Source organism: Megascapheus bottae, chromosome 3 (assembly GCF_031878675.1).
Source record: "Megascapheus bottae isolate mThoBot1 chromosome 3, mThoBot2.hap1, whole genome shotgun sequence".
Classification (NCBI taxonomy): Eukaryota; Metazoa; Chordata; class Mammalia; order Rodentia; family Geomyidae; genus Megascapheus; species Megascapheus bottae.
Window position 1 is genome coordinate 48,547,150 of NC_143511.1, and position 71,108 is coordinate 48,618,257.

The 71,108-nt window shown below is 43.9% G+C and overlaps 2 protein-coding genes across 2 annotated transcripts; one reads left to right on the forward strand and one right to left on the reverse strand.

Annotated features, from left to right (window-relative positions):
- Positions 1-225: 225 nt before the first annotated feature.
- Rps6 (ribosomal protein S6) lies at positions 226-4,280 on the reverse strand. Its single transcript, XM_090330044.1, has 6 exons — positions 4,190-4,280; positions 3,529-3,660; positions 2,885-3,095; positions 2,574-2,720; positions 460-617; positions 226-362 (listed from the first exon to the last, which is right to left on the reverse strand). Exons 1-6 carry the CDS (start codon positions 4,193-4,195, stop codon positions 267-269), a joined length of 750 nt encoding a protein of 249 aa, XP_090186170.1. The 5' UTR covers positions 4,196-4,280; the 3' UTR covers positions 226-266.
- A 17,712-nt stretch (positions 4,281-21,992) lies between these two features.
- On the forward strand, positions 21,993-57,870 carry Acer2 (alkaline ceramidase 2). Its single transcript, XM_090330045.1, has 6 exons — positions 21,993-22,142; positions 37,174-37,288; positions 38,033-38,174; positions 45,263-45,400; positions 52,143-52,280; positions 56,283-57,870. Exons 1-6 carry the CDS (start codon positions 22,035-22,037, stop codon positions 56,467-56,469), a joined length of 828 nt encoding a protein of 275 aa, XP_090186171.1. The 5' UTR covers positions 21,993-22,034; the 3' UTR covers positions 56,470-57,870.
- The last annotated feature ends 13,238 nt before the right edge of the window (positions 57,871-71,108 follow it).

Sequence of the window (71,108 nt, forward strand, 5' to 3'; positions counted from 1 at the left end):
AATGCTCAGGAACAAACCCAGGCCCTAAGCTCAAGCCCCACAACCAAAAAAAAAAAATCATAAATTCTACTCCAAAACCCCCTTTCGTCCAAGCTACTTCTGTTACAGCATCCCAACCCGAGAGTTTTGCTTTTAAATACTTTTGTCTGCTATCGCATTACCTGTGATCTATTTTCAGTGACTCATATTCCTCCATTTATCCCATTAAATAAGGTAAATTAAAGAGACAATTAAAAGTCTTATTTATTCATTACTCTTAAAGACTCTTATTTTTGACTGGACTCAGACTTGGAAGTAGAAGCTCTCAGAGAAGACAGCCTTCGCCTCTTGGCAATCTGTTCCTGACGTTTCTCTTTGGCTTCCTAAACAAAAAGACACACAATTAAGGCTCTTACCTATGAGAAGCACAAACCCAAAGCCAGTTCTGCTGTACCTCATCCATAATTATCTTAGATTTACCTTCATTCTCTTAGCCAAAAGCTTAGCATATTCTGCAGCCTCCTCCTTGTTCTTCTTTGTACGTTGTTTCTTCAGAGCAATGCGGCGGCGTTTGTGTTGCAGGACACGTGGAGTAACAAGACGCTGAATCTTGGGTGCTTTGTTCCTGGGTTTTTTACCTAAAAATTAACATGACCCAATCAAAATTCTCAGTAATGTACTGTACTGGAATGCAGTTTCAGGGCACCGCTCTAACACACACACAAACAAACATACAGCAACTTTGTGCATTGACGTCAACATCTATTATAACCAACAAGGTACAGGATATGGAGGTATTTGCTTTAAGTAAGCAGTGAATACTTATTGTAATGCAAGCAAGAAAACAGAGAAATCCTGAATTTAAGCTATAAATATAAAACATAGCACAATTATTTTCCAGTGCCACTACATGATTAAGTGTGGTATATCAAAATTGCAAAGCAAGCTAAGTATGGCTGCTCACGTCTGCAATCCTAGCTTCTCAGGAGGCTGACATCTGAGGATCAGGTTCAAAGCCAGCCCAAGCACTAAAGTTGAGACTCTTATATCCAATTAATCACTAGAAAACTGGGACTGTGGCCCCAGGGACAACACCCAGGCCCAGAATTCAAGCCTCATGACCCACCAAAAAACAAAACTGCAATGAGTACTTGATATTACTATTTATACCTGAATTTCCTGACAGATTATGTCAATTTGAGCAAACAAAACTAAAGTTGGGCACCAATGGCTCACATCTGTAATCCTAGCTTCTCAGCAGATCTGAGGATTGCAGTTTGAGGCCAGCCCAGGCAGTAAAGTTCCCAAGACTTATATCTAATGACCCCAAATGGTGGAAGTGTAGCTGTGGCCCAGGCCTATGCTAAGTTAGATATCCAGTGGCTCAAGCCTAGTTCTTCAGGAGGCTAATTATTGGAAGGCTGAGTTTGATACTGGCCGGGACAGCAAAATCTCTTTTCTCAAGCTATAGCTGCAGGCAGTGGCCTCCTATGTCTTGTCATGTGAAGCTACATCAATTTTTTTTTAAGACTAGAAGGTTTGTGGTTCCTAGCCAGTCTCCAGAGGGAAGCTGGACATGGTGGCACATATAATACCCAGGTTCTGTCAGTTCCACTATCCCAAATAGCATGATCCATCTTAAAAAATCCATAAACTACACAATTTGCTAACCATATATAGACTGCTTAATTTCTAGAGAAGCAATATGGGGAAACTGCCAGATATTTGCCAGCTCCATTTCTTGAATTATAAGCATTTTAAAGTCAGAACTTTATATACTTGTACTACATAGATGCCTAAATATCTTGACAAGAACATGCTTAAAAAGTATGTCATAAAATGCCTGAAAGCCAAACTGACACCAACATGTACATATCCTATGTAGTGAAAACATTTCTCTACAGAAAATCACCATTATGCATCACTAGTTTGGACCCTCCTGCCTCTGGTTAGGAGAATGTTGCATAATTACATATGCTCTTAAAATGATAAAAACATAGAGCTGGGCATTGGTAGCTCTTGTCTGTAATCCTAGCTACTCGAGAAAGCTGAAATCTGAAGACTTAGATTTGAAAACAGACCAGGCAGAAAAAGTCTGAGACTCAGCACCAACAAACTATGCAAGACCAGAGATGAGGCTGGGGCTCAATTAGTAGAGCACTAGTACTGAACCTTTTTTTTTTCCTTAAAGCAGCTCAGGTATAGAGTTCAGGCCCAAGTTCTCAAGTCCCAGGACAGGCAAGAAACAACCCTCCCCCCACCCACACGCCCTTTGCACCCTTTATTATGGTACAGCATTTTTGTAATATCTCATTTTCAGGTTTTGCTAAACTAGTAACCAACAGTTTCTGAATTGCAGATTAAAGCATTGCATTTGTTTTTAACTATCCCAAGGCACTAATGTAGATCCTTGATATGAAAACCTTACAGCAAAAATACAAGCACCTTCATTTTTCATTCCTCCCTGGCATTCCTAAGCCAATAGGCAGTGTGAACTTAAAATTGCTAAGTTACCTAAACTCATTCCCGGGTTAATAGTGTGTACAAAATCTGACCAAATACTACACAACCCCAAATTGCAAAATTCCATTTACCTTCTTTGTTCAATGGTTTTCGAACAACATATTGGCGGACATCGTCTTCTTTAGAGAGATTGAAAAGTTTGCGGATTCTGCTAGCCCTTTTGGGTCCCAGACGGCGTGGTACAGTGGTATCTGTCAGTCCAGGGATATCTTTTTCTCCTTAGAGGGAACAATTAGACAAATTGTTCAATATCTTATAACTGGGAGTCGTAAATATGCATTTATGTTGAGTTTTAAGTACCATAGTAAAAGCCCACTGGCCAATGTGCATAGACTACACAGAAAGTCAATGTGAATGAAAATTGGACTTTGTGATGACTTACCTTTTTTAACAATAACCAAGTTGAGAACACTCAGATTGGCATCCACAATGCAACCCCGAACAGATTTACGCTTTCTCTCTCCAGTTCTTCTTGGTCTGTAACAGGAATGCCCTTTGCTCAGTAGCAAGCGAACTCGACCATGAGTCAAGACACCTTGCTTCATGGGAAAACCTTGTTTGTCGTTCCCACCACTGATTCGGACCACATAGCCCTGCATGAGTATAAAACGACAGTTTCTATTCAAATTTATTAAACACAATATACAGTTCATTAAAACCAACCTGAAAGTTCTTGCATGCCTCAAATGTAACATGAAGCACAAAATTGTTTTCATTTCCAATTTGCTAGGTATAACTAGCAAATGCCTTTCATACTACATTTTTCATCTATGTTTTTTTTATAAGAGAAAGCTCTACAACAAAATGTCTAAGAAATGAACTTACTAATGAACAAAACTAATTTACACCTAGTTGCATTTACAGGATGGATTTTGTAGAAAACACTAATTTATGTTAATTTTCCAGCTTAATTCAACTGACACTTGGAAGTAACTTCTAGAACCCAGAATTTAATATCCAAATAACTAGCCGTGTCCTTTCTCACTGCCATGATTGCAATAATTCGAGACCTAAATTTTTTTTTACCTTCCATTCTTCACCCAGAGCATCAGCGGCAACCTCTGTGGCCATACGCTTCTCATAGAAAGTACGAAGTTTGCGTTCATCGTCCACTTCGATGAGTTTCTGACAGCCAGTGGCTGGGAAGGAGATATTCAGCTAAGGTTTTAAGAGAGAAAAATCGCTTAGAAGCCACTCACGTGGGTAACTGTAGAACCCCACCAAACGGTAAAAGCATTGCAAAAGGTCTTCCACACAAACCAGAAAACGGGAGACGCCGACTTTACCGGCAGCCCAGTAAAGGAAGACCTGAGCAGGGCAGGGCGGACGCTAGTCTCCAACCCCAGAGGGACTCCGCTCCGCTGCAATCCTTCACCGTCCCGGAGCGAGGCACCAGTCTAAGCCAAGAGGCGCACCAGGGCCTGCCGCACACCAGGCAGGCCCTAAGCCCGCGTCAGTCCCCACTGGGCATGAGGGCGCCGCCATGGCACTTCCAGCCAGCCCGGCGGTCTGGCCGCAATCGCCCGCCATCCGCTCTCCTCCAGGAGGCCGGGTCCCAGAAAACAGAGTTTTATCCTGCCTCACACCTTCTCCCACCCAGATCCGGGGTCCCAGAGGACCAGGACCTCAGCAAGAGTGTTTTCTAAGGCTAGATACAACTTCGTAAGTCTACGGTACCGCCTCCTACCTTCATGTTGAAGCAGCTGCTCGCCCAGGAGGCGCCACGGAAAAGAGGCCTGACTTCCGCTTACCGGAGATCACATAGCGCTTTCAGTTCTCGCGAGATTGGGAAGCACTTGGGACAGCGGAAGTGAACGTATGAGGGGCGGTACTTCCTGGGGGCGGGTCTATCTAGCCGTGGCTGGTCCAGGTTGTTTGCGGAGTTGAGCGTTGGGCGGCGCCGCAGGATCGGTCAGCTTTCTCCTGCCTGTTCTTCGCGTGCCGGGCCTTCGTCGCGCTAGAGTGCTTTATCTAGCATGCATGAGAACCCGGGTTTGACTCCTTAGTACCATATACATAGAAAAGCCAGAAGTGGTGCTGTGGCTCAAGTGGTAGAACTCTAGCCTTGAGAAAAAAAATCAAGGACAGTGCTCAGGCCCTGAGCCCAAACCCAGGACTGCCCCCCCCCCAAAAAAAGGCTCTTTAATTTATTCTTATATCCAGGATCTTATCAAAGTTTGTGTCCTGCGCTGATTAAATATGTAACTCTGAGTTCTTTAAGAACTGTTCCCAACACTACCACGTTTCCCTTCAGAACTGGAGAATGAGCCTAGGAATGGTCCCCAGCTTCCAAGGCAAGCCCTCCACACCTTCAGTCCCCACGCCTACCAGTTTCTCCATTGTTCTTCTTGAAGATATTGCTCTTTGAACTTAGATAGGGCCTTTTTCTTCTCTCTCTCTCTCTTTTTTTTTTTTTTGTTGTTGTTTTTGTTTTCAGTTGTGGTACTTGAACTATGGGCCTGGGCATTGTCCCTGAGCGCTTCAGCTCAAGGCTACCACCCTATACCCCTTGAGCCACTGGGCCACTTCCAGTTTTCTGGTGATTAATTGGAGCTAAGAGTCGCACAAACTTTTTAGTGCCTGGGCTGGCTTTGAACCTCAATCCTCAGATCTCAGCCTCCCCAGTAGCTAGGATTACAAGTGTGAGCCACAATACCCAGCTTTTCTTCCTTTATTCTGTGTGTATGTGTGTGTATCATGGGGCTTGTACTCTGCCTGGACTGTCCCTGAGCTATTCTGCTCAAGGCTACCACCCTACCCTGGGCCTGGGTGTTGTCCCTGAGCACTTCAGCTCAATGCTACCTACCACCCTCCCCTAGACCCCAGCCCCACTTCCCTTTTTCCAGAGGTTAACTGGAGATAAGAGTCTCAGGTCCTTTTGTGCCAGGTTGGCTTTGAACCTTGATCCTCAGATCTCAGCCTCCTGAGTAGCTAGGATTACAGGCGTGAACCACCACATCCAACCTCTTCCTTTATTCTTATGGTAGATTTTTTTTTCTTTTTTGGTTTTTCTTTGTCTGACAGTCTTAAACTCAGAGCCTCCAGTTCTTGCTTGGCTTTTTCCACTCTAGGCCACTTCTCTATCACTTTGAGCCATATCACCACTTGACTGTGGGAAGCAACATTTCAGCATCAATCTATGCAGTAAGGTATTGACCTTTTTTATTATTATTATTTATTTTTGCCAGTCCTGGGCTTAAGCTCAGGGCCTGAGCACTGTCCTTGGACTTTCTCAAGGCTAGAGCTCTACCACTTGAGCCTCAGCACCACTTCTGGCTTTTTCTATGTATGTGGTACCAAGGAATCGAACCCGGGTCTTTGTGCATGCTAGGCAAGCACTCTACCACTAGGCCAAACTCCCAGTCAAATGTAAGATTTTTTACTCAGGTTATCAAGGTAGAATATCTTTATTGTCAGTAAATGCATGCTAAGAATTTAAAGTTGAAATATCATGGCTGCCATTTACTTTCAAGTGATTCAGGGAGGGAAAAAGTATATACAGTTGCCCACAGTATCTGAAAAGGAGATTAGTTGCAGGAGCCCTGCAGATACTCCTAATACCTATCACAGTGTAAGTGATAGGTAAATAATAGCTGTATTGTTCAGAGAATGATAATAAGAAGGCTATGTATGTTCAATAATCATTTCTGGTTTTGAGATATCTGAGGTAGCTGAATCCAGAGATGCAGATCCTATGGATATGAAGAGCTTGAGAGAGAAAGAGAGAAAATCACAAATTGCAGATTTTGTGAAGTGTTTCATTCTCTTCCTGTTTTGTTTTTTGTTTTTTTTTTGGTGGGGGGACTGGTGAGGTGGAGGTCCTGAATAAATTTAAAAAAAAAATTTGGAGGGCTGGGATGTAGCTCAGTGACAAAGCACTTGCCTAGCTAGTGCAAAGACCTGGGTTTGATCCTCAATACAGAAAAAAAGAGAGGGCTAGGAGTTTGGCCTGGTGGTAAGAGTGCTTGCCTAGCATGCACGAAGACCAGGGTTCAGTTCCTTGGTACCACATACATAGAAAAATCCAGAAGTGGTGCTGTGACTCAAGTGATAGAGCTCTAGCCTTGAGAAAGCCCAAGGACAGTGCACAGGCTCTGAGTTTAAGCCCTGGGAATGGAAAGAGAGAGAGAGAGCGCTTAGTGGTAGAGTGCTTGCCTAGCATGCAGGAAGCCCAGAGTTTGATTCCTCAGTACCACATAAACAGAAAAGGCTGGAAGAGGTGCTGTGGCCCAAGTAGTAGAGCTCTAGCCTTGATCACAGAGAAGCTCAAGAACAGTGGCCAGGCCCTGAGTTCAAGCCCCTGTATCATCAAAAAGAAAGGAAGGAAGGAAAGAAGAAAGGAAGAAAAAAAGGTTTAGGAGCTGGAATGAATAAAGCGTTCTAATAGAATGTAGAAATAGAGAGATGGGGACTAGAATGTTGACTGGATGTGAGAGATGTCAGAGTGGAGACAGACAGTAGGCTGTTGACTCTATCAGGTTCCGAGGCATAGTACTTGACATAGTGAGAGGTAGCCCAAGTGCCTGTATTAGTTGTTAGAGCTGCCATTAGAAATAACTGGGCCAAGGTAGATGGCTCATGCCTGCAATCCTAGCTACTTTAGGCGGCTGAGATCTAAGGATCACCCCAGGAAAGCTCAAAGTGGAGATGTGGTACAAAGCGGTAGAGCACAGTGCCCAGAGACCAAGAACTGACAAAAAAAAAAAAAAAATGCCGTGCACCCATGGCTCAAGCCTGTAATTCTAGCTACTCAGGTTCTGAGGATTGGAATTCAAAAGTCAGCCCAGGCATAAAAGTCCATGAGACTCTTATCTCCATTAATCCCCAGAAAACCAGAAGTGGTGCTATGGCTCAAGTGATAGAGAGCTAGCCTTGAACTGAAGAGCTCAGAAACAGTGCCCAGGTCCAGAGTTCAAGCCCCACAACTGACAAAAATAAATAAATAAATTACACCAGATTGCATGGGCTTAACAACAATTAAAAAAAAACATTTATTTTCTCACAATTCTGGAGGCTCTAAGTCCATGATTGGAGATATCATCAGGATTGGTTTCTGACTCCTCTCTCTTTGTCTTGTAGTTAGGTGTCTGTTTCCTCCCTGGGTCATTTTGTTGGTGATCTGTGGCCTAATCTCCTTTTTCATAAAGACACTAGTTGTACTGGATTAATGTGTATTGTTAGTAACTTTTGGTTTGTTGGGTTTTCTTGTGGTGTTACTAGGAACTGATCCGATCCAGGGCATCATGCATACTATTATATCCCCTCCCCTTGTAACTTAATTATCTCTTCTAAGTTTCGGTGTCCAAGTACAGTCAGATTCTGAGGTAGTAGGGTTAACATTTCATGTAAATTTTGGGGGGAACATAGTTCAGCCTGAAGGCAGAGTCAGCCCTAAGATTCCTGATTAATAGAACATTTTTCTGCATTTAGCAATTCTAAGAGTAATCCTAAAACCAATCAGAAAATTGCTTCCAATTCATCCTTTTAATTACATTGTCAGTAAGGATATTCAGTGGTAATTATATGAATTTTTCAAGTGCTTAGGGAAATAGGGATGTCCTTCAAAGAGAGATAGTGATTACATAAGGAAGAGAATTAGTAAGGGAGGAAGTGAATTCCTGTGTTTCAGTATGCTATCTCCTTTCTACTTCAGGTCAAGGAGACACAAGGAAAACTTATTTTAGACACAAAAATAACTAATTTTAAGGATAATTTCTACTTATAAGCAAAGGAAAACTAATTTTATAACATGCCACTCTGTGTTTGTGAAGGGAAGTTCAGCCAAAGAAATGAAGCTAGGAAAACTTGGCATTGTATCTGAAAATGATTTCCAGAAACAAGAATTATAATGGATTTCTTACATGGATGACAAAAGTATACGGATGACTCTGTTCTTTTTATTCCATCACCTGATCAAGTTGCTGTATCAGCGTGACTTGTTTCTCTCTCCTTGCCTCAGTTTCTATGTCTCTGAATGAAAGTAATTCTTTCTTCCTATGAGCACTCAATGAAGAAAGCTAAACAGTTCTTGGGATATCATAGATTCTCAATGGATGTTAGCTATCATCACCACCATCACCTTCATCACTCCAGTTTCTCTGACTGGACTTGTATTATGGGGGGGGGGGGCAGGGTTGAAGGTTCTGAATTTTTCAAAGTGGAAAAAAAAAAACTGGGCTACAGATGTGGCTTAGTGGTAGAGTACTTATTTAGCATGCTTGTAGCCCTAGGTTCAATTCCTCAGTACCAGATAAACAGCAAAGGCTGGAAGTAGTGCTATGGTTCAAGTGGTAGAACTCTAGCCTTGATCTCAGAGGCACTCTCCTTCTCCATCTTCATAGTTTAAGCTGTGCAGTGGCTGAGCATTTTCCCCTGAAGACTATAGCCCAGGTTCCCTGGCTGCAGGGTGGAGAAAGAATCTTGAACTTAACATTGAGAAGTTGTGGATTCATTTAGACGCTGGACAAGCTTGGGGACAAGTCTTCAATGCAGTCACTCCACAAGTGAGCAGCTACTTACTATGTCAACACTAGGGTTAGGGGAAGGAAATACAGAGATGAAAAGTAAGTTTTTGTTTGCAAATGTTTTATCCAGTGGAAAAAGAAACAAGGAAGTTATAACGGATGAATTTAAAAGGCACAATAATATAACATGAAAATAAATGTCTGGATCATTTTCCACCAGTCTAAAACTGTACTGAAATATTTCCAATCTTCAAAACCCTATCCTGGTCCAAAAACCTGTTTGGGCTATCATAGTTTTTATGAGCAACCACCCTCCTCTAGTGTAAAGAAGAAGAAAAAAAAAAGATTGGGCCAGGCATATGGACTCGTGGTAGAGTACACATATGCTTTCAAAGTATAAGGCAGCCATATTTCTTTCTCTCTCAAAGGCATCATTGATTTCCTTCTCAATAATGTAAGAGTCCCAAACTTCACAAAAGACATCTAACTTTTCTTCAGCGATTTCACTATATCAATTCAAATCAATATTTCCACCACAGAAAGTACCTGACAGATAGTCAGTCACCTGAATGTCTCTTTAGGCATATTCAGGACATTTCAAGATAGTCCATTCCAGTCACACATCACAGCCATCAGCTGGCATATTCAGACAAAGCTTCTCAACTCCCTTCTACTCCAGTGAGTGGCAATGCCTTTAGAACCCTGTGAGTGGTATGGTATTTTAATGACTCTGCTGCCAGCTGCTCCTAGGTACTATGCAGTTTCCTTTCTTTCTTTCTTTCTTTCTTTCTTTCTTTCTTTCTTTCTTTCTTTCTTTCTTTCTTTCTTTCTTTCTTTCTTTCTTGCCTGTCCTGGGGCTTATACTCAGGGCCTGAGCACTGTCCTTGGGCTTTCTCAAGGCTAGAGCTCTACCACCTCTGGCTTTTTTCTATGTATGTGTTACCAAGGAATCAAACCCAGGTCTTCATGCATACTAGGCAAGCACTCTACCACTAGGCCAAACTCTTGGGCTCAAGCTCTTTCTTGAGTTCATTGAGACTGTGACTGATTTTCTAGTTTTTCAATATGCACAAAGCCCTAGGTTCAATTACTGGGTACCACATACACAGAAAAAAGAATGGGGAAATGGTGCTATGGCTAAAGTGGTAAAACGCTACCCTTGAGAAAGCCCAAGGACAGTGCTCAGGCCCTAAGTTCAAGCCCCAGGACTGGCTAAAAAAAATTGTTACTTCCACTCTTTCCACTTTTATTCTTTCCTCTTTTTGTGACTATCCTTCAAACTTTAAAAACTAAGATGATCTTGTTTCCACTTCTGCACAATTATCTAGTATTATTAGCTTATTTATATATTCAGAAATTTCTGTTGATATAAATCTTTCTACTCTGCTTTCTTGTATATAGACATCATATATATATATATATATATATATTGCTTTCTCTTGTAGTTTTTCCATTTACAGCCTATTAAGGAGAACATATGAGCTTGCTGTTGCTTTTAGTAGCTCCCTCCAATAGACACTTAGGTCATTTCTAGTTATTTGTTTTTACACAGAAAAGCTGCAGCTATGTGAATAACCCTGCATATGTCATTTCCCATTTCTGAGGTTATGAGTGCATTTTTTTTTTCCAGTTCTGGAGCTCAAACTCAGATCCTGGGCACTGTTCCTGAACTTCCTTTGTAAAAGGCTAGCACTTTACCCCTTTGAGCCATAGCACCACCTCCTGCTTTTTTCTTTTTTTTTTTGCCAGTCCTGTGCTTGAGCTCAGGGCCTGAGCACTGTCCTTGGACTTTCTCAAGGCTAGAGCTCTACCACTTGAGCCTCAGCACCACTTCCGGCTTTTTTCTATGTATGTGGTACTGAGGAATCGAACCCGGGTCTTCATGCATGCTAGGCAAGCACTTTAACCACTAGGCCAAACTCCCGGCCCCGCCTGCTTTTTTCTATGATGTGGTGCTAAGGAATTGAACCCAGGGCTTCATACCTGCTAGGCAAGCACTCTACCATTAAGTCACATTCCCTGCCCTAAATGTAATTTCTAGGAGAAGAATTACCACATTAAAGTGTTCATGAATTGTAATTTTAGTAGTCTGTGAAATTGCTGTCTGTAGGTTTGTTCCAATTTATACCGCATTTGCAATATGTGGGAATTCTTGCTGTTCTTGTCTTGGCAAGTATAAATAAACTTTTGGGATTTTTATCAGTCTCTTAAGAGAAATAAATCCTTCGATGTAGTTTTTTTTGTTGTTTTTTTTTTTTTTTTTTTTTTTTTTTGCCAGTCCTGGGCTTAAGCTCAGGGCCTGAGCACTGTCCTTGGATTTTTCTCAAGGCTAGAGCTCTACCACTTGAGCCTCAGCACTACTTCCGGCTTTTTCTAAGTATGTGGTACCAAGGAATCAAACCAGGGTCTTCGTGCATGCTAGGCAAGCACTAGGCTAAACTCCCAGCCCCATCCTTCAATGTAGTTTTAATTAATAGGTATCTTCCTGGGGGAGTTAAGGAGCTTTTCATATATTTTTTGTTTCTATTTTCTATTCTTTTCTAATGGATTGTTAATATCTATTATATAAGGGAAATTACCCAGACATAATAAGTCCACATTTTTTTCCCTTACCTTACTCATTCCTTTCTTCCTTTCCTGGAGATTTCCTGAAAATGACTGCCCCCTATCTGAACATACAAGATGTATTTCAAATTCTTCCTTTTTTAAAAAGATAAAGCTGGAGCCTGTGTGGTGGCTCACACCTGGAATCCTAGCTACTTAGAGGCTGAGATCTGAGAATCAAGTTTCAAAGCCAGCCCAGGCAATACAAAGCCTAGAGACTCTTATCTCCGATTAATCATGGTAAAATGGGAAGTGGGGCTGTGGCTCCAGGGTACAGAGGCACCCTTGAGCTGAAGAGCTCAGGTACAACACCCAGGCCCAGAGTTCAAGCCCAGGACCAAAAAAAAAAAAAAAAAAAGATAAAGCTGGGTGCCCAGGGCTCAAGCTTATAATTCCAGTTACTCAGGAGGCTGATATCTGAAGATTATGGTTTAAAGCCAGCATAAGGGAAAAAGTCCTTGTGAAACTCCTATCTCCAATTAACCACTCAAAAATCAGAAGGGAGCTGGAGCTGTGTCTCAAAGTGGTAGAGTGTTAGCCTTGAGCAACAACAATAAAAACAAGCAAGCAAACAAAAACCCTTAGGGATAGTGCCACAGTCCTGAGTTCAAGTTCTATGAACCACAACAACAACAAAAAATAATTTAACACAAAAAGATGACCTCACTGGTTCCATTGTTTTCCTCTGTTTTCAAGGCTCCAGTCTCATACTCATGCATATTTCCAGTAGATAGTGTTCTTTTCCCTTTCTTTAGAAATGTGGATTGCTTCATCTTCCCTCATCCTTCAACTATGTCCTGGTGTTTATATATACATACATCCCACGTTCCCCTCTTTCTTTCCATAGACTCGTGTTAGGACATTTAAGTGATGAAACACAACTCAAACTACATTAAGTAAAAATGTACCTATACTATTAAAGTTCTGTGGTGTCGCGGGCACCTTTGTATGGAATTGGATTGCCAGGCATAGCTGGAGCCAGGGATTCTTTCCTATCTGGATGTTCTCTTGTCTAAAGCTCTCTTTGAGTCAATTATTAAGCTCTGTCATTGTGAACCACCTCTGAACATTCTTCCATCCAGCTGGCAGAACAGGCCACAAGAATGACCAAGTTTGCATCTCCATTTCATTAGGCAGCCAGAAGGAATGAGAAGAGCTGGATTCTGATCCCAAATTCCAAGCAGGGCATTATGCCTAGTCAGCTTGGGCCAAGACTAGCTCCTGGATCAAGGACTGTAACCCTAGGGTCACGTACACAGTGTGTTCCAAGGCAGTCATTTGAATGCAGTTGGCTTTGGGGAAAGATAGTTAAGTGGGCAGTCTACTGAAGATGGAGAGAATGCTACAATAACAGACAATTACATGTCATACCCTCTTTCCATGGAAATTGAAAGAGCATGAGTTTACAATTCTATCCCTTCCTATATTCTTTAGGATCGAATTTTATTAACTACTTCTAATCAAGATCACTTTATTTAGGCTTAAATTTGCCTCACAATCTTCTATGCTAAGGAATTTCCTCTTGCTCTATCTGTTTCTATCTATCAAATGTCCTCTTAGTTATATTTTACCCAAATCTGACCTCCATCTTTCTCCAGTACCCCTCCAATTCCTTGGGGGTATTTCTTGGTTTTTCACAAGCCCTGGAAAAGGCAAAATGAAGAAGCTTGAAGAATAGATAAGACAGGAAGTTTCTGAGGTGTTGATGCCAACTTTCTCACAGCCCATCCTCAAGAGCATATATGGATTGGTGATAGAGGCACCAACCAGTGCCCGACCTTTTTAACTTCCTGGTTCCAGAGAGTCAGAGGACACTGAATCACTGGGACCCACCCAGGTTGCTGATAGTCTGCTTGTTTACCAAAGTCTCTCTGGTTTCAGGGCCCTTTTTACAGACGGTGCCCCTGCCCTTTTCCAGGTGCTGTTTACTGAGGGCTTCCTCAGTCAGGGATGATCTCTGAATGCCAGTCTGTCTGGAATGAAGCATACAGGTAACAACCACAAGTCCAACCAGAACTGATACCAAATTGAATTTCTGCTGTCCTCAGCTACCTGGCATCTTGGGGGATAACTTCATATACCCTTTGCTTCTTAAATAATTTAAGAGGGAACTGGGTGCCTGTGGCTCATGTCTGTGATTCTGGCTACACAGGAGGCTGATACATGAGGATCACAATTTAAAGCCAGCCCTAGGGAAGAAAGTCCATAAGTCTCATCTCCAATTAACCACCAAAAAGCCAGAAGTGGCGGTATGGCTCAAATGGTAGATCACTAGCCTTGAACAAAAGAGTTCAGGGACAGTGCCCAGGCCAGTGTTCAAGCCTCATGACTAACACACACACACACACACACACACACAATGGAGATTGGGGGGCAAAAGTATCTGATGCTTTGTTCATTGGCTAGGGCTCTACCAACTGAGCCATGAATTCATCCCATGACAGAACATTTTAAGCATCTACTACAGAGTATTGTTCCTCATCCTAATTTCAACAGTCATCTATATGGAGTTCTTCCATCCACAGTTCTTCCATCCATACCTCAAACCAACATCCTCCTCCATTATTCCATTCTAAATCTCAGATACTATATTTCATCTATATTTCAGTCTGTATGTCTAAAGTATAGTTCTCCATTTTTTGTTTATTTTGAGGTTTATTGAGGCATAATATACATGGCCTTTGGTAAAAATGTCACAACTTATATCGGAGAAAAGATGGTCTCTCCAACACATAGTGTTAGAAAAACAACATCTGTATGTAGAAGACAAACTAGATCCCTATTTTTCTACTCTGTAAAAAAAAAAATCACTTCCAAGTGGTTCAAAGATCTTAACAGACAGTTTAAATTACAACATGACCTCATAACTAAAGCTGTTGACAATATAGGTGAAAGTAATGCAAAAAAAAAAGTTCTTAGATAAACAGGGGGCTGGGTGTGGTGGCTCACACCTGTAATCCTAGCTACTCAGTAGGCTAAGATAAGAGGATCAAGGTTCAAAACCAGCCCAGGCACAAAAGGACCTGAGACTATTATCTCCAATTAACCTCTAGATAACCAGAAGTGGGGCTTGGCTCAAGGGTAGGGCTGTAGCCTTGAGCTGACGAGCTCAGGGAGAGGGTTCAAGCCTGGCTGATTTCAAGCCCCATGACCATAAAAAAAATTAAAAATATTTGTTAATTCCAGGTGAGGTGGAACAAGCCGATAAACTCAGAACTGGGGAAACTGAGGCAGCAGGGTCGCAGTTTGAGGCCAGCCTAAGCTGTAGAGTGAGACTCTTGTCTCAAAATGCTTGTTACTTTTTTTTTTTTGGTTGGTCGTGGGACTTGAACTTTGGGCCTGGGCGCTAACCCTGAGCTCTTCAGCACAAGGCTATTGCCCCTCCCCTGAGCCTGGGCACTGTCTCTGAGCTCTTCCGTTCAAGGCCGCAGCCCTATCCTTGAGCCACAGCGCCACTTCCGTTTTTCTAGTGGTTAATTGGAGATAAGAGTCTCATGGACTTCAGTGCCCAGGCTGGCTCAGAACAGCGATCCTCACATCTCAACCTCTTGAGTAGTTAGGATTACAGGTGTGATCACCACGCCTGGCTGCTTGTTACATTTTTCAAGCTACAGTTAATAAAATAATGCCTGTCCGTATAGAAGCAGCAGACAAAGCATAACTAATTCCATGCCCTTCAATCATAGGCAAAGGATCAGGCTTCTAATCAAAATCCACTTGTATTTATTCATCTACCCAGTCCTGACATTGTGGTTTTCTAGGGTAGATTAAAGAAAGGAGGAAGGCACTTGCAGAGGCCTACTGGCAAAGGCAGTAAGTGGATACCAAGAGCCTGTGGCAAACAAGCATTGGGCTCCTGACCCAGTGAACGGTTGGCACCTTACTGAGGTTACAGTGTTTAGCTGGTAAATACCTGTTTGAAGGAGATGTTAGAGAGTGTTACTCAAACGTGAGCACCCGAACGCTTGTTAAATCAGGTAACAACATTCCAGTCTACCCTCCTGCGGTAGGTCTAGGGTTGAGGACCAGTTTGAATTGTGAAGTACCCAGGTGACTGCTGGTCTGCCGATGAAAATCACTGGTCTAAACAGTGGGCCTCAAAGAAGAGGAGCACAGAAAATCCCAATCCACGGCTGGGACTGTGGCTTAGTGGTAGAGTGCTTGCCTAGCATGCATGAAGCCCTGGGTTTGATTCCTCAGTACCACATAAGCAGAAAAAGCCAGAGGTGGTGCGGTGGCCCAAGTGGTAGAGTACTATCCTGGAGCAAAAGAAGCTCAGGGACAGTGCCCAGGTCCCGAGTTCAAGCCACAGGACTGGGGAAAAAAGTCCCAGCCAAAGAGGAAAGGTCTGAAAACAACACTCCTGATCAGTCACTTGTTCCTTAATGTAGTCAAGTGCCTGAAATTTTTGTTTATGTAAAGATAACTTTATGACTTGATAATTTCCACTTGTGGAACCAGCTGAGCGGGATATTTTATTTACCATCAGATAATAGAGCAAGTAAATATTGTGATAATAAGAGGAAATATGTGTGTTCAGACATCCTTGAAAGGGCTGTTCTCAAAACCTGCTCTATCATGGATCTGTATTAGTGACTAATATTTAGACCAAAGATACCATAAGCAAAGACTCTACATTAGAACACAGCTGGGCTTTGCTTTTTCCCTGCTGCACTTCCGCTCTCCCCACCCACATTGACAGAAGCTATCAGAATTTCATATTAAACCATTAAGAATAGTTGCTAAGGCATCCTATGAATATAACATATTAATAAAAATCAATTTCCAAATCAGTTTCTTAATGACAAGCTCTGATGTTTAATGATTAATTATTGAAAGTATTAATCTCAGAACATTTTTACCAGTCACAAATAGCCCAACACCACTGTCTTGGAGGAATCTAATTTTTACCTTCCAGCCACCCATAGCCTGCTAGCTGGAACATGATCCTTGCAGTAATGAGAAATAAATTAAGCCGTGAAGGAGTTAAGGCACAATGTGCTGAATTGGTATATTGATTATTTTGAGCTGAAATCACTTCCAAAATGATTATTTGACTGGTCTTTTTCTACATGCAGCAAACTAGAAATTATTTTGGGATGACAGAACACTTGCATAGTATACTCTAGTCCCTGGATTTGCATCTCAGAACTGCCATGCCAAAAAAAAAAAAAAAAAAAGACTTTCTGGTGGGAGGGATGTGTGTCCTTCCTAATCTGGGGCTAGAAAATAGCTGTGATTACTGGAGACTCATAATTTGGGCTTCAGTGAATTTGAACAATTTTTTTTTTTTTTTTTGGTCATGAGGCTTGAACTCTGGGCCTGGGCACTGTCCCTCAGCAATTCACTCAAGGCTACCGCCCTACCCCTCAAACCATAGCACTACTTCTGGTTTTCTGGTGGTTAATTGGAGATAAGAGTCTCAGGTCCTTTTGTGCCTGGGCTGGTTTTGAACCTTGAGCCTCAGATATCAGCCATCTAAGTAGCTAGGATTAAAGGCATGAGTCACTGTGTCCACCTTGAGCAAATTTTTTTTTTTTCTGTGGGTCATGGGGCTTGAACTGGCCTGGGCACTGACCCTGAGCTCTTCGGCTCAAGGCTACCACCCTACCCTTGAGCCACGCCCCACTTCCCATTTTCTAGAGGTTAATTGGAGATAAGAGTCTCAGGTCTTTTTGTGCCTGAGCTGGCTTTGAACCTCGATCCTCAGATCTCAGCCTCCTGAGTAGCTAGGGTTACAGACATGAGCCACCTTGCCCAGCTTGAACAAATTCTATAACCCTTGTTTTCTAGTCTTCTACATCCCTCTACCTTTGTATATCTCCCAGTAACATCCCTAAAACTTGCTACCTACTCCAGAGATATAGATTTATCTTGTCATTCCTGCACAAAGTCATTTGTCTAAAACGTATAAAAACATCATGCTTCAGCCATTGTTTCAGGCTTTGTGTTCTTGTGATGGTTCCCCATGCATATGTGAAATTAATACAACTTTTATGTCTTTCCTTTGTTAGTCAGCTCATACTAATTGGGTTTCTAGTATGAATAAGAAGTGGGGGAGGGAATGGGATAGGATCTCTTTCTTCCCAAGAGAGAAGGATTTGGATTTGGAGCTAGAACTGATACTGACAATAAGTTTGTGGTAGGTGGCTCCCTCAGCAAGATTGAGTGAGAGGACATATTACTTTCCAGGGAAATTCACATGTCATTGTTGCTAAAATTGTTTCAGGTCACATCTTTGTGATTTGGATGCATTTACAATGGGTGATGGTTCATGATTTCACTGGCGTGGTGGCATTGTGTCATAGGGTCATTTGTACAAACTGATTAATTTTTGTGGGATGATTCAGTTACTATAATCTTCATGGTCCTCTCAATAAATAATTTAAGAAGCATGCAATTGCCTGAAAACCTTCCTTCAGAATCTTTATGTAACATCAAGAAAGTACTAGCTCCAAAACATGCAGCAAGTAGCTTGCAAGAAAGTAACACTGGAATATTTATATTTATTTACTTATTTTTTGTTGGTCATGGGGCTTGAATTCTGGGCTTGACTGCTGTCCCTGAGCTCTTCAGCTCAAGGCTAGATCTCTAGCTTTTGAGCCACAGTGCCACTTGGAATATTTTTGTTGTTACTATAAAGCTGATATACAGAGGGGTACATAAGTCAGGTAAAGAGTATATTTCTTTTTTGGAATTATTGGAAACTTCTTAAGAAATAGAAATAGGAGCCAACTGATAAACTTCTGACTTTTCAGTCTTGGTAACTAGGACAGAGAAGACAAGGGTGTAGAACACAATTATCAACAGACACAAGTTGGGAATTCTGAATACAAATGTGAAGAATTTATGGGAATACAATAAATATAATTTTGCTTATATTTTGCTTTTCATGTATACACAAATGATATAATGTGTATGTTTAAATCTAAAATAAGTCAATAAATATTTTTTAAATTCTGCATGATGAAAACATATTACAAAGCCGAGCATAGTGGCTCATGCCTGTAATCCTAGCTACTCAGGAGGCTGACATCTGAGGATTGAGGTTCAAAGCCAGCCCAGGCACTAAAGAACCTGAGAGTCCAATTAATCTCCAATTAATCACTAGAAAACAGGAAGTGGGGCTGAGGGTCCAGGGTAAGCGGTAGGTTTGAGCTGCAAAGCTCAGGGACAGCACCCAGGCTCAAAATCCAATCCCTACAACTCACCAAAAAAAAAAAAAAAAAAAAAAAAAAAAAAGAAAAGAAAAAATTACAAGTAGTTTTAATTGGGAATAGTTTTTTTTTCTTCTTTTTTGGTGTTGTTCTTGGGGCTTGAACTCTGCACCTGAGCACTGTTTCTGAGCTCTTTTTGCCCAAGACTAGCCTTCTTCTATCACTTTCAGTCACAGTCACACTTTCTGTTTTCTGGTGTTTCATTGGAGATAAGAGTTTCAAGGCCTTTCCCCTTGGGGCTGGCTTTGGACCACGATCCCTAGATCTCAACCTCCTGAGTAGCTAGCTAGTGGCACAAGACACCAGCATCCAGCTTAGTTTTCTTTCTAACAGTGGCTCCAATCTTTTTGGACTGATGTCCCCTCTTATATTAAAAAAACAAGAAGACATTTTGTGATAATCTTGTTAGGTAACCTAGGCTAGCCTCAAACTCAAAATCCTGCTACATGCCTGCTGTGTTAGTACTACAAGTATGTGCTACCACTCCTGGATTCTGTTTTATACTCCTGAATTTTACTGAGGACTGCAACTTATTTATGTGGTCCTATCTAATGTCTACCACACTAGGTATTTAAGCTGCAACTTTCAATATCAAGCACCACACAAATATATGTCCATTAGGTCTCATATCAAACAAACCTCCAAGGAAGGCACATTGTCTAATTACTGATAAGAGAAACAGGCAGAGACAGGGAGTTTGGCCTAGTGGTAGAGTGCTGGCCTAGCATGCAAGAAGACGGGGGTTCAATTCCTTGGTACACATACATAGAAAAAAGCTGGAAGTGGTGCTGAGGCTCAAGTGGTAGAGCTCTAACCCTGAGAAAGTCCAAGGACAGTGCTCAGGCCCACCCTGAGTTCAAGCCCAGGACTGGCAAAAAGAGAGGGGGGGGGGAGAGAGAGAAAGAGAGAGAGAGAGAGAGAGAGAGAGAGAGAGAGAGAGAGAGAGAGAGAGAGAGAGAGAAGAAGAAGAAGAAGAAGAAGGAGGAGGAGGAGGAGGAGGAGGAGGAGGAGGAGGAGGAGGAGGAGGAGGAGGGGAGGGAGGGAGGGAGGGAGGGAGGGAGGGAGGGAGGGAGGGAGGGTGAAAGAAGCAGTCAGAAACATTACAATGTTACCAAGAAAGGAGTTTGGCGAATGACAACAGATGCTGGAGGGGATGTGGCCAGGAGGGATCACTACTACACTGTTGGTGGGAGTGCAAACTCGTTCAACCACTATGGAAAGCAGTGTGGCAGTGCCTCAAAAGGCTAAACATAGAGCTCCCCTATGACCCAGCAATTTACCCAACCATCCAGAAACAAGGACATACTAAACCCACTAGCACAACAATGTTCATTGCAGCACTATTCACCATAGCAAAGATATGGAACCAACCTAGATGTCCCTCAGTTGATGAGTGGATCAACAAGTTGTGGTATTTGTACACAATGGAATTCTATGCTGCTGTCAGAAAGAATGACATCGCCCCATTTGTTAGGAAATGGAAAGACTTAGAAAAAATCATATTAAGTGAAGTAAGCCAGACTCAAAGGAACTTAGGCTCAATGGTTTCCCTCATTCGTCATAATCAGTAGAAACCTTGGGCTCTCCTAGCAGAGATTTGCAATAGAGCAAAATCTTGATACATAAGGCCATATAATGTGAAGCTAATTGAAAGGACCTCCAGGATATTGAAACAAAAGCCATATAATGAATGATTGTTGTCCTTAATGTACTACCTTGTCTCTCATCTCCTTTGCTGTCCCTTGGTTATCTCATATTGGTATAGTATCTCACTTTGTTATCTGATATATTGAATTTATTTGTATTTGGATATTTGAAATTTGATAGGGAAGGGGGGAAAACCAAGACGGGTGGGGGGTGTGTGGGGGGGAGGGAAATGGGTACCAAGACATGTGAAAGGGTATCAATGTATGTGAATTAATGCACCTTCTATCTGGCAAATATCATGTAACCCTTTTACTAATTACAATAAAAAAATGGTTAAAAAAAAAAAGAAAGAAAGGAGTTTGGACCTTATGAACTCTTTGGTTTTCTTTTGCCAGTCCTGGGCTTGGGCTCAGGGCTTGAGCACTGTCCTTGGACTTTTCTCAAGGCTAGAACTCTACCACTTGAGCCTCAGCACCACTTCCACCTTTTTTCTATGTATGTGGTACCGAGGAATTGAACCTGGGTCTTCGTGCATGCTAGGCAAGCACTCTACCACTAGGCCAAACTCCCGGCCCCTTATGAACTCTTTGAAAGAGGGAATCATACTTGGAGAGTCACTGGCAGATAAAATTGTGTTTCCCATTGTTAGAATTGGATATGTGCAGGCAAGGTGGGCACTTCTATAATTCCAGCACTTGGAAGGCGGAGGTAGTAGGTTATCCGGAATGTTCAAGGCTAGCCTGGGCTATAAAGCGAAGCGGATGGGAACAGATTTTAGGTCATCCTGTGTGGATTTGGTTTCTAGCCCTGCTACTTTCCTTGCTGGACGGAGGGGTGGGGGTGGGGGGAGGTATGCTCACAGAACAGCCTCAGGATCCGAGATGGGGACACTAAATGACACACTGACGTTCTTCAAAGGGCGCAGACACACATGGTTATTTTTGTCATTATCTATCTCTTGAGTGTCTGGAGACCACACTACGTCCGCTGGGTGGCTCCATGATTGATCCCCAAGGGTCGGGAAAGGCTGGCACTCTCTCAAATGGCACCAGAGCGCCCCCCCCACCCCGGGAGTGGTAGGTGGGCCAGACTGCCTGGAGGGTCACCAGGACTAAGTCTACAGCCCTGAAGGTCCTTCTGCTCCAGAGACCACAGTGAGTCGTGTCAGACAGACTCCTCCTGGCTTCAGGGGAACTGGGGACATCTCTTGGAGCCCACGTGCAGAAGACACATTGTCACGCTCTCTAAGGCGTCCTGGAAGGGCGCTGGAGTTCTTTCCACCAACCAGGGACGATGTGAGTCTGAGCCAGGAGGCGCGGGGTAGAGCCCCGCTCCCACGCGCGTCCTGCCCTGGCGGTGGGCGTGGCCGCAGCCCGGGGTGGGCGTGGCCGGGAGAGGGGTCTGCCGGCGGGTCGAGTCCAGGGGGCGGAGCTGAGCGCCGGGAGGCCGGCGGATATGGCGCCTCCTCCCCCCACCCCCCCTGCCGCCGGCCTCCCGGGTCGGCAATAAAGCCGGGGCCGCGGCTCAGCTGCCTCCCAGCAGCCGCGCTGGGCTTTTTCCTCTCCGGCTGCGGTGGCCGCTCCAATGCCCCAGGGCGGCCATGGGCGCCCCGCACTGGTGGGACCAGCTGCGGGCTGGCAGCTCGGAAGTGGACTGGTGCGAAGACAACTACACCATCGTGCCGGCCATCGCCGAGTTCTACAACACGGTGCGGGGCGCGGGGGCCGTGGGAGCCGAGAGGGCGGGAGGGAGCCGGCCCCGCGCGCTGGACGTGGGTCGCCGCGAGTGATCGGGGCAGCGTCGCTCCGGGATCAGAGTCGATCCACGCCCGCTGCTGTGCGCGCTCGGGCCGGTTCTCCACCCGGGCTGTCCTCCGGTCCCTGTGCCGCACACTCGGGCTCCTCTTCCTCCTGTCATTTCCTTCTGCTGGCTCCATTGTCTGCGTCGGTTTTCCCTCGGTCCTGGAGTCGGGGGATCCGCGGCAGTCCCTTCTTCCAATTTGGGGGTCAGGTGGAGTGGTGAGCCGGCCCCGGCGGCTCCCCTCCTCTCCCGGAATCCCCGCGGCGTGACGCACTTGGGTCGCACCGTGCGTTTTTGTCCCTAATCGCTGCTTTGGGAGCCACCGGCGGTGGGGAAGTCGTGGCCGGACCCGAGCCCGCCACGCCGGCTCGTCCTGCCCACAGAGCCTGGCGATCTCCTCCAGAGTCAGGTTAATTCCTTCCTTCTTTTCTTCCTCCCCGTCTTTCTTCCTCCCTTCCTCCCTCCCTTCCTTTTCGTTTTATTTTCTTCACATTCTTTCCTTCTCTCCTCTCTTCTCCAATCTCTTCCCCTCCCTGTCTCTTCTCTGTCTCTGAACTCTGTCCCTGTCTCTTTTTTCTTTTTTCTTTTTTGTTGGTCATGGGGCTTGAACTCAGCCTGGGTGCTGTCCCTGAGCTCTTCAGCTCAAGGTTACTGCCCTATCCTTGAGCCAAGCCCCACTTCCCATTTTCTAGAGGTTAATTGGAGATAAGAATCTCAGGTCCTTTTGTGCCCAGGCTGGCTATGAACCTTGATCCTCAGATCTCAGCCTCCTGAGTAGCTAGGGTTACAGACATGAGCCACCACACCCAGTTTGTCCCTGTCCCTTGTCTCTGTCTGTCTGTCTGTCTGTCTGTCTTTGTCTCTGTCCTTTCCTCCCTCCCTCTCCATACTCATTCAGGCCTGTGCTTGCTAGTTTGTAAGCTCTGGGGATAAAAGGAGGGTGTGAGACTGATAATGTGTGTGAAGTCCCTAGATGCAGCAAGCAGAAACTTCTCCCTGCAGAATCTGGACACTTGAGTGTGGGAGGGAAAGCATGTCCCTAGAAGAGGAAACGCTTTTCTCTGGCCACCACTGCCCGTGGGACTCTGGTACCAAATTATAAAGCGTCATTTCTCTGGCTTATCTTTTCACTGGTCAGACACAGAAAACAGGAACTGGCGGTTTGAGTCATTGTGAATTTGAAGTTATTGTTTAGGATTTTTTCCCCACTTTGGGTTTGCTGGGAAGACTGCCTTTGACAGCACTCAAGTGCCACTTGCTTCAAGAAACTGATGATTTCTGTCTTTTTATTCTTGTGAGAATTGGACCGTTAAGGGGGAAGCTGTCATACGAACCATATTCTGGTAGGGTTGGTGCCATAATCCAGAAATCTCCATTTCCCTTCTCAGTGCTGAGATGCCCCCCCCCCCCTCTTATGATCAGGTTTTTTTGCTCAACACCAAGGCCCTTTGAGATCCAGAAAGACTGTGAAAGACTGAGTTGGCGGAAGCGGCCACATGTACAGCATGGTATAGCTGACAGGTGCCAACAGGATGGGCTGAAGCAGGTCTGGGCACTTCAACCAAAGAGATATAGCAGTGGTAATTGAATGTTTGTTCTGAGTGGGAAGTATCCTGAAATGCTACGGATTTCCATCAGACTTAAAGAAGAAATGGAAGAAAAGACTGATTAGTGAATAGATCCCCCCCTTTTTATTTTTTGTGTGGTGATACGATACTGGGATTTGAACTCAGGGCTTCTTGCTTGCCAGGCAGGCACTCTACTTGAGCCTTGAGCCATGCCCTCAGCTCTGGGTGATAGGTTTTTCTCTCTCTCTTTTTGAAGGTTATGAGGCTTGAACTCTGGGCCGGGGCACTGTCCCCGAGCTCTTCAGCACAAAGCTAGTACTCTACCACTTGCAGTTTTCTGGTGATTAATTAGAGATAAGAGTCTGTAGTACCTGGCTTTGAACCTTGATCCTCAGATCTCAGCCTGCTGAGTAGTTAGGATTATAGGCGTGAGCCACCAGGAACTGGCTGTGATAGTTTTTTTTTTTTTTTTTTATATACATCCAGTGTAAGTTGTTGGCATCCAGTGTAATTCTCTATTAAGTTGGAGGCCTGTTATTTTGGCTCTGAGAACTAATGTTTACCTGTTTTGAGCTTGCCTGGAGAAGCTCCAAGGGTGGTGGTGGTGGTGGTGCTGCTGGTGGTGGTGTGTGTGTGTGTGTGTGTGTCTGTTGTCTGTCTGTCATGGGGCTTAAACTTTGGGCGCTGTCCTGAGCTCTTCACCTCAAGGTTACCTTTCTACCATTTGAGCCCCAGCGCTACTTCTGTTTTTCTTGTGGTTAATTGGACCTAAAAGTCTAATGGATTTCCGTGCCTGGGCTGGCTTTGAAGCTTGATCCTGAGATCTCAGCCTCTTGAGTAACTAGGATTAAAGGTGTGAGTTGCCAGTGCCTGCTCCAGGGAGTCTTTTTTTTTTTTTTTTTTGGTGGGTTATAGGGCTTGAATTTTGCCTGGGCATTGTCCCTGATCTCTTTAGCTCAAGGCTACCAACCTACCCTTGAGCCAAGCCCCACTTCCCGTTTTCTAGAGTTTTTAATTGGAGATGAGAGTCTCAGGTTCTTTTGTGTGCGGGCTGGCTTTGAACCTTGATCTTCAGGCTCAGTCTCCCAAGTAGCTAGGATTACAGGAGTGAGCCACTGCCTGGCTTCCAAGGAGTCTTTCTGAGAGGAAAATCTCTCATTGTTGCCCAGGCTGGCCCTAAAGTCAGGATCTACCTGACTCAGTTTCTTGAATAGTTGGGATTATGGATGTGTATCTAGATGCTTGTCTATACTTTTAATCTAGTCTCATTGGAACTATTAAGTAGTACTGATCATTTGTTTCTTATAATATAGATTATTAGACCTATTGTCTTAAATAAGACTTTAAGGCTAAAATTATGACCAAGTAAACAGTTTGCTGGCTTCCTCAATATGAGAAAGGTCAGCTAGTCATGTCCTACAATAAGCATCAGAAGGTAAGAAGAGCAGTGGGAGCAGAAAGCTGAGAAAGCTGGAATTATTGGCTAAATTCTTTTTTTTTTTTTTTTTGCCAGTCATGGGCCTTAAACTCGGGGCCTGGGCACTGTCCTTGGGCTTTCTCAAGGCTAGAGCTCTACCACTTGAGCCAGAGCACCACTTCCAGCTTTTTTTCTGTGTATGAGGTACCAAGGAATCAAACCCAGGTCTTCATGCATGTTAGGCAAGCACTCTACAACTAAGCAAAATTCCCAGCCTCCAGGTTTTGGCTAAATTCTGTGTGTGTGTGTATGTGTATGTGATAGGGCTTTTCTCACTTAATCTGTCTTGCATAGTTCTTAGCTTATGTAAAGTTACCATTCCCTTTACAGTGTCTATATTTTATTAATTTAATAATTTATTTAACAGTTGACTATTGGTGTATATGTAGGGTAGCTTCCGTGTATTTCATTGTATTTTTCTTTTTTGTGTGTGTAGGTCCTGGTGCTTGAACTCAGGGCATGGGCATTATTTCTGAACTTTATACTCAAGGCTGGCACTCTATCACTGGAGCCATAGCTGCACTCTCCCTGCCTGCCTGCCTTCCTCCCACCCTCCTTTTCGTCCCACCTTCCATACCTTCTCCCCCCCCCCTTTTGCTCTCTCTTTTTTTCCCTCTTTTTTTCTGTCTTTATGTCTGTCTGTCTCCTTCTCGTTGGTTGGTGGTAAATGTCTCAGACTTTCTTACTTGGACTGGCTTTGGACCTCAGTCCTCAGAGCTCAGCCTCCTGAGTTAGTAGTAGTAAGGCTTACAGGCATGATCCACTGCAGCCTTCTGTTTATTGTTTTCACTGTGGTTTATGAAAAGTGATGCTGTGAATACCCTCATGCATGCATCTGGGTGTATTTCTTACAAGTGCTAAGTCTACCCGGGGAACTGCTATGTTAAGGAAAGCATTCTTTTTAAATGCTGATAATTGTTGCTTAATAGAAACATTTCATTCACTCCCACTGATAGGGTTTGGCTGTTGTCTCAAATCTGTCATCATTTTTGCTTCAGGCCAAGTCTACAGTTCTCTTCCAAAAACCCATCCTTTCCTTTCACATAGTACATTTTGTAGTTTTCATTGACATACATGTTTGTTTGGATTGAATTCCTTGTTAAGTTGTGAGCTTTAAGGTCCTAATCACACAGACCAAAACAATTTGGAGAAAAGTGCGATTTCCTTTCAGCTTCTGGGCTTGAGTTTGGGGGAGAGGGACTCTAGCTCTGGGGAGTGACACAGGAGGAAATGATCTGGTGTTAAAAATAAAGACATATGGTGTAAAAATCAATGTTAATAAATTCTTTAATAAAAAAATAAAGACTATGGTCTGAGAGTGTAGCCTAGTTGGTAGAGTGCTTGCCTAGCATTCACAAAGCCCTGGGTTCAATTCCCTAGTACCACATATGTAGATAAAGCAGAAGTGGTGCTATGGCTCAAGTGGCAGAACGCCAGCCTTGAGCAAAAAGTGTCCAAGGATAGTGTCCAGGCCTTGAGTTCAAGCCCAGGATTGTCAAAATAAATATATAAAATAAAGACGTAGCTGGGCACAGTGGCTCATGCCTGTAATCCTGGCTGCTCAGGAGGCTGAGATCTGAGGATCACGATTCAAAACCTGGGCATTGAAGTCCGGGAGACTCTTATCTCCAGTTAACCCCAGAAAACCAAAAGTGGGGCTGTGGCTCAAGGGGTAGGGTGGTAGCCTTGAGCTGAAGAGCTCAGGAACAGCTCCCAGGCTCAGAGTTCAAGTCCCACGACTGACCAACGCCCCCCACAAAAAAAAATAGATAAAGATGTCATGAAGGAAAATGGCTAAAACTAAGTCATAATCTCTTACCTCCTATTCTGCACCTAACCACTAAGTTGAGGAAAGTAGAGCCCTTACTACCGAAGCATGTGTCCCTCTATCTGTAGGGCAGAATCTGCCTGTGTAAGCATTTACTACTGTTTTATTGTTATAGAGTTCTGGAAGTAGTCACTTGGGCAATGACTGCATAGATGGTTAAGGAGGGTGTGAGTGTTGCATGAGGTTGGTGTACAGTGTGCCTGAGGTGTGGAAAGGGGGTTGTCAGAAGGGGTTTAAGATTTTACTAATTTCTTTTAAAAGTTGTAGTCCTAGGACGATAGTACCATATGCTTGCTAGGTAAACTGTACTACTTGAGCCAGCAACCCAAGATGTTTGCCTGATTTTAAAACTAAAAGACCCCAAGGAGAAATATGATTGATGTAATTTAGTTGTGTGTTTGAAAATAGAATAAACCCTGCTTCAATTGTCTTGAGAAGGTGGAATGGGAAGCAGGAGTGGTAAAGGGTGGTGAGTTTGATGAGAATACATTGTTTACATGTATGGAAATGTCACCTAGGCTCCCTTGCCCCGTATACAACTAATACACACTAAACACAACAAGCAGAAAACCCTGGAAATCTTATGCATTGGGAGCCTGAAATCCTCGGCAACCAGGCCAGTGATTTATCCCAGAGGCAGGAGTTAGAGCAGTCGAGTGCAGAGTTAGGGATGGATGGATAACTCAGATACAGAGTCCACTTCACCAGGCAAGAAATCTTTAGCTGCTGAGCTGGCTGCTCAGCAAATTTCCAGCCTGTTCTTTCTTTCGCATGTTCCCGCTCTGGGAGAGTGCTCATTCAGAGGTAAATGATGAGACTGCAGTGTATTTTTTAGACACTTCAGGCGCAAGTGCTGCAAAAGAATGCACAGTATGAGGAATTTGCAAAGGAAATAATTCCACAGTTTGAAAATATGGCTTCTTTTTAATTAAAAAAAAATCAAAGTGCACTCAGTTCGTGTAGAGCAGGCTTTAAGAGGCCAAGGCTGTCTCTCACCAGCCTGTAGCCCTGATGTTGCCAGGTAATTCACTGCTCTAGCCTGTGGGCTTTTCCTTTGATTTGGGATACTGACTCAGTGGAGGGAAAACAGCTATCAATCTTACAAGTGTATTGCATTTGAATTATCCAGAATCTAATGGACAAATCATGGTTTTCATAGACATCATGGGAGTTACAAAGGCTGCCACACTCCTTGTGGCATCAGTGCAGTGCAAAGGTGTTGTTGCTGGCAGAATGAGTAGTCACAGATCAGACAATGACAAGAAAAATATTTGGTTTTGAAATGGAATGGTGAAGATCACACAGGTTAGTTGGAGACAGATGAAATGCTTTGAAAATCAAGACCAGAAAAGGCAAGATGGCAGCAGTTAGAGTAGTTTTGGCAAAGGAACAGTGATGCTTCTCAGAGCTCCCAAGATGTCTCAGGCATGCCGATTGCAAATCAGTCCATGAAAACAAGGAGTGTTCAACTGAAGCAGTAACTGATTGTGAAGCAAAGGCTGGACTGAGGTTTCATCTACCAGTGTGCACGCACACACACACGCACACACACACACACATAATATATATATATATATATATATATATATAAATGGAGGACTTCTGATTGTACCTGCAGCAGCCATGAACACAAAGATGTCTCTTGGAACTGTCAACTTAGGCAATAATGGAACAAGGGTTTAAAACAAAAATAAAAACACTGGGGGCTGGGAGTTTGGCCTACTGGTAGAGTGCTTGACTAGCATTCATGAAGACCTGGGTTCCATTCCTCGGTACCATATACATAGAAAAGTCGGAAATGGTGCTGTGGTAGAGTGCTAGCCTTGAGGAAAGCCCAAGGACAGTGCTCAGGCCCTGAGTTCAAGCCCAGGATTGGCAAAAAAAATTGCTTGTTGCCATATTTTTTTTCCTACAATCAAAGAATCATGACAGGGTACTGGGGCTGGCGAACTGAGAAAGGAGAGAGGATAGGACGGGGGCATGGGGTAGTGGTGCTCACTGGCTTCTGAGCCCCCAGCTCCAGTTAACAAGCTTATTTATTTAGTTCAGCACAGGGGAGGTGACTACAGGTGTGTACAGAAACTAGGGTATCAGTCAGTCTTGCGGTTATAACCATTAACATGAGGTATAGTTTGTATACATAGTGATAATTGACTCCCTTATCATTCTGGAGTAGAGGGGAACAATAAGCATGTTTTTTTTTTTTTGGCTCAGTGCCTGAGCACTATCCTTGGGCTTCCTCAAGGCCAGAGCTCTACCACTTGAGCCACAGTACCACTTCCAGCTTTTTCTATGTATGTGGTATTGAGGAATCCCGGGTCTTCGCGCATGCTAGACAAGCACTCTACCACTAGGCCAAACTCCCGGCAGGCAATAAACATAATTGTAACACAGACGTAAATCTTATTTCTAATGTCTTATAAGCTTTCAGCATCCAAACAGCTCTAACTTAAACACACTTAGGTAGTAACTCATATTTCTGTCTTTCCTTGATTGATCTTTCCAGGGTCTAACTTTAGCCTTTTTTTTTTTTTGGCCAGTCCTGGGGCTTGAACTCAGGGCCTGGGCACTGTCCTTGGATACTTTTTGCTCAAGGTTAGCACTCTGCCACTTGAGCCACAGCACCACCTCTGGCTTTTTTTGTGTATGTGGTTCCTGGTAATTGAACCCAGAGCGCTATCACTAGGCCATGCTCCTGACCCCCAGCTTCAGCCTCTTGAGTGCTGTTGAAATGGCCTTCCAATCTCATGACCCTTCCCAGGTCTCACATCTTGGCTCCAGCATTCCCTACAATTGCTGAAAAACTAGAAACTCAGTCACAGTCTCAGTGAACTCAAGAAAGAACTATATAGTATCCAGGAGCAGCAGAGCCATTAAAATACTATACCAGTCACAGGGTTCTAAAGGCATTGCCACTCACTGGAGTAGAAGGGAGTTGAGAAGCTTTGTCTGAATATGCCAGCTGATGGCTGTGATGTGTGACTGGAATAGACTATCTTGAAATGTCCTGAATATGCCCAAAGAGACATTCAGGTGACTGACTATCTGTCAGGTACTTTCTGTGGTGGAAATATTGATATTGAATTGATACCGTGAAATCGCTGAAGAAAAGTTAGATGTCTTTTGTGAAGTTTGGGACTCTTACATTATTGAGAAGGAAATCAATGATGCCTTTGAGAGAGGAAGGGAAGATATGGCTGCCTTATACTTTGAAAGTGCATGTGAATGGGAGTGTGACCCTCATATGATAGTTAAGACAAGCCTGACTGAGGAGAAAGCCAACAAAGAAAAGCTTGGACTTCAGCTGGTTTTTCTTATCAGACTGGATAGGAAATGTGAGGGTGGGAGATTATCTAATATGGATGGAACATGTCTAGTTTGACTATTCTATTTTTTAGAGGAGAGGGGCCATTGAAAGCATTCCCATAACTTAATTCATCATCTAATGTTTTGTCACAGAGAGATTGATGCTTACTTCAAGTCTACAAGCTCTTCCCAAATAGCTGAAAAATGACCAGTTCCTGCTTCTCTTGGAAATAAACCAGCTCATTCCTCTATGCCACCAGTTCAAGAAAATAATCAAGACATCTTTGTGCAGAGTAAAATATTCCTAAACGTTGATATTACACAAGCAAGATCGTTATAGCTGTCTCCTGTGTTTAAAACATCCTGGAGTGTGGTCTAGTGGTAGAGTGCTTGCCTAGCACGCACTAAGTCCTGGGTTCCATTCTTTGGTACCACATATATACACAAAAGCCAGAAGTGGTGCTGTGGCTCAAGTAGTAGCACCCTAGCCATGAGAAAGCCTAAGGACAGTGCCCAGGCCCTGAATTCAAGCCAAGGACTTGCAAAAAAAAAAAAAAAAGCTTATATCACTTTTATAATGGGGAGAAGTTTTATTTGATATATCCACACATATAAGCAGTGTATTTCAGTTAACCTCCTTCCATTTGTATTTTCTTCCTGCTGGTGCCTTTGACCCAGCTTCTTGCTGATAAAGCTTCAGATGGGTCTTATTCCAAGAAAACAAGGTTCCTGGGTGGTAAAGCTTGAGATTTGGGCTAGATAGCTGAGAAGTCATAGGAAAAAAACTGACTGTGTGTGTGTGTATTGGTATGGGGTTCGAGCTCAGGGCTTCATGTTTGCTAGACAGGTTCTTTACCACTAGAATCACAGTCACTTTTTGCCTTAATTACTTTATGGATAGGATCTTGTGTGTGTGTGCGTGTGTGTGTGTGTGTGTGTGTGTGTGTGTGTGTGTAATAGGTTGGTCTAACACCACAATCCTAGTTTTAACTCTGATATAGCTGGTCACCATCACATCCAGTTAATTTATTAGGATAGTGATGCTGCTATTAATCTGGACTGGCCTTGAATTCTAATCCTCCTGATCTTTGCCTTATAGATGTGAGCCACTGTGCCCTGCTAGACCGATTTTTTTCTTTTTTGATTGTGGGGCTTGAACTCTGGGCCTGGGCATTGTCCCTGAACTCTTTAGCTTAAGGCTACTGCCCTACCCCTTGGATCATAGCCCCACTTCCTGTTTTCTAGAGGTTAATTGGAGATAAGAGTCTCTCAGTCTTTAAAGACTTTAAAGCCAGGTGCTTTAGAGTGCTTTTAAGCTGGCCAGTAATCCTAGCTACTCAGGAGGCTGAGATCTGAGGATCAAGGTTCAAAGCCAGCCTGGGCACAAAAGGACCTGAGACTCTTATCTCCAATTAACCTCTAGAAAATGGGAAGTGGGGCTTGGCTCAGGGGTAGGGTGGAAGCCTTGAGCTGAAGAGCTCAGGGACAATGCCTAGGCCAAGTTCAAGCCCCATGACCACCACAAAAAAGTCCCATGGTCTTTAGTGCCGGGCTGGCTTGGAACCGTGATCCTCAGATCTCAGCCTCCTGAGTAGCTAGGATTATAGGCATAAGCCATCAAGCCTGGCTAGAACTGATGATTTATTAAAAAGCATATGATCCTTGTTATTTTCAGCAGTTCAACAGTATTGTCCTTATACAGACAATATTGGAATCTTGTTTTTCAGATCTTTAGATTGTGAAACTTCGTTTCAGCTAATTAGTACATGATAGTTGCTGGAATTCTAACTGTACAGTTATTTTAAATTAGGACATTGCATGAGTAGTCTTTAAGAGTTAAATATCTCAACTGTCTTCATAATGATTGAATCCAAAGTTGAATATGTGTTGTACATTGGCATATTACATTTCAACTGTTTATTTAAGATGAGTGTGTAAAACACTAATTTCAGCAGAAGATGTAAGTACTGTGATTGGTTCAATGCAGGGTCTTTCCTTCCTTCTTTTTTTCTTTTTCTTTTTTGCCAGTTCTGGGGCTTGAACTCAGGGCCTGGGCACTGTCCTTGGACACTTTTTGCTTAAGGCTAGAGCCCTGTCACTTGAGCCACAGCGCCACTTCTAGATTTTTCTGTGTATGTGGTTCTGGGGAATCGAACCCAGGGCTTTGTGCATGATAGGCGAGCACTCTACCACTAGACTACACTCCCCATCCAGGGTTTTTCTTAAACAAGTGAACTCTTTAATCTCTTTGACAGGGGTGACAAGAGTCCTTCTCATCTTTGCCACAGCCCATGCATATTAGTATCAAGGCGTCTTTTAACAAGTGGCTCATAAATAAGGGTTATCTGTTGGTCTTTGCACATCCTCCCTGCTTCTCAAAGTAGGGTGGGCGACTGATCTCAATCCACATACCCTGAGAGCAACTGCTGCTGAGAAGATGATGTCTGTTTTTTGGTTCTAGATGTAGCATAGCTAGCCAGTTTTCTCTGAATATTATTTTGAATCCTGTCCTTCTTACTGGCTTACAAAACGATCTTATTGTTCTCATTATTAACTGCTGGATTGGCTGATAAAAAGGATGGTTGAAGCCCAGGAGTTTGGCCTAATGGTAGAGTGCTTGCCTAGCATGCACACAGACTCGGGTTTGATTCCTTGGTACCACATACATAGAAAAGACCAGAAGTGGTGCCCTTTTCAGGCATTAAAACATTGCCAAAGGGCAATGCAGCAGTGAGCTGTAACTAACACTCCATTGACTGAGCTGGTTTGTGAGTGACCTATGGACTTTGAAGGAAAGTACATTTCTCAGTATATTGAATCTGTCTTTAAACCACGACTCATTTGCGTGTCCCTATTTCTGGCATTGCTTTCTCGTTTTGTCTTGAGAAGCAGCCCCTTAGAATTTGAGTTTTTTGATGTATTGATGTCTTTAAAAGCAGCAGTGGCACCTGGCAAGCCGTGTGTGTGTGTGTGTGTGTGTGTGTGTGTGTGTGTGTGTGTGTGTGTGTGTGTCAGTCATTGGGCTTGAACTCTGGGTCTGGTTGCTCTTCCTGAGCTCTTCAGCCACTTGAGCCATAGCACAATTTCCAGTTTTCTGGTGGCTAATTGGATTCTCACAGACCTTTGTGCCTGGACTGGCTTTGAACCATGATACATAGATCTCAGCCTCATGAGTAGCTAGGATTACAGGTGTGAGCCACCAGCACCTGGCTAATTTTTCTGTTTATTGAGGTGCTTACAATATATTAAAATGGACTTCTTGGGCTGGGAGTTTGGCCTAGTTGTAGAGTGCTTGCCTAGCATGCACAAAGACCTGGGTTCGATTCCTCAGTACCACATATACATAGAAAAAGCCAGAAATGGTGCTGTGGCTCAAGTGGTAGAGCTATAGCCTTGAGAAAGCTCAAGGACAGTGCTCAGGCCCTGAGTTCAAGGCCTAGGAGTGGCAAAAAAAAAATAGGACTTGTTGCTGGAGGTGCCATATAATCTATTGCAAGAGCAATAAATGACATCATGCCTTTTTGATGAATATATAACATACTTGAAAGTGGTTAATGTGTATATTGCTGGTGCTAATGTAAGTGGAGAAAGACATTGGGACATAGCTTATCGGTAGATAGTTACACTTGATTAAAGATAAGTCATTGCCCAACGCTAAGGAGAGGAGAGATGGGAATGACTGCTTAATGGAAATTTAGACAGGTTTCATGTGGGGTGATGCAAACATTTTGGAATGGACAGTCATGGTTGCATATTATGAATGTGCTAACTACCACTGAGCCATACACGTAAAAATGGTTAGTTTTAGGGCCAGGAGTTTGGCCTGGTGGTAGAGTGCTTGCCTAGCATGCACGAAGACCCAGGTTCTATTCCTTGGTACCACATATATAGAAAAGCCAGAAGTGGTGCTGAGGCTCAAGTGGTAGAACACTAGCCTTGAGAAAGTCCAAAGACAGTTCCTGAGTTCAGTCCCCAAGTCAGGCAAAAAAAAAAAAATAGGTTTAGGCATGATGATACATGCTTGTCATTCTAGCTCAGGAGGTTGAGGCAGGAGGTTCTAGCCTCAAGGCCAGTGTGGCCTTTCTAGGAGAGACTCTGTTACAGAAAAACAGTTTCCAAACCCAAATAAGCAAAAAATAAATCTAGTCATAGTTTCCTATATGGCTATCTCTGATTACACGTGTCTTTTGAACACAGGAAGTTGTGGCTAGCCTAAAGTAAGATTGGATGTACATCTGAATTAAACTCTAGACTTCAAATTTTTGGTATGAACAAAAAAAAACATGAAATATTTCTTTTTGTAAAATATCTTATTGACTATTTTGCTCATTTATTTTCTACTTTTGCCCAGTTTTGCCTTGATTCCACACTTCCTACTTGAGCCTCCTCATGACGAGCTTATTAATAAGTATGTACCACTTTGCCTGACCAATGATAGCTTAATAGTGACTACATGTTCAAGCAACAGTAATCTGAATGTATTGCATTAAGGAATAGAACATATTATTAAAACTACAAAAGCCTAATGCCCTGTGAAGACAGAGGCTTAAATCCTTAAGTCTGCAAGGTGAATGATCTCCTTCTCTGACTTTTTCCTTCTTTCTTTTTCTTGTCAGTCATGGGGCTTGAACTCAGGCTTAGGCACTGTCCATGAGTTCTGTTCAAGGCTAGCTCTCCACTACTTTGAATCACAGCTCCACTTCCAGTTTTTTTGGGTGGCTAATTGGAGATGAAAGTCACGGGAACTCTTCTGCCTGGTCTGGCTTTGAGCTGAAATCCTCAGATCTCAGCCTCCTGAATAGCTAGGATTAAAGGATGATCTCATTTTAAAGCAGAGAAAAAGGAAGGTTTTAATTAGGAGGACAAAGCTGTTGAGGAATGATTGACCTAGCTGGCAGAAAATTGTTGGGAGATGGAAAATAGTTTATTCAGCCGTTTTTTTTTTTTTCCAATGGTCATTATTTTGTATAGGCCTGATTTTGGGGGATTAGCACTAGGGTTTGAACTAGAGCCCTGTGCTTGCTGGGTAGGTGCTAATACTCCTTGTCACTTTGCTAGTCCCTGCTTCCCCTCCTCCCTCCACCTTTTTAACTTTTTTGATCAGTTCTGGGCCTTGAATTGAACTCAGGGCCTGGGCACTGTCCCTGGACACTTTCTGCTAGCACTCTTCCACTTGAGCCACGGTGTCACTTCCAGCTTTTAAGTGGTACCAAGGAATGGAACTCACTTCATGCATGCTAGGAGAATATCACTCGGCTTTGCTCCTGGCCCTGCTTCCCTTTTTCAGATAGCGTCTTGCCTCATGCTCAGGCTAACCTGGACTGTAGTCCTCCTATTTGTGCCTGTCCACATAGTTGAGAGTAACAGGCACATACCACTGTACCTAGCTTTTATCGGTTGAGTTAAACACTTTCTCTTTTCCCAGATGGAACCTTACGAGGTTGTTTTTTTTTTTTGCCAGTCCTGGTCTTGGGCTCAGGGCCTGAGTACTGTCCTTGGACTTTCTCAAGGCTTAGCACTCTACCACTTGAGCCTCAGCACCACTTCCAGCTTTTTTCTATGTATGTGGTACCGAGGAATCGAACCTGGGTCTTCGTGCATGCTAGGCAAGCACTTTACCACTAGGCCAAACTCCTGGCTGTTACGAGTTTTTTTTTTTTTTTTTTTTTTTTTTTGTCTTGGCTAGCCTTGAATCACAATCCCTCAATCTTAACCTTTCAAGTAGCTAGGACTGCAGCCCTCAGACACTGCTCAGAGATTAGGCATCATTGTGTGTGTGTGTGTGTGTGTGTGTGTGTGTGTGTGTGTGTGTGTGTGTGTGTGTGTGATTTGAACTCAAGGCCTAGGCACTATCTCTTAGCTTTATCACTCAAAACTAGTGACCTATTGTTTGAACTACAAATATCTTTTTGGCTTTTTTCTTGTTAAGCCTCATGGACTTTCCTGCCCAGGTTGGCTTCAGACCATGACCCTCAGATCTCAGACTAAGGAGTAAGATTGTAGACATATAGTTGGTCCTTTCGAGAGTTGTATCTGGCTAGGTATCATCTTTTAAAGGGGAAATGAAAATGCTTCATAAGTAATCCGTGCAGAAAGAGCAAAAGTTAAAATTTCTTTGAATCAGGAGTAGAGCCTGGATTATTATCATAGATAGTATCGTTTGTAATTTCTCCCCTAAGTGGTAGAGAGTGAGTCAGGGGTTTTTGGTATATCAGGGAGCTACAACCCAGGTGTGTTTGCATTGTTTCTAGATGTTCCTATGGTGAAAAGAGGCAACCAGAACTCCTGTACATGTTCATTCACGAAGTTTTAAGGGAATTTGGCCTAGTAGTAGAGTGCTTGCCTAGCCTGCAGGAAGCCCTGGGTTCGATTCCTCAGTATCATATATATATATATATATATATATATATATATATGTATATATGTATATATACATATATATATGTATATATACATATGTATATATACATATATACATATACATAGAAAGAGCCAGAAAAGATGCTGTGGCTGAAGTGGTAGAGCACTAGCCTTTACAAAGTTCAAGGACAATGCCCAGGTCCTGAGTTCAAGGCCCTGCACTGGTAAAAAAAAATTTCCTGGTGTGTATCTGGAATGTTAAAAGTGTCCAAGTTTAAACAAGATGTATGTCCACATCCATCCCAGATTGCAAAGCACACACTTGGAACAAGCCTCTATGCCTTGACCTTTGACCTCTCACTTAATAGTCACCTTTTCATTTCCATTTGTTTCTCTCCAGATCAGCAACGTCTTGTTTTTCATTTTACCTCCCATCTGTATGTGCTTGTTTCGTCAATATGCAACGTGCTTCAACAGTGGCATCTACTTGATATGGACTCTCTTAGTTGTAGTAGGTAAGTGGGTGGGTGGGGCCGTGTGGACTGAAAGGGAGGAAATGGAATACCGTAGGCTTCCTGTCCCTTTGGACATAGTGTTTTGTAAACCGAAGTCAGTCTGACGTCTTATAGTATTTGCTCCCCTGACGGATGTCAAAATAAGTCTTTGAACACAGGTTTGATAATAAGTCTGCCTGGAACGTTCACATAACTGCACTGAAGACTGACGTGGGGGACAGCATTGGTGCTGTGCCAGTGCAGCTTTCTGGAAGCTTCCAAAGAAAGTCATGTGAAACAATTGAACTCTGATAAGATGTGGTTTCTAATGGACTTAAATGAAAAAAAAAAAAGATAGACATTTGGACTTCCATTGTTCAGTGAAATATTTGTGTAATTTCCATTTCCTCTCCCAGGCAGTTCAGGAATTCTTAACAGTGAGATAATGTTGACTTTTATTTACTGCCTGGTCTCATGCAGGCTCAGTGGGTAGAGCCAGAGTGTTGTTTGTTTTGGGATGATTTAAGTTCTGAGAGGCTAATATTGGGGCCCTACCTCAAATTCCCTTTCTACCTTTGAAGCTTGCATGCTAGGTAGTCTGAGTTTCTTCCTAAAATAACTTTATTTCGAAGAGAGAGTGATCTGGTGATTCTGATAGCCTCTAGTGAAGTCTCTTTAAGCAATGTGTTGAATTTGTGAGTTAGTGCTTCATGGCTGACGTATGTGTTTTTGTTTTGTTTATTTTTAAATTGTTGTTGATTCTAGGAATCGGATCAGTCTACTTTCATGCAACCCTTAGTTTCCTGGGTCAGATGCTTGATGAACTTGCAATCCTTTGGGTTCTGATGTGTGCTCTGGCTATGTGGTTCCCCAGAAGGTATCTACCAAAGATCTTTCGGAATGACAGGTAAGCTCATGCTTACCATGACTGCGAGGTGCAGTCCCCAAGGTAACTTACACACCAAGAAAAATGGCAGTTAAGCTCTACCTAGTGATCAACTTGGTGAATAAACTTGTTTAATAACTTGTCTAATATACTTATTTAATGTCCACTGATTTTTTAGTGGTTTGACCGTATAATTAAACTGAGAGATAAAAGAAGAAACCAGTAATATTTGGGAAACTATCTGCTCTGGTAAGGGCAAAAAGTCAAATAACTTGTTTATTTCAAAATGAACAAGAGTGGAAAGACTCATTGGGAGAGACTTTTCTGGGTAGTAGTTCAAAGACTTTATTTCCTGCTAGAATGTTCCCTTGAGTATCATCCAGTTTCACCAGTTTTATATATACGAAGTAGAAAGCCTGATTATTTTATTCTTGTAATGATAAGGCTAGCTTATCATTTCTTATTTTTGCATCTGATCAACGTATGCATTGCATATGCATTCATACACACACACATACTCCAAGCAGGGAATCCAGAATTTCAGGAAAAGTTGTCTGTTCAATATCTTGCATGCTAGGAATATATATATATATATATGTATATATATACATATATATATATAATTTCTGTCGTGGGTGGTGGGACTTGAACTCTGGGTCTGGGCATTGTCACTGAGCGCTTCAGCTCAAGGCTGGTGCTCTACCACTTTGAGCCACAGAGCCACTTTCCGTTTTCTGGTAGTTAATTGGAGATGAGCCTCACAAAGTTTAGTGCCTGGGCTGGCTTTGAACTGAGATCCTCAGATCTCAGCCTCCTGAGTAGCTAGGATTATAAGCGGGAGCCACCAATGCCTGGTTTAGGATTATATTGTTACTGAATACTTATTTTGGATTATGTGTTTTTGAAACACTGAGATATAGGTATAAACAAAACAGCAACGTTTCTGCCCCCAGTGAATCTCCTGTAATCTGGGGAAAGGGCACCAACAAATACCCTCACGTTGGAGTATAATAAATAGACGGCATGTCTCCATGATATCATGCCAGTGCAGTTGTGCTCCAAAATTCCTTCTAACATCTGTGTGAGGTGTGTTGTTGTGTGAAGGCACAGGAGAAGACAGCCTGATTCAGATGAGAAATGTGCCCAGAACACAGTACCCACACAGTTCTCTGTAGGACAAAATGTGGATAAATAGTCTACAAATATGGGTACAATGAAGCAAACTGTGCCAGCCTAGGGAAGAGATGCCAGGAAAATAATTCATGACAGTTTTCCTGCGATTTTAAAAAGGAGTAGGAGCTAGATAGCTATTAAAGACTAGGCTGGACTTCAGGTAGAACTCAAGTGCTAGAGCACTTGCCCAGCAAGTGTGAGGCTCAGAGTTCACTACCCAGAAACACACATAGGCTCACACACACACTCCAAACCAAAATGAAAAAGATGAGAAGGCTTTTTCTGAGGGGCCTGAGGTGGAAGAGTATCTGAAAAACATGGGCTGCAAAAAACACATGGAAGGAAGGATTGTGTGTGATTTCCTGTTGAGAACGAATGACTCAAGCCAGGTGCTGTTAGCTCACACCTGTAATTCTAGTTGCTTAGGAGGTTAAGATCAGAAGAGTGTGGTTTGAGGCCAGCTCAGGCAGGAAAGTCTGTTATCTCCAATTATCTAACAAGAAACTGAAAGTAGAGGTATGGCTTAAGTGGTAGAACACCAGCCTTAGGTGAAAACAGAAAGCTAATCTGGAGCACGAGGCCCTGAGTTCAGACCCTGGCATACACACACAAAAGAATGCTCTAACTAACCTCCTTTGTAAATATGTTTGTGTATGTATTCATAATCAGCCATGCCCGGAGGACAAGCACACAGCTGTCCTGCTCCTGGCTATTAGTGTAGATATTTTTTTGTTTCTTACAATTCAATTTTTTTTTTTTGCCAGTCTTACAGCTTGAACTCAGGGCCTGAACACTGTCCTTGGGCTTCTTCCTTTAGGCTAGCATTCTACCACTTGAGCTACAGCAACACTTCCAGCTTTTTTTTCTATGTATGTGGTATCGAGGAATCAAACCTGGGTCTTGGTGCATGCTAGGCAAACACTCTACCACTAGACCATACTTCCGGTTCTCTTACAATTTAATTTTTAAGATGAAGGAATCTTAACTTTTTTTTTTTTGCCAGTCATGGGGCTTGAACCCAGGGCCTGAGCACTATCCTTGGGCTTTCTCAAGGCTAGCACTCTGCCACTTGAGCCACAACACTATTTCTGCCTTTTTCTGTGTATGTGCTACTAAGGAATTCATGCATGCTAGGCAAGCACTCTACCACTAGGCCATGCTCTCATCATCTCCAGGAATCTTAATTTTTAATGAGGTAAAGAGAAAACATGCCTTTAATGGAATAGTGCACATTCTTTTTTTTTTTTTTATGGTGGGTCATGGGGCTTGAACTTGGTATCGGCACTGTCCCTGAGCTCTTTAGCTCAAGGCTACCACCCTATCCTTGAGCCAAGCCTCACTTCCCGTTTTCTAGAGGCTAATTGGAGATAAGAGTCTCAGGGTCTTTTGTGCCCAGGCTGTCTTTGAACCTTGATCCTCAAACCTCAGCCTCTTGAGTAGCTATAGCTGCACAATCTTTATCCTAGGAATTAGTTTTGTCTGAGTATCTTACTAATTAGAAGTTCCCTCAAGAAGGTTATTCATAATAAATAAATAAAATGATGCTGAGGTCTTTTGGCTCAGGCTTATACCTCATACTGGTAATCTAAGCTACCCAGGAGGCTGAGATCTGAGATTCACTGTTGGAAGCCAGCCAATGTAGGAGAGTCCATGAGACTCCAGCATTTCGCTGGTCGGTTGGAAATGTGGTTCAAGTGGTAGAATGCCAGCAGTGGGCAAGGAAGAAAGATAAACCAGAGCTCAAGACCTTGAGTTCAAGTGTATACACACATAAACTCTCTTCCCCCATCACACACACACACACACACACACACACACACACACACACACACACACACAGAAAAGAAAAAGAGAAAAGAAGGCAAAATAAAAGCAAGTCCATGCTTCTCCATTTTACAGAGGAAGTTTGCTTTACTTTAATTTTTGTGGTACTAAGAATTAAACCCAGGGCCTAGGACATGCTTACTGTATGCATATTTTTTCCAGAAAGTGTACTTTAAAATGAAGCTGGGTTGCATTAGACTGTCTCTAGCTTCTAGCCTTGTTCTTTGGGTTCTGTGCTCAGCTTCAGGAGCAGGCTGGTGAATACAGGGCACAGGTGGAAAGAGGAGGAAACCCATGCTGTTTGCAGGGGGAGACTTTTTGACCCTGCTTGAAAATCAAGCCATTTGTCTTTCCCCAGTATCTCCCAACTTACAAGGTAACCAGCAGTCACTTCTGTACTTTCCCTGCTCTTTGCATGTTAGGCTGAGAGTAAAGAAACACTGGTCCTTAGACTGAGAAGTGGGAGTAAGGGTATTATTTATTTATGAAATTCTGGATGTCTGGGTCAAAATAATACTTCCTCCTCCTCTTCCTCCTCCTCCTCCTCCTTTTCCTCTTCCTCTTCTTTGTTCTTTGCTTGAACTCAAGACCTCACTTAGCTTGATTGCTAACAACTGGCCCTCTACTACTTGAGCCATGCCTCCAGCCTGACTTTAACTGATTAACTTGAGACAGTCTCCAACTTTGTTCTGAACCTTTCTGCTAGGCATGGCTTCAAAACATGATCCTCCAGGGGGCTAGGGATGTGCCTTAGTGGTAGAGTGCTTGCATGCATGAAGCCCTGGGCTCAATTCCTCAGTACCACATAAACAGAAAAAGCTAGAAGTGGTGCTGTGGCCCAAGTAGTAGGATGCTAGCCTTGAGCAAAAGAAGCTCAAGGAGCCAGGCGAGGAGGCTCATGTCTGTAATCCTAGCTACTCAGGAGGCTGAGATCTGAGGATTGAGGTTCAAAGCCAGCCCAGGCACTAAAGTCTGTGAGACTTTAATCTCCAATTAACCACTAGAAAACTGGAAGTGGTGCTGTTGCTCAATGGGTAGAGCACTAAGCCTTGAGATAAAGAGCTCAGGGACAAAGCCCAGGCCCAGAGTTCAAGCCCCATGACTGACAAAAAAAGAAAGAAAAAGAAAATTCTTCCTTTAAAGGCTCGATGATGGGAGCAGGAAGGGTCTTATTATTACATTATGATTATGATATGGGGCTGCTAGATTTTGTTTTGGAGAATGCAGGAAAAAACAGGGATGGGTGGGAACTGTGGGTTCTGGAGTGAAACCATATGGGCTCAGAATTGAATACAGGGCCAGAGACTGCTGGAGGATGCCTGGCACCACAGTTTAGAAAATGTCTTGGGCTGGGAGTTTGGCCTAGTGGTAGAGTGCTTGCCTAGCTTGCACGAAGACCTGGGTTTGATTCTTCAGTACCATATACATAGCAAAAAGCCAGAAGAAAATGTCTCATCAGGACTCCTGGCTTCTAGACATTTCTAGCTAGCTCTCTTGTATGCAGGGCCTCTAGAAGCTCTGGGATATGCCAGGCAGCTGGCTTTCTGTTGGCCATGTGACCTCTGTTTACTTCTGTTGTTTGTAGAACTGAATGTGTTCACAGGATGCTCTTGTGGGCCAGTACGTCCACCACATCCCTGGACCCAATGTATGCATGTATGTGTGGAGAGGGGTGGGGGTGTATTTGTGGTTGATCTTATGAAAGAAAACATGTGCCTTTAAATAATTGGGCAATCTGTATGGGGGCTTTGGGATTGTGACACCTGTTGCAATCAGTATGATCCCTCAGAGTATAGTTTTCCCAATAATATGTATCCTCATTATGATAGGAAAGATGGCAGTGAAGGACTTTACTAGCACATAACTTGGAGCAGGTACTGTCTTAAGTCATTCATATTCACCAGAACACCATGATGGTGATGTTTTAGGAGGAGTTGTTATTGGCTCCACAGCTACCAAATGGTGAGGAAAGATGTGAACGCACATCTGTCTACTTGAAACTACACACCCATCCACACCCACACACCCACACACTTCCCCCTGTATCAGGCTTGAACTTAAAGCCTGAGTGCTGTCCCTGAGCTTTTTTGTACAGGTTAGCACTCTACTGTTTGAGCCACATCTTAACCTCTGGTTTTTGGTGGCTAGCTGGAGCTAAGAGTCTCACAGACTTCTCTGTCTGGCCTGGCTTAGAATGGCAAACCTGAGATCTCAGTACTGAGGATGTAGGATTACAGACATGAGCCATTCTCATGGTTTTAATTGCTTTCTAACTTGCATTCTAAACTACTGGGCATGATTGTGTTGCACTTTGGAAATTTCTGATGAGATATTGTATCCTATGTAAAAAAATTTAAAAAAATTTTAAAAGAAAAGAAAACATTAGAACAAAGTCCAGATAAAAATGTGAAAAATGTAAGGGATGCAAGGAAAACATTGAACAAGTAAAGCAAGGTACGTGATTAGTATCCCAGAAGGAGAGAAGAGAGAATGGAAGAAAAACAACCCAGAAGGCCAAATAGTCTTGATGTGTCAGAACCTTACACCCAGTGCCCAGCAAAAGAATAGCTGTGCATCAAGAATTATGGCCGTGGGCTGTGCTTCTCAGGCTCGGTTGGAGCAGGCAGCTTCTCATCCAATAGCCAGCTGAAGAATGCTCACCAAGGTCAGGAGGAAAACATGATTCTCCTGAGGATTTGCTGGCTGGACTCTTTCCCACACATCTTTTTCTTTCTGGTAAAAAGTTCAGAACTACAATGCCTGTTCATTCCACTCAGAAAGTTGGCAGCTTGATCAATGATTTCCTGTGCCTTGATGATAAATGGTTTTCCTATTTAAGAGATAAATTTGTAGTTTGGAAGTTCAAGGCCCTTTGATTTCTTTATAATAGAATTTCATTCAAATTAGCTTCCTAACTGGGACCTGTTGCAGGGCTCATGGCCAAAGCAAATTCTGCTAATGAGGAAAAACAGAAACTTCAGGAAAATCATGTGTTCTTCAGTCTCAATCATGGATGGGGCATTAGAGATCCTGTGGTCTGACCTTTCACTTTATAGATCAGGAAATGGGGTCCCTGGGAGGAAAGAAGAACATGTGCAGGATCACGTCGACATGGCTCACACTTCACTGAGAAGTATATGAAGGGTGTGAGGAGAGAATTAGTGATTTTCCAAGATCTACCATGTTAGAAACTTGTCAAACTGGGCTCCCCTGGGCTCATGCCTATAATCCTAGCTACTCTGGAGGCTGAGATCTGAGGATCATGGTTCAGAGCCACTGTGAGCAGTAAAGTTTGTGAGACTCTTATCTTCAACCAACTAGCTAAAAGAAGAAGTGGAGCTGTGGTTCAAGTGTTAGAGTTGCAACCTTGAGCACACAAGCTAAGGGACAGAACCCAGCTTCTGAGTTCAAGCCCTAGCACCAACACATTAAAGAAAAACAAGAAACTTGTCAAGACAAATTTTCAGTAGGTATTATTAATATATTAGAAAATTTTCCATTTTGTATGCTGGTCATGTAGGACATTTTTTTTCCTGTTAAAATGAAAACCTTATAATTTATTAATGGTCTCTGCTTTTCAAGTAAAAGTCACGCATGTTCACCTAGTGGAACAGGGGTTGGCAGGCTATGTACCCCGGGCCAGATGGAATCTGTTTTTGCAAGTCATATTTTATTGACACAGACATGTTCAATCATTAACTTGTCTTCTATAATGGCAGAATGGAGCCCCTAGAACCTACAAAACCTAAAATGCTACCCAATTCTATGAAAAAGATCGTTCAAACAAATATGCAGAGCATCTGAAAGAAAATACAGAAAACTAAGGCCAGGGAAATAATTTTCACTCTCTCACTCCCGGATACATAGGTTAATTTCCGTCTTGTCATTTTCTTGGCTAACCCTTTGGGAAATCTCTGTTTATTTCCAAAGGATAAATTCTGAGTCAAATTACGGAGTCAGTAACTGGGAATAACTTTTCGACCCTTGGTACTTGGGGCAAAATTTCTTTTCAGTTTAAACAGATGGAAGTGGCTGTTACCTTATCAATCTTAACAGACAAACTAGCAGGAACTCCATTGTTAATGGATATGCTTTTCCTTCTACTGATTCAGGGGCAGGTTCAAGGCAGTGGTCTGCGTCCTGTCTGCAGTCACGACATGCCTGGCATTTGTCAAGCCGGCCATCAACAACATATCTCTGATGACTCTGGGGGTTCCCTGCACTGCCTTGCTCATCGCAGAACTAAAGAGGTGGGTGCTGTTCCTTCTGGCCATTCCTTAGGCTTTGCCCTGAGATTGGCGGACTCAGCTCCTGAGTTGCCCTGTGGCCTAGAGGACGCCTATTATTGTGTTTAGTGCATGTCTGACATCTCAGTGATTAACAACTGGCTTATCAGGAACACTTCCGCCTCTACACCAAGCTTCTAGACTTAATATGGTACAAAAGAGAGCTTATTTGTCCATGTAACAAGCAAAAGGAGAAATCCTAAAGAGGTCACTGCATTCATGTGGAACCAAAGAAGCACCGGAAATCCATTTCTCTACCTAAGGAAATGGGAACTTCAAGCTGACTGCTGTAGACTGTGACAGTTTCTCTGGGCCCTTATCTTGTGAAGTTCAGGCTGTCCTTGATCCCTCTATGTCTTCCAGATACCTTCTTGCCTCTATCTCTCCAGTGCTGGGATGGCGAGCAAGATGCCTAGAAACTATCTTTTATTTGGCCGGGGGGGGGGGGGGGAGGGCGGGGAGTAGGGGGCTTGAACTTGGCCTGGGTAGTGTCTCTGAGCTTTTCAGCTCAAGGTTACCACCCTACCCCTGGGCCTGGTCACTGTCCCTGAGCTCTTCAGCCAAGCCCCACTTCCCTTTTTCTAGAGGTTAATTGGAGGTAAGAGTCTCAAATCCTTTTGTGCCCAGGCTGGCTTTGAACCTTGATCCTCAGATCTCAGCCTCCTGAGTAGCTAGGATTACAGGCATGAGCCACCTGGCCTAGAAACTATCTTAATTGAAGTCTTGATCTCCTTTGTGGTATAGTTGCTCTGTGTAATGTGATAAGTCAGCTAGAATTAATTCTCTTCCTTATTTAATGAGGAGACACACATTTTATTTCTAAATGCTTTTAGTTTTGTTTCGTTTGCCCTGGATTTCTTGGCTCCTCAGCAGGAAGGTCAGAGGAGGCTGACGACATCTTTGAGCTTGCTGCCCTGCAGCCATGAACAGAGCTATGAAGACTGTTTAGAAACAGACTGAAGTTGATCATACAAGAGACGCCTTGGCAGTAGTGCATGAGTATAAAAAGCAAGTAATTGAATCAATAGTGAAAGCTTCAATTCTTATTCTCTTTAATGATCTTGATTTTTTTTTTGCCAGTCCTGGGGCTTGAACTCAGGGCCTGGGCACTGTCTTTGGACTTTCTCAAGGTTATAGCTCTACTACTTGAGCCACAGCACCACTTCTGGCTTTTTCTGTGTATGTTGTACAAGGGTCTTCATGCATGCTAGGCAAGCACTCTACCACTAGGCCAAACTCCCAGCCCTTATTTTTTTTTTAAAGCAACTTTTGGCTGCCACTATATCTCAGTGATAAAGCTTAGCATGGGTGTGAGGCCCTAGATTTGTTCCCTAACGCAACCAATAATGAGATAGGCAAATAGATAAGAGATAAAGAGCAACTTCCTACTTCATCTTCTATTGTACTGCTTGTTAGAGCATTTATCCCAGCCCGGAGCTGTGCTTGCTCCCTTGTTTATTCATTCTATATGACACTACCCATAGTTCTTAGGGAGACTCTGGGACTCACTCAGGAAATGCATTGCAAGGACAGATATGAGGCCTTCCACGTAGTGACTTTGAGTTGGCAGGTCTATCATGGTGGCCTGGGAGTCCTGGATTAAAAAACCCTCAACAACTTGTTTGTCTGGGGGTTGAGGTAAGATTAGGGGTGACATAGGCATGTGTGGAGATAATGGGGAAGGGAACAGGAATGACTGCTAAAAGGTAAAGACTTTCAAAACAAACAAACAACAACCAGAAACACCCCGAAACAAGTCAAGGATTTCTTCTTCTTTTTTTTTTTTTTTGCCAGTCGTGGGCTTGAGCTCAGGGCCTGAGCACTGTCCTTGGACTTTCTCAAGGCTAGAGCTCTACCACTTGAGCCTCAGTACCATTTCTGGCTTTTTTCTATGTATGTGGTACTGAGGAATCGAACCCGGGTCCTCATGCCTGCTAGGCAAGCACTCTACCACTAGGCCAAACTCCTGGCCCCAAGGATTTCTTCTTGGAAAGCCTTGGAAGATTGGAAAAATTAAATTGTGAAAATTCTTTGTTGGTGATGGTTGCATAAATGTTTTAAATGTACTATAATGTGCTGAGCTGTACATTTTAAGTGAAAAATTGCAATGTATCTTAAGAAAGCCATGAATTAGCCAGGCATGGTGGCTCATGCCTGTAATCCTAGCTACTCAGGAGGCTGAGATCTGAGGATCAAGGTTCAAAGCCAGCCTGGACACAAAAGGACCTGAGACTCATCTCCAATTAACCTCTAGAAAACAGGAAGTGGGGCTTGGCTCAAGGGTAGGGTGGTAGCCTTGAGCTGAAGAGCTCAGGGACAGTGCGCAGGCCAGTTCAAGCCCTATGACACACTAAAAAAGAAGGAAAGCAAGCAAGCAAGCAAGCAAGCCATGAATTAAAAAAAGACCTTTCAGAACCCACCCAGGTGATTCTCTGTTATCCACCTGTCTTTGAAGACCATATGATCTCTTTCTCCTCAGCCCTCTTTCCAAAAGCTTGTGTGTGGTAGTTTCATGGTCTTTCCTGAACCTTCTCTTACACTATGAGGACATAAAAGTGTATTCCAATATGGAATCATGATGTGACATGTACTGAAATTTGTGTTGTTGGGTGCTATTGCTGAGAAACTCGGTTACATTTAACATTATTTTATTTATTTTTTAATTTTTTATTGTAATTAATAAAAGGGTTACATGATATTTGCCAGATAAAAGGTGCATTAATTCACATACATTGTTAACATTATTTTAAAATGTATTTTTTTCTAACAAGCGTTGTTTTAATTTTAAGAAAAACCCCAAGAATATAATGTTATTGTTAAAAAAGAAATAGTGAACATTTTTGCCAGATATTTCTATCTTAAAAATAGGATCCTATTGCATATATTATTTTTGTTCTACATAAAAAATCCCACCCTTACATTGATATTTTAAAAATGAGTACAAATCAGGCTAACAGCTATCCCAGCCCTGCTTTGGATGAGCTCCAAGAGGCAGAAGCCCTCTGGAAGTGCCCTATTCCAATCCAGTGCATTGGCTTCTTCGGCCCCTGGTGCTTGTTGTGCTTATTCTGGCCTGGCATTGCTCTGTGGTGGATGCTTCCATGCACATTGCTCTCTGTGGCCTTGAATTCTTCAACCCAAACTTGTAGATTGCATTGCATCACAAGTTCATAGAGGCTGGGAATGTGGCTAAGTGATAGAGTGCTAGCCTAGCACACATGATGCACTGGGTTCAATTCCTCAGTACCACATACCCAGAAAAATCCAGAAGGAGTGCTGTGGCTCATGTGGTAGAGTGCTAGCCTGGAGCAAAAGAAACTCAGGGACAGTGCCTAGGCCCTGAGTTCAAGGACTGGGGGAAAAAAGTTCATAGAACTTTCTATATCATACTGATTATCTGTTTATTCATTGATATTTATTCTTTTTTATTGTTGGGATAATGTATAGAGGGGTTACAGTTACATTGATCAGGTAGTAGGTGCATTACTTCTCATATATTGATACCCCTTTACCCTCTTTATTTCATCTTTTTTTTTTTGCCAGTCCTAGGCTTGACCTGAGCACTGTCCTTGCACTTTCTCAAGGCTAGTGCTCTACCACTTGAGCCTCCGCACCACTTTCGGCTTTTTTTTATGTATGTGATCCTCAGATCTTAGCCTTCTGCCTGAGTTGCTAGAATTACAGGTGTGAGTCACCAGTGCCTGGGTTAGTCTTATATTAAATGTCTCAAATGCTGAAAGTTTGGTTTTCAGCTTATGTCACTGTTGGGAGAGGGGTCCCATGAGGGGTCTTGTGGAAGGAGAGGGGTCAGATGAGAGCATGCCCTGGAAGGAGAATGGGATCCCAGCGGATCCTGTCTCTTTAATTCCCGGCTGTTACGAGTCAGGTATCCTTATCTAGGTATCCTTCATGATCCCTGCATCACATACTACCTTGCCATCAGTCCAGAGGAAGTGAGTCATGTGGCCGTGGCCTGAAACCTCAAAAACCGAAGCAAAATGCATTATTCTTCCTTTTCATCCACACTCCTCCCCTTCCAGCCGTACTGGGATTTTGGACTCAGGACCTCAAGTTATGCTTTGCCTTTTCACTCTATCTGGCACTCTGCCACTTGAGCCACAGTTCCAGTCTAGCTTTTTGTTAACCAGTAAAGTGGTAGAGGGCCAACTATGCTAACTGGAGAAGCGTCTGGTTGACTTCTGTCCAGACTGGCTTCAAATCTTGATTCTTCATGTCTCAACCTAATGAGGAGCTAACATGATAGGTGTGAATCACTGGCACCCATTCTTCATCTGGTTTTTCTGTGATTATTATTATTATTATTAATTATTAATTATTTCATTGGGTTTGGACTCAGAGTCTGAGCCCTGTCCCCGAGCTTATTTTGCTTCAAGACTAGTGCTCTACCACTCTGAGCCACAGCTCCACTTCTAGTCTTCTGGTGGTTATTTGGAGATGAGAGTTTCACGAGCTGTCTTCAACCAGACTGTCTTCGAGCTGTAGCCCTCAAATCTCAGCCTCCTGAGTAGCTAAGACTGAGCCATAAGTGCCTAGCTCACATTAGTTACTTTTGAGATAAGATCTTACTTCCTGTTGGGAGCTAAGCCTGATCTGAGGTCCCCTATTTTAGGCTTCCTTTTGCATTTGGGATTACAGGTACATGCCACCATACTTAGCTAATAATTGGGAAGAGGTCTCATATATATATGCTTGGGTTGGCCTTGAACTGTGAGCCTCCCATTCTCTTTCTTCCAAGCAGCTGAGATTACAGAATCATCATCACCCAGATTTAAGTTGTTTTGTCACAGTGGTAGGAAGTTGATTCACAGGAGTTTCTTCATGCTATGGGCCTGTATTTTTTATTTTTTTATTTTTATTTTTTGGTCACTTTTGGGGCCTGGACTCTGGGCTTGGGTGTTGTCCTGAGCTCTTCAGCTCTAGGCTACCACCCTACCCTGGAACCACCGCACCACTTCTGGTTTTCTGGTGGTTAACTGGAGATAGGAGTCTCATGAACTGTAGTGCCCTGACTGACTTTGAACTGCAATCCTCAGATCTCAGCCTCCTGAGTAGCTAGGATTACAGGTGTGAGCCATTGGACCCCGCTTATGGGCCTGTATTCTTAACTTACAGTTTTCAAAGAATACTCGAGCACTATGTCAAGAGGGTGTTTTGGTATATTTTTAAAAGCAGTTCTTTCTGAACCTGCTGTCTTACCCTACTTTGATTGCAGCTTTTACTTATGCTTCTATCTGGTAGCTGGGAAAGATATTAGCACTTTAGGCCTTTGACATCTCCCCATGGGTTCAACACATAGAAATGAAGCTTTTTCTCAGTTACACATGTCTTGGACTCTAGGCTGCTAAGGGACCTTGACTGACCCTGGAGTGAGCCACTGGGGTAAAGAGAAGGGTGTAGAAGAGCCTTCAGCCACGGGTTATCTCTGTACATTCCTCCTCTTCCTTCCCATGAACAAAGAAAGCAAACAGCCTTTGACAAATCCCCGGAGGATCTGTTTCAGAACCTTGTGTCCAGTTGTGTATGGCAGCCATGCCTTCATTCTCTAAGAGCTGAGTTTTGCCAGTGTCTGGTGCTGTTCCAATGCCTGGAATGTGGCCATGAACTGTACATAAGTCAGTAGGGCACACTGACTGCACAAAGAGATGGTGCAGTGGAGCAGATGGGAGGGGTTGTAACTGCTACAGGGAGAACGGGAGGCTAGAGGGAGGGTCACCAAGGAGAGGGACGATGTCCTGGAGGCCCCGTGACTCGGTGAGTACTGTGACTTGTCCTCTGGCTGAAGGGGAAGATGCTGGAGGCTCTGGGAGCAGAGTACTAAGAACCACTGGAACCATGGGAGCTGAGGGCCACCAAGGAGATGACAGCTCTGACCCAGCTGGGCAGAGGGATTCCGTCTAAGGGAGGGCTTAGGGACTGAATAGAGGGCTGTAACAGTAGGTTTGAGGTAGGGAGAGCTTGCTGCGGACATGGGAGATTTAGATTTAGATTGGTACAGTTCAAGAACCTCGTTTGCAACCAAGGTGCCAGTGGTTCAGGCCTGTAATTCTAGCTACTCAGGCTGAGATCTGAGCAGTGAGGTTCCAAGCCAGCCCAGGCAGAAAGGTCCAGAAGACTCTTAGTTTTAATTTACCAGCAAAAAGCCAGAAGGAGGGCTGGGAGTTTAGCCTAGTGGTAGAGTACTTGCTTAGCTTGCACAAAGACCTGGGTTCGATTCCTCGCTATTACATACACAGAAAAGAGTGGAAGTGGTGCTGTAGCTCAAGTGGTGGAGTTCTAGCCTTGAGAAAGCCCAAGGACAGTGCTCAGGCCCCGAGTTCAAGCCCAGGACTGGCACACACACACACAAAAAAAGCCAAAAGTAGAGCTAAAATACGAGTGGAGCAAAAAATGCCAAGTAAGAGGGAGAAGCCATGAGTTCAAGCCCTAATACCCACACACACACACACACACACACACACACACACACACACACAGAGTAATTATAGTAAGTCTGGAGGGGAAGTAGGGCCCTGTGAGCCTTGCGTGTGCATGTTGTGTTGATAACCATGAGCCTGTGCGGGACTGTGTGTTGTGAGGAACTCCAGTGCTAAGGGCTGGGGTGGAGGAAATGGACAAGGTGGCCAGTAAGGTGCACAGGAACCTGGAACCCAGAATGACATTGAGTCACTCTACCTCGCCTGTACAGATGTGACAACGTCCGTGTGTTTAAGCTGGGCCTTTTCTCAGGCCTCTGGTGGATGCTTGCCCTGTGCTGCTGGATCAGTGACCGAGCCTTCTGTGAACTCTTATCATCCTTCCACTTTCCCTACCTGCACTGCGTGTGGTAAGGCCCTGCACGGGGTTGGGGGTAGGGTGGAGGGTGAGGGGTGGTGGCAGACTTGCTGGTGAGCCAGGGGTGCTTTATTTGGGGGACTTGGGAGGCATGGCCAGGCCCAGATCCCTAGCCAGCCACTCCCCTCACACCTCTCTTGTCTGACATTTCAGAATCAACAGAAAGTATTGTGGAAGGCAGAATGGATGCTGGGCTGCAGGTTTAGGTTGAACAAAAAGACTGAATTGTTATGCTTCTGGGCTGTACTCTCTCACCTCTGGCTCTATAATTAAAGCACAAAGGAGCCTGAAAGCTGAATCTGTCACCTGAGCTCTGGCTTCATGGGAGGGGGCAGGGAGCTGGGTCAGGTGGTGGTTCTCAGAGCTTGAGTTGCCCAGTGAAAGCTCAGGCCTCACTAGTCACGCAGGGCAGTGTTGTCTGTTCTTTTTACCACTAACAGGGTAATAGAACTAAAATGAATTGCTCATGATCAGTCATCTATCTATATAAAAACAACCTTGGAGTTCAGAACTAAGGAACTGGAGCATCTGTGTTTTGGGAAACTCAAGATCCACTTATAAATTCAAGGGGAAAAAAAGTAGGTTACACAACATGCAGAATCTATATCCAGAATTCTGAGGAGGGAAGGAAAGTAGATTTCTTCCTAGATATGCTTCCTCTTACTGCCTGCAAAAGGGGGATGAGGAGCCCTGGAAGATAGAGAGAATCCTGGGGCCATTTGGTACTGAAGACCTGAAAGCTTTGTTCAAACCAGATTCAGAAGCTTAACTTTCATCCTGAGGTCTCTTTAAGGTACCCAGCTTGAGAGCTGTGAGTGTGGTTTCAGTGATAGAGTGCATGCTTACAAGGTGCAAGACCCTGAGTTCAAACCTGACTCCTGCTCCCCCCTACACACACACACACACACACACACACACACACACACACACACACCCACATACACACACACACACACAGCAGCCCAGAACCTCATTTTGAAAGACTTGGTTTTAATTTTTCCTTCTCCTTCTCCTCCTCCTTTTTGTGGGTCATGGGGCTTGAACTAGGCATGGGTGCTGTCCCTGAGCTCTTCTGCTCAAGGCTACCACCTTACCCTTGAGCCAAGCCCCACTTCCCTTTTTCTAGAGGTTAGTTGGAGATAAGAGTCTCAGGTCCTTTTGTGTCCAGGCTGGCTTTACGCCCTGATTCTCATATCTCAGCCTCCAGAGTAGCTAGGATTACAGGTGTCAGCCACAGCACCTAGCCTTCCTCTTTTCTTCTTGCCAATCCTGGGGTTTGAACTCAGATCTTGGCACTGTCCCTGAGTGTTTTGTTTTTTTTTTTTTTGCCAGTCCTGGGGCTTGAACTCTGGGCCTGAGCACTGTCCTTGGGCTTTCTCAAGACTAGAGCTCTACCACTTGAGCCATGGCACCCCTTCCATGTTTTTCTATGCATGTGATATTGAGGAATTAAACCTGGGTCTTCACGCATGCTAGGCATGCACTGTACCACTAGGTCAAATTCCTGGCCCCCTGAGCTTTTTTTTTTTTTTTTTTGAGTTAAGAAATATTTATGTTCATAGGTATAAAGTAAAAATATCTTCATGACATTTCCATATTTCAAGCCCTGAGTTTTTTATTTACTCAAATTTACTACTCCACCACTTGGCCACAGATCCATTCCTGGTTTTTTGGGTGCTTAATTGGAAGTAAGAGTCTTATGGACTTTCTTGCCTAGGCTGGTTTCAAACTGTGATCCTCAGATCTCAGCCTCCTTAGTAGCTAGGATTATAGGCATGAGCCATCAGTGCCTAGCTTGGCTTTAATTTCATTGCACAAATGAACCTGAGTTTGTATATGTTTATACAAGTTGTACATGTACACAATTCAACTTGTATATATTCACACAAGTTCAGGGTCTTGCAGATCAGTACATATAAGACAAGACAAAACAAAGCATCACAAGTTGGGGTTTTCAGTTTTAAGAGCTATTGCCTAGATTTTCTTAGATTTAACTTCACTTTTTACAAAAGTCTGCAAGAGAATGTCTTTCACTTACATAGGGTATTATTAGCTCTTTTAAATCTTTGCTAACTGAATACAAAGTATTATATTTACTTTCATATATTAAAAATAATATTGTTTTGGCATCTTTTCAAATGGAAATTGGCTATGTGTATTTCCTCTTTGGAAATGTGCCTTCTAATTTCCTTCATCGTCTCTATTATGTTTCTATTTTTACACAGTTATAACCAGTACATCATGTATCTCACATAGCAGACAGTCATTATAGCCTCCATAACTGTGTGACATTTGTTATACAAATTTGCGACATTTCCCCAAAATGCAGAATAATGCATTGAGCCCCCATGTAGTTAACACCAGTTTGTGCCATGTAATTACCAACAGGAGGACATGTCTTGTCTCTGCCAATTGCCCTAAAATCACCTTCCAGACAGTTTAGGGAATGGTGAGTTTTTTTTAGTATTCTTTGTAATGAAGAACTCTGTGTGTGTGTGTGTGTGTGTGTGTGTGTGTGTGTGTGTGTGTGTGTTGATACTGGGGCTTAAAGTCAGGACCTGGGTGCTTTCCTTAGCTTAGCTTTTTGCTCAAGGGTAGTGCTCTGCCACTCGAGCCACTTCCAGCATTTAGGGGTTAATTGGAGATAAAGCCTCATGGGCTTCCCTGCCCAGCTGGCTTCTAACCCAAAGCCTCAGATCTCAGCTAGGATTACAGGCATAACCCATCAGTGCCTGGCTGTCCTGGACTATCTGTCAGGGGTGTGTGTGTGTGTGTGTGTGTGTGTGTGTGTGTGTGTGTGTACATCAGTATTAAGGCTTGTCGTCAGCGCCTCAAGCTTTCACCTAGCCTTTTTACTTCACTCTACCATTTGAGCCACATTCCTCCAGCCTGGCTTTTTGCTGATTAATTGAAGATGGAGTCTCCTGGATTTTCCTGCTTGGGCTGACTTTGAACTCTGGTCATCAAATCTCAAACTCGTGACCCACTAGGATTATAGATCAACTAGGCTGAATGTGTATTGTTCTACAAAAGGCCACTCATACCAAAGCATATCTTAAACCTCAAGTTAAATTTATCTTGAATTAATTAAATTCATCTTGAATTAAATTTAAAACCAGAATAGGGAATAAAAAAGGCTTTATATGCTACATGGTCCTTTGCTTGATAATACTAAAACTTTTTACAGGGCCAGTAAAAATAAACATAAAAGGAAAGGATTCAGTTATAAAATTCTGTGTGTTCTGTAATATCAGCTTAATCTGTCTGAAGGGTTTCTTTTTATGTACACCCAATTATCTAGGTGAGGAGGTGGTATCTAAAGTCATTCTAGTTATCATGTTATCATCTGGGAATGTCTTTGAATATTCTTTTTTTTTTTTTTTTTTTGCCAGTCCTGAGCTTGAGCTCAGGGCCTGAGCACTGTCCTTGGACTTTCTCAAGGCTAGAGCTCTACCACTTGAGCCTCAGCACCACTTCCGGCTTTTTGCTATGTATGTGGTACCGAGGAATCGAACCCAGGTCTTCATGCATGCTAGGCAAGCACTTTAGCCACTAGGCCAAACTCCCGGCCCTGAATATTCTTTTATTTGGTCATTCGTGGGGCTTGAACTCCAGGTGTTGTCCCCGAGCTCTTCAGCTCAAGGCTACTGCCCTACCCCTGGAACCACAGCGCCACTTTTTCTAGTGATTAGCTGGAGATAAGAGTCTCATGGTCTTAGTGTCCAGGCTGGCTTTGAGCTGACATCCTCAGCCCCCTGAGTAGCTAGGATTACTGGTGTGAGCCACTGCTCCTGGCTGTCTGAATATTCTAAGATGGAGTGCAATTGCTCAAGATTGAACACCCTTTTGTTTGGACCTCCTTCATCCCATGCTAATCGTTAGGGGTCTTGTTCCTAATTACATGGGGGAGTGTGTGCTAGCTCAGAGGGAGGGAGCAGGCAGGCCTCCAGGAGTCTGTTGCCTGTGTGTGATCTCACCACCATCTCTTTTGCAGGCACATCCTCATCTGCCTAGCTGCGTACCTGGGCTGTGTGTGCTTTGCCTACTTTGATGCTGCCTCAGAGATCCCTGAGCAAGGCCCAGTGATCAAGTTCTGGCCCAGTGAGAAATGGGCCTTCATCGGTGTTCCCTATGTGTCTCTCCTGTGTGCCCACAAGAAGTCACCAGTCAAGATCACATGACGGCAAGGCAGAGTGGCTTCTCTGCTTATTTTCCTTCATGCACTGGGTTTCATTTGCTAGCAAAGTCAGCCAGGGGATTTTATGAGTTGATGTTGGGTATGTCTTTAAAAATTCTGTTCCCTAGGGCTCTATCTAGTGAAGCGGACTGCCAGGATTCCATTGTGCAGGGACACAGGATGGGCCTTTCTCAGCATGGCTTGCAGGTCCATCAGCTGCTGGGCTACCTCCTTTGTGGCTGGGGCAGAGTAGTCTCCTGGGGCTTCTGAGCAGCCTGTTGGCTTCTTCCTGGAGAAGGCTGGCCCATCCCAGACCCCACCATTCCCATGATCATTGGAAGTGGATGCCACTCTGATGGATAACACCCTGCAATCACTGCTGGGAACATACTCCTTCAACCAAACCAAACCAAACCCCCACAGGACTGTGGCTCAGGACGTTACTTTTGCACTTGCACCTTGCCGTGAGCCAGGTTTTCTATACACGTGTGACTGCTTTTTACTACTACCTACCTCTGCTGAGAGATGGAGGCTTGACGTCACGGAGGGAGAAGCTAATGAGCAAAACCCTCTACGCCAAAATCACACTCCACTTTAAGCCATTCTCAAGACGAGCACAACTTTTCAATGCTGACGTCCTTTCTGCCCTCCTCTCCCCTGAGCTCAGTAGCCTCAAACCCGCAGACTAGCTATGGGGCCAAGGTTCCCCATGCCACCCCGCTCTGTAAGCTGACAGAAGAGCTCCTTTCAGTCACGGTAGGGGCCGCTGGTTTACACTTTGGAGCACATAGGCAGTTTTATTTGATTTTGAACTTTTCCTCTGGAAGCTGCCAATATGCTACACCATTCTGGAAATTACCTTCAAGAATCTCACTTCTTATTTCCCCACCTCTCCTGTGGGAATTCTTTCCATATTCCCACTGTGCCAGGTGCTTCCTGTCATTTTCCAGTGCCTCTGACTTGCTGGCTTTTCTCAGATGCTGATTGGCTAGCTGGTTGCGCTCATTGATACAGCAAGGCCAGGCTGTGACCTTCTGGGGTGTTCTCATCTAGCCTGACACTGGCTACCAAGGTCTCTTCGCTCAGTTGCCTGGTAGGTGTGAGGTGGGACCTCCGGACCTCAGGGATACCCAACTGGAACTCAGGCATCTCCGTCTGTGTAGCATTGTATTATGAGGAGAAGGCACAGACATAGCCTTCCCTTAGGGGCAGGTGTTAGTTACTGTTAGAACGGATTAGAATCTGTACAGGATCCAAAATGAAAAGACCCAAGGAAGAGCTGTTTTTAGAATTTTAAAAATGAGAGACTAGCTGGGCGCAGAGGCTCACACCTATAATCCTAGCTACTCAGGAGGCTGAGATCTGAGGATTGCAGTTCAAAGCCAGCCCTGGCATGGAAGTCCGTGAGACTCCAGTTAACCACCAGAAAACTAGAGGTGATGCTGTGGCTCAGGGGTAGAGTGCTAGCCTTGAGCTGAAGAGCTCAGGGACAGTGTCCAGGCTCAGAATTCAAGTCCCATAACCAATAAAAAAAATGACTTTGTTCTCCATCAGTGGTTTTCAAATTAGCAGCACAATATTGTTTATGAAAGAGTGATGTACGAAATAAATTGTATTTTATTAGATATGCAATGGAAGATAAAATTTATAGGATTTCCTTAATGTGTCAGGAAGCAAGAGTGTAAGTGAATATATTGGCGCTCTGTGAAGTAGAGAACACTGAACTGAAGGCATATACATGTTGCTTTCAATAGCTTAGAATAGATTTTGGAATGAGTCTTAGTTGAATATTGGGGAAACTGTTGTACTTCCCTGACATCTAGTGGTTTAGGGATAGAACTGCTGTAACTCTGGTTTTTCATGACTACACAATTTTAAGGGGAAATATCAGTCCTGGTTGACCTTACCAGGAATGAATTCTAGTCTCATCTCTTTGGCAATAAATAGTGGCATTGGCATATTTTTGAGGCCAGATGTCTTAACAGGAATAAAGAGAAGTAGAATGTAGGAAATGTGTGTGTGTGTGTGTGTGTGTGTGTGTGTGTGTGTGTGTGTGTGTATGTGTGTGTGTGTGTGTGTGTGTGTGTGTGTGTACTTTATCCCAAGTTTCCCTTATGACAGGAAACAGTCAAGGAAGAACCATTTCTCTTTATCAGGAAATGGGCTTATTATTCTCTTTCAGAACTGCTAAAAATCCCGGGAGCCATTGCTGAAATGAGGGGTAAAATGTAATTGATGGGTATATTTGAATAACCATCCCTCTTTTGTAAGGCAAATGACTAAATTAAGGTATCAGAAGGAATTGTTTTTATATGAATAGCTGAATGCCCTTCTAGAGATTGTTCCCAAAGTAATAAGAGCTGTGAAAAATAAATGGAAAGGATCATGTATTTGAGGACAAGTTTACAGTTTGCCCACACAGGGTGGTAGAGACTAGACATCCCAGATATTAGACATACATTTACCTTATTTTATGTTGGGTAAGAATATCCATCATTTATGTCAAAGCACTACATGCTCTTTAAAGAAAACTCAGAATTTACAAAAAAATGTAGAAAAAGTAACCTACGTTTCTTTTTCTTCTTTTTTGGTGGGTTGTGGGCCTTGAACTCTGGGCCTGGGCGTTGTCCCTGAGCTTTTCAGCTCAAGGCTACTGCCCTACCTCTTGAGCCTCAACCTCACTTCCCATTTTCTAGTGGTTGATTGCAGATAAGAGTCTCTCGATCTTTAGTGCTTGGGCTGGCTTTGAACTGCGGTCCTCAGATCTCAGCCTCGTGAGTAACTAGGATTACAAGCATGAGCCCGGCTAATAACCTCCATTTCTATTGTTTAAGAATATCCATTGTTAATACCTTAGTATATGGGTGCATTCCTTTCTCATGGTTTTTTTTTCTAAAATAGTTGTGAATAGATGTCTTCCAATGTTGACAGTTCCTGCTGTAGCTTGAACGGAATACGTGCATGCATTGGGTGTGTTTGTGAAGAGCAGGAGTGGGATACACTCAAGTTAGCTGTTCCTTTGCCATCTGATGGCTAGGTTCTGAGACTTACTACTGATCTTCCCTTTTCTTTTTCTTTTTTCTTTTTTTTTTTCCAGTCCTGGGCTTGAACTCATTGGACTTTGTGTTTCCCCTGAGCTTTTTTGGTTCAAAGCTATTTCTCTACTGCTTGAGCCACAGCGCTACTTCTGGCTTTTTGTGAATTCATTGGAGATAAGAGCCTCTCGGTCTGAGTTGAGTGCGATACACAGATCTTAGCCTTCTGAGTACTGAGGATTTCAGGAATGAGACCGTAATTTTCTTTTTTAATCCAATTTGGCATGAATGGGTTCTGTGACATGACATTTGATCTGCACTTAGAATGATGACTCATAGTAACTAGTAAATGTATGATTTCATAGATTTTGATGGGTTTGGATGTTTTTAAAGCTCATTTCGTTAATTCATATAAGATTATGAATCTCCATCTCTCCCCATGTATTGACATTTAGGAGTTAGGTCTTGATCATGATTGTCAGATTTCACTGTGGCTAGAATCTGAGTTCTATATCCCACAGAAAGTAGATAGAAGACCTCAAAACCCACTAATGTTAGCAAGTGATGATTTCCCACTGTAAAATTTTCATTTTACAATGTTTGTTGGTTATAAGGAAAGGCAATCTTTCTTCTCTTTGCTATTACATAAATTACATAAATATTACATAAAACAAGCACTTTTGTGCACACATAGAAGGCGTGTGGGATGAAATGTCTGCTTTTACTTGGTAATGAGCTATATTTTGAGGGAACTCCATGCCTGAACAATCACGAGTGCCTAAAACATTCATCATCAATCAAAGGTGTCCTGGTGAAGGACAAAGCTCAGTGGACATCGGATACAGGCTTTGTAAAAACACTGCCACCAGTTCCATTTATTGGCTTTCTCAGGTGTGTGAACACTTGTCTCACCAGTTCCCTTACGCTTTCCTGAGCCAGGTGGAAGCTAGGGGACTGGGATTTGAGCCTTCCTCTGACTTTGTTCCTTGGAGCCGATGTGGCACTATCTCTGGTGGAGAGAGGAGGGCTGAAGTTTGTTCAGGCAGGGCCCACGGACTGAATTCCTTCTCTCCAGTGACACGAAATCTTCACCTGGGTGCTGTGGGTCCAGCTGGTGAAAGAAGCATCTTAGGCCTGGGATTCTCCTCCTCCTCCTCCTCCTCCTCCTCCTCCTCCTCCTCCTCCTCCTCCTCCTCCTCCTCCTCCTCCTCTTCCTCCTTCCTTTTTTTGGTCATGGGGCTTGAACTTGAGCCTGGGTGCTGTCTTAAGCTTGCTTTCTTTCTTTCTTTCTTTTCTTTTCTTTTTGTTCAAGGCTAGCTCTCCACCACTTTGAACCAAGGCTCCATTATTTCCAGTTTTTGACTGTCTAATTGGGGATAAGAGTCTCATGCTCGAGTTGGCTTTGAACTGTGATCCTCAAATCTCAGCCTCCTGAGTAGCTAGGATCACAGGCACGAATCACTAGCACCCAGGCAGGCTGGGATTCTTAATGGATTTTATAGATACCATTCACCTTTGGATGAAAACCATGGCTCTCCTCCAAAGGATTCATTGTTTTGACTCGTGTCAAAACAGATTTAAAGATCTTTATAACAGCCTTTTGTCATCAATGAAGATATAGTATTTTTTAGATATCTGCCTTGTTTTATACCTTCTCTACAGTGTGCTGTATAAATAAATGCCTTCCGGTTGAAGTAAAATTTTAACCTCCATGACTTTCGGAATGAGTTAGGCTTTCTGAAATGGAGCTTTTGCACTTTATACTTTCTGAACTATGATAATCATTTAATTTTAAAGACATAAGTAGCATTTCCTGTGAATAAATATATATATATATATGTTTGTGTCTATTTCTAAGATGATTTCTGAAGAATCTGTAAAGAAAAATACATTTTATGGACTGTAGAGCAAAGCATATTTGCTTGTTAATAAATTTGGTTATCATTACTAAACATGCTTTAAAGTAGTGTTGCTCATTGCTGATATCTTCTGAGAACTGTGAAGTTAATGCATCTAAATAGTCCTAGTACAAAGTGCTGAAACATGTTTACTAGAAGGTCTTTATGCCAAATGGATATAAAATTTAAGCTGTGGGTTATCAGTTCCTTTGTGGTGGATTTCAGCCAATTACTGGAAGCTCTTGTGACATTTTAGAATAGTGAATGACTTTAGCAGGAGAATCTATGCCTCTACCTTCATACTGTCAATTTTTTCCTAATAAAAAGCTAAAAAAATACAGCATTGAGTTTTATTCATTCTTTTGGGGATGGACTTTTCCTCCCTACCTGCCTTTTTGCAGGGGGATGAGATGGAAGTCTCATTGTATTGCTCAGGGTACATATGAATGCCTGGCTCAAGTGATTCTCCTCAGACCCCCAAGTAGTTGGGACTCCATTGGCCTCTGACCACTCCTGTTTTGGCAGCCCCCTCTTCTTTTATTGGTCCCAAGTAACACTTCTGTCTCCAACCAGGTTGATCATACCAGGTTACCTGGAAAGCCTGGATATTCACAAGAATAAAGATTATGTGTTTTTGTTTTTTGATTATTTTGGAACATATGTGTATGTCAATATTAGGGCTTAAACTCAGGGAGGGCCTCAAAAATCTCCCTCACAGTTGACACTCTACCATTTGATCAATGCCTCCAGGCTGGCATTTTGTGGGACTGGAGTATTCCAGCAAAATGAGTATTTAAAATTATAGGATGACCCTATGGTTTCTGGCTATTTTATACTTGTTACAACATTCCATTTGGCTGGATGCAGAGACAATCACACTATTTAAAAAATGTAACCAATAGTAGTAGAACTTGAAGTTTTTATTTTAGTGCTAATATAAAAAGGTGGCTGGAAGCAAGGCAGAGTGTGAAATGACAATCGTGGCATTGATATTTTCATTATGGGGACCGATTCTGGTGTACAAAGCAAGTCAAATCCACCGAGGTGGGAGGGATTTGGAGAATTTTGAGGCCTCATTGCCATCTGGTGGTCATTTTTGGGTACTGCTATTAGTGGCTCTAGAGACTCCCTTGTCCACATTCCTCGTCAGAACTCACTGTAATTGTCTACAACTATCATGTTATGCAACATCTTTCTGAGCCCAAGCATATTTCTTTGTCTTTTTTTTTTTTGGCTAGTCCTGGGCTTGAGCTCAGGGCCTGACCACTGTCCTTGGGCTTTCTCAAGCCTAGAGTTCTACCACTTGAACCATAGCACCACTTCTGGCTTTTTTTTTTTTTTCCTGTGTATGTGATACTGAAGAATTGAACCAGGGTCTTCGTGCATACTAGGCAAGCACTCTACCAGTAGGTCAAACTGCCAGCTTTTTGTCTTTTTTCATCTTTTTTTGTCTTTTTTTTTCCTCAGCAATCCATTCTTTTTCTTAATTTATTTTTACTTTTGTTTTGTGATAAAAGCAAATACATTCCTGCCTGTAAAACCAACTTACCATAGATGTGCTCTAGAGGAAGTTTAACTTTGGGGACAAATAATTTCAGTTATCCAGCTGAAATTATACTACAGACAAACCTCATTAAGACAATCTAGTTTTTTAAAATACATATATTTCTAAATTTTACAGTGCTTAAAGCTGGAGCTCAGGTCTTCGCATTCCTCTCTGCACTAGGCTCGCCTAACCCGAGCTTTATTCCTGTGCTTTCTTCCAGAATCTTTCAGCTTTTTTATTAGCATGTATTACTTGTACAAGTAGTGGGAATCATTGTGACATTACTGTATCTGCAAAACGCTGTCAACCTCTGTCGTCTTTGTTGGGGTTCTTCCTGGACTTTTCGGAGGGGCCACAGAGCCCATGAAGAATCCTGGAATCACAGACTCCACAGACCAGACTCAGGGTGCAGATCTAACTTTACTAAAAAGACATAGTGGCTTAAATACAGCACATCATCCAATGGCAGCCACCTCATACCAGCAGCAGCACACGGGACCTTCCTGATGCACTCGCCAGCCAATGGTGTCCCCACACATGCTCCCTGACCTGACTCCAGGAGATTTCAATACTGGGGGTTTCCATGAGCTCCTGCTCGCAGGGGAAGCACCCAGTGCCCTCTGGTTCTGGACCTCCTACCTCACCAGATGTGCCCAGGAGTGCATGTGCACAGGATCACTGAAGCAGAGAGCAATCTGGGCTTCTCTGCCACCACCTAGGAAGCCCACAGTTCCCCCTTTTTCTTTATTTATGGTCGCTCATACACGGTTATAGAGTGGGGCCTAAGTGGTTGATACTGTGCGTGCAAAAACATCAGCTGGACGGCATCCAGGTGAGCCTTGACACACCCAAGAAACTCATTAAAACTATCCTAAGAGCCAATAGCAAAAGCAAAATGGGTCCCTCTACTGTGGAAATGAGCGTGGTGAGCCCAGGGGAGCGATCAAACCTTGCTTGATACCGGGAGGCATTTTGCTGTCTGTCTAGCTCCCTCTCTTTGATTCTTCTCCTTGGTTGGGCCACTGAGTTGGAGGAGATGGAGGCCCCCTCGATTTTGAAGGGTCACCTCCACAAGGGAGTTGTAGGAATCCTCCAATTGAGTAATAGATCTATTTCTCTCATGCATCTTTGTAGGGCTAGATGGGTTTAAGATGGGATTGGGGCAGACGGGATTCGAGACCCTGTTCCACGCTCTTCTGTGTGGTAGAGAATGCCCTCTTCATACACCCCGCTAACATAAAGGCACAGCCCCACATCCCCCGGCCCTCCAGTCAGCCTGCTTTCCCTGGTCTGTGAGGGAATAAACAATAGGGGTACACTTCCTATGATTGCATTGCTGATAATCATGGTCGAATTTCGGACTTTAATAAAGTCCTGGTCCCCGGGTTTGCTCACCAAGGGGGCGCTGGTCTCATCCCCACTGGCACAAAAATAGTGCTCAGGGCCTCCACTGCTCCTTCTGTTCCGGGCCTGGGCAGACATAAGATGAGGTAGCCTTGAGGCGAGTGTGGAGGCAGCGCCCGGGGCATCCATACCGGTGGAGCTGTCATCCAGGGCGGTTTTTCTGGACAGATTGGTATCCCAGGCCACACCGGCAAGGCTCCAGAGGTCGAGGCTGAAGTCAGGCCAGCTGGTCTAGTAGGGGAAGGAGGACCAGGGCCTTAAGGTCCCCCCAGATCTTAGGCGTCTTCGCTGCAGCCACCGCCAGCGCTGGAGTCCTTCTCTGGGTGTTCTCCCATTTGCTCCAGATCATCTCCTCCCTCAGGCTCATCTCCTGCAGCGCTTGGGTTCCGTTTCCCTGGGCTGTGTGGGGGAATCCAGATAGGGTTTTCTGCTCTGGAAAGACACAAGCAAACCCTCGCCCCTTTGTTAACAGAGGGGCCGGCTTCTGCCAGGTGTTAGTGATCAGGTCCTTCCATCGGACAAGGGGCAGGGGGCCTGGACAACATAGGATGGTGTTCCAATGCTTACAAGGGTGAGGGGGGGATACTTTAGAATCAAAATTTAAAAATTTAATGTAGGGGCCAAGAGTTTGGCCTAGAGGAAGAGTGCTTGCCTAGCATGCACAAAGACCTGGATTTTATTCCTCGGTACCACATACACAGGAAAAAACTGGAAGAGGTGCTGAGGCTCAAGTGGTAGAGCTCTAGCCTTGAGAAAGTCCAAGGACAGTGCTCAGGCCCCAAGGTCAAGCCCAGGACTGGCAAAACAAACAAACAAAAAACAAACAAACAACCCCGTTGAATGTAAATAAAGCGCCAGTGAGCTTATCTTGAGGCCTCATGCCTTGGATACCTGTACCCCCCTTTTTTATTTGTTTTCTTTTTTTTTAAGTGCTAGATGAGCTCATTCAATAATACCCTGTCCCTGTGGGTTAAAGGAGATGCCAGAGTGACATGCTTAATATGCTAATCCATGCAAAAAACAGCAAAGGCAGAGCTGGAATAGGTTGGTCCGTTGTCAGTCTTTAAAGAAAAGGGAACACCCATTACTACCATGGCCTGGTTTTAGGAGGCTATTACCATACGGGTGTTTTCTTTGGGCTGAGCTATCAAAGCATAAAGGAGGAAAAGGTATCCACACAAACATGTACATATTTAAGTTCGCCAAATTCATTAACATGGGTAACATCAACCTGCCACACAGCATTAGGTTTTAGCGCTCAGGAATTTCTTCCTGTGGCTGAAGGGCCTAGAAGCAAGAGTGGGCCTACAAGAGGAGCAGGCATGACCCAGGGGTTTGCATGTCTGTTTAGTTAGGTCAGGAAACAGGGTATGAAGGGAGGAGGTGGAGTTGTGAGACCAGGAGTGTAAAGATCACACCTGTTCCAAGGGAGGAGGACTCAAGCTGCCCTTAGCTAAAGTCCCAGGAAGGGTGGAGTGAGGCCCGATGTGCTGTAAATACGAAGGTTCCCCTCTAAGTTTCAGCAGTAGTTTCAATTGCTGCATGGCTAGGTATAGTGGGCCTTCCATTGGCTTAGGGGAGGAGAAGGGGAGAGCCTGAACAACATTAGTTGCATATCGGCTATCACTAAAAAGAGTTAATGGCCCAGGGTAGTCACGGAGTAGGGCAAGTATAGCTAATAATTCTCCAAATTGGACAGAGCCACAAAAGGTCTGTCTACATAGGCGAGGCTTTTGGATGTCAGCCGGGTATAAAGCATACCTGAAGGCATTCTGGGAAGAGTCAGTGAAACGGACTCCGACTTTCATTAGCGGGCTGGAAGGGTAAAACAAGCATCAGGGGTAAGATGGAAACCAACTTATTCTTAGGAAAATGTTATCAATGGGCCCCTGATGGGCCAGTGCAAAGGTCTGGGTGATAGAATGTGTACAAAAGCACCTGGCTAAAAGATAGATCACCTTGTCTAGGCCTCAATCAAAGAGGGGCAGGCTGGTCCTGATCATTTTAAGGGCAAGGCAAAACACTCCATCCAGTGGGCCTGTGGTTCAAGGGATAGGGTGATCGCCTTGAGCTGAAGAGCTCAGGGACAGTGCCCAGGCCCAGAGTTCAAGCCCGATGACCAACCAAAAAAAAAAAAAAAAAAAAGAAAAGAAAAGAAAAGAAAAAGAAATGGTTTACTTATTAAGCTGGACGCAGTGGCTCAGCCTTGCAATCCTAGCTACTCACAAGGCTGAGATCTGAGGATCAAGATTCAAAGCCAGCCCGGAACAAAAGGACCCCAGACTCTTATCTCCAATTAACCTCTAGAAAAGGGGAAGTAGGTCTGTGGATCACGGGAAGGGTGGTAGCCTTGGGCTGAACAGCTCAGGAACAACACCCAGGCAGAGTTCAATCCCCATGACCAACAAACAAACAAACCAAACCAAAACCAAAACCAAAACCAAAAACAAAAAACACTCCCTCCAAAAGGGACAAAATCTTCAGAGCATTAGAATAAGCAAGATGTTACCCAGTAAAGGATATGAGACGGAGGATGAAAAAGAGCAGCTATCAGCAGTCCCTCAGAGGGGAAAACGAGTTCCCATAGTTCTAATGTGGGATCAGACCGGTGGAGAAAGGCCTGATAGAGACCAGAATTGACATGCTACAGTGCCTACTGTGCCTCCTCAGTAATTTTTAACATCTCCTTGGGTCTTTTAGACCCCTTCAGCAAGTTGAATAGGGAATTAAATTTGTCTGATGTTACAGGAAGGCTGGGTCTAATCCATGCAAGGTTGCCTAGAATGGTTTGCATGAACAAGAGGACTGGGGAGATCAGGGAAGGCAAGTTGTAATTTTTGGGGACAAACTGTCTTGTCATTGATAGCAGGACCCAGAAACAAATAGGGCTCTTGGCTCTGGACCTTCTTGGCTGTAATATGAAGACTGGCCACCACAAGGGCCTGGGAAATGTGGTTTAGCTTGACAGACAAAACAAGGGGATCATAGTAGCCAACTGGAATGTCATCCATCTAATGAATGACATACATATCACTGGAGATTTGCTTAATAGCCTCCCATACGAATATGTGGCAAATGGTAGGGCTGATTTTCATTCCCTGGGGGAGAACCGTCCATTGATATCTCTGACTAGGTGTTTGGTGGTTAGTAAAAGCAAACTGCTGTTTATCCAGTGGAGGAAAGGGAATAGAAAAAAAGCAGTCCTTTATATCAATAGTATAAATATACAAATTATTAGGAATTGATGAAAGATTTGGGAGCCCTGGGTGGGTGGTCCCCATGGGCTGCATAATATTATCTATTGCATGGAGATCATGAAGAAAGGCTGTATTTGCTTGATCTCTCTATCTCTTTCTTTTATTTTTGTGGGTCATGGGGTTTGAACTTGGCCTGGAAGTTGTCCCTGAGCTTTTCAGCCCAAGGCTACCACTCTACGCTTGAGCCAAGCGCCACTTCCTATTATCTGGAGATAAGAGTCTCAGGATTACAGGTGTGAGCCACTACGCCTGACCTGATCGCTCTATATGTCCTTGCACAAGCTGTTCCTGTTTTAATTTTAGCAGCTCCAATTGTCCCCCATCCCCAATAGGCCACTGCACTACCCATATGTGGTCATTGTTTTCAAAGTTAACCGTAGGGGGAAGTGGAGACCGTGGGAGACAGTGGCCCCTAGAATTGGAGGGGTGGCTTTATGCCTATTTTCTCATGAATAATGCAGCTATCACAGGATGCCTTGTTATTTGTAGTAAATATAGCATCTGTATCTTGTAAAAAATGTCTCTCCCCCAGAGGTTATTGGGTAGGTCCTCTAAGACCAGTGGCAGAACGGCTCCATGATTACCATCACTATCTCGCCAGGGCAGAGGGTGTGCCGTTTGCCAAGAGGTAGTAAGGCTGTCTGTGCCCTGGACCGGGGGAGGGGGCAGAGTTTCCAGGAGGTGGGAACTTCCCGCTTTCTAAGGCAAGCTCTCTCAGCCCTGGTATTTATCATTCCAACAAACACAATATCTCCCATCTTTATTCTCATCATGGCCTGACTTTGTCCTATCTGTATGGTCCACCTTATGGGAGTCATTTTGGATGGATCTTGTCGTCTCCTGGGGCTGAGGGGTGTCCCTTTTGGAAGTTTAGAGGCCGCCCCTCTTTGTCTGTCCTAGATCAGCAGTCCTTGGCCCAGTGAAAGCCCTTTCGACATTTGGGGCAAACTGATGGGGGTCTCTTTTCCCTCTCTCTTCCTGTTAGGACACTGCTTGGCTAAGTGCCCTTGGCCACCATACTCCCAGCATCCCTTCCCCCGGGGATTGTCCCTGGTGTGCACCTCCAGGATAGGGGGTGGGGGGGAGTCTGCTTTTGTTTTGGAGTTTGAGATCAAGAAGTGATGGATACATTTGCTGGCCAGCGCCTTTATTTACAGGGTGGGATGGCTAGGGTCGGTGGTCGGTCCCTTATCTACGTCCATCGTGGTGGAGGCCTCGCCTTTATCTACAGGGGTGGCAGAGCACTCTCCCTGGGGGTCCCTGGTGACCAGCGCTGTGATGGAGGTGACCGAACCCCGGAGGCAACTCAAAATGGGGAAGAAGTATGGGGGCAAGTCATTCATGTGCTCCTCCTTCTGTCCCTGCCAGGCTACCCTCTCCCACGTGGACTCATCCCACACCTGGCCTGCAAAAATCCACGGGCAGAGGGACAGAACAGTTTCATAAAACTGCTCAAGCTTTCGATCAGAAAAGTGACATTGCCTATTCTCCAAGATCCCTTGAAGAATGCGAATCGGACTCTCCTTTTGCTGGGAGTTTGCATTCCCCATAGTTGCTTGAAGAGGTCCATTTACCCACTGGCTGTACCCCACGCTGGGTACCAGTTGTGGTTGTCGTTGGGGTCCTTCTCAGATGTTTGGGAGGGGGGATGAAGTGGCAATGAGCCCAGGAAGAATCCCGGGAATGCACACTCCACAGACCAGAATCAAGGTGCAGATTTAACTTTACTAAAAAAAAAAAAAGTGCTCACTTATACCACTACCAGCAGCAGCAGCAGCAGCAGCAGCAGGAGCAAACAGGGGCCTTCCCGATGCTACCGGATGGTGTCCCCACACAAGCGCCCTGACCTGACCGGGCTTTAGGAGATTTCCATACCGGGAATTTCTGGGAGCTCCTGATGCAGGGGAAGCAGCCTGCAGTCTCTGGTTCCAGACCTCCTACATCACTGGGTGTGGCCAGGGGCATATATGCCTGACAGCACAGGGTCACAGAAGCACAGAGAGCAATCTGGGCTTCTCTACCCAGAGCTGGGAGTCCTCACAAACCTCATTATTCATTGCTCTTCCTCACTCCTCCCCATTTTTTTAAAACTATTTCAGCGGGATGCGTTGTTTCATTCTCATGCATGCCTAGACAGTGCTTTATCCATATCCATCCTCATTTATGCCCTCCATTGGTTTTTCCCCTGCCCCTGGTACTTGAGTCTAATTCCTGTCATTTATTTATTTTTTTCCAGTTTTAATTGTACAAAAGGATTTCACCACAGTATTTCATATGCATAAAATATAATTTAGAGCAAGGCACCAGAGGCTCATGCCTGGAATCCTAGTTACTCAGAAGGCTCTGCTTTGAAGATCACAGTTTAAAGCCAGCCTAGGCAGGAAAGTCTGTGAGACACATCTCCAAAAAGCTATTCCCTTCAAACAGTTGGAAGTGGAACTTTGGCTCAAGTGGTAGAGCACTAGCCTTGAGCAAAAAGAAGCTCAGAGACAGCGCCCAGGCCCTGAACTAAAGCCTCAGAACCAGTACCAGAATATATACATAATTTAATCAGTTTAACCCCCCTTTATTGACTTTTCTTTGCCTGATCTCCCAGCTAGCCTGTTGTTCAACAGCTTTTAGTGAGATTGCTTATGCCATATGTAAACATAGGACTATTTCAGGACTATTGTCCTCTATGATTCCTGCCCTTATGGCTTGTGCTAGATGCTTACTACTGTGAAGCAGATGACCGCTTAGAAATGGCATACAATAGCAGACACCACAGGATGCCAGCAGTTCACCTCTACAATCCTAGCTACTCAGGAAGTTGAGAGCTGAGGGTCTCAGTTTGAAGCCAGCCTATGCAGAATAAACCAAAAGACTCCATCTCTAATTAACCAGGGGAAAATCTAGAGCCATGGTTTAAGTGGTAAAGCACCTGCCATGAGCAAGCAAGCAAGCAAGCAAGCAAGCAAGCAGAGTCACACTGTGAGGCCCCATACTAGCAGATGGGTGTGGTGAGACAGAACATCTGCATGGAGGGTGTGCTGGAACAGAGCTATTCTCTTCACTGCATCTAGGAAGTAGTGAGCCAGACAGAGAGGAGGAACCTTGGACAAGAGATAGCCCCAAAGATCATGCCTTCAGCAACCTGCTTCCTCCATCTAGCCCATCTTGTAAAGTTTCCTCATCTCTCAATAGGGCCATGAAATAATGAATCCATCAGTGCATTTGTCTATTGCTTGTATCAGAGCTCTCATCATCCAATCACCTCTCAAGGAATGGACTTCATATGCTTCCAACACATGAACTTGTTTTATTTTTTTGGGGGGGGGGTACTTTATGTACAAATCATAACAAGATTTCTCAGAGTTGCAGTCAGATGTAGGCCAACCTTTCCTTCTTTCTCTCTTTCTTTCTGTTGGTTGTGAGGCTTGATATCAGGGTCTGAGTGCTGCCCCTAAGCCTCTTCATGCTCAAGGCCAGCACTCTATGACTTGAACCACTGTACCAAGTGGTCC

What these genes read in the sequence shown, in the direction of transcription:
- Rps6 (XM_090330044.1), bottom strand. An exon ending in CTCTGGGTGAAGAATGGAAG is followed by an intron (nt 3,096 to 3,528) that starts GTAAAAAAAAAT and finishes ATACTCATGCAG; the next exon opens with GGCTATGTGGTCCGAATCAG. An exon ending in TTTTGGCTAAGAGAATGAAG is followed by an intron (nt 363 to 459) that starts GTAAATCTAAGA and finishes CTTTTTGTTTAG; the next exon opens with GAAGCCAAAGAGAAACGTCA.
- Acer2 (XM_090330045.1), top strand. Translation starts at nt 22,035, where the DNA reads ATGGGCGCCCCGCACTGGTGGGACCAGCTGCGGGCTGGCAGCTCGGAA. An exon ending in TCGCCGAGTTCTACAACACG is followed by an intron (nt 22,143 to 37,173) that starts GTGCGGGGCGCG and finishes GTTTCTCTCCAG; the next exon opens with ATCAGCAACGTCTTGTTTTT. An exon ending in AAGATCTTTCGGAATGACAG is followed by an intron (nt 38,175 to 45,262) that starts GTAAGCTCATGC and finishes CTACTGATTCAG; the next exon opens with GGGCAGGTTCAAGGCAGTGG.